Source organism: Amphiprion ocellaris, chromosome 17, assembly GCF_022539595.1.
Source record: "Amphiprion ocellaris isolate individual 3 ecotype Okinawa chromosome 17, ASM2253959v1, whole genome shotgun sequence".
Lineage (NCBI taxonomy): Eukaryota > Metazoa > Chordata > Actinopteri > Pomacentridae > Amphiprion > Amphiprion ocellaris.
The window spans coordinates 16,323,687-16,383,616 of NC_072782.1; the positions used below are offsets into that span (position 1 = coordinate 16,323,687).

Here is a 59,930-nt window from a genome sequence, read left to right on the forward strand (position 1 = left end):
TATTTGCTTTACATCAAAATAACCCTAATATCCCAAATTTTAATAATATGTTTTGACTTATGTCTTAACTACTACAAAAAATTGCTTAAAGGTGCAATAAACCTTAAAAATGAAAATCGTTTTTGTTTTTTTCACATATATTTCAAAATACAGAAATTGCATAGCTGTATCCCTCAAATTTGTAAATGTAAAAAAGTTTCACAATATCCTTTGGAACCACAGGAAATTTATTTGGAGTCTGTACATAATTTGCTTTTTGAGATATGGTCAATTTTGTAACGTGTAAAAAAACCGAAAATAAACAAAACTGCAAAATTTGCAGAGACAACATCAACATCAAAACAAATTATTTACAATAGTGCAATGAAATTTCTAAGTGTGCCAGATACTTATGAACACACATATTTTATGTACAAAACCATGGTCAGACCATAAAAAGTGCATTTGAAAACAAAAGAAAATCGTTTTTACTGAGTTGAATCAGAAACAGTATTTTGATGGTCTCCTGGTCCAAGTACTTGGACAGGTCTGATGGAGAAGGGCTGTCCACATATTCTGACAGAGGTGGCTGGACACCTGGCCTCCTTTTCGGCAGGCAGGAAATGTGGCAGAGAAGGTAAGCTGTCAGGTTCCTTCTCAGTTTTCCAGCCAGCTGTAGGGAGTGCCTCTGGCCCGGAGCGCTCGCTGGTGGAGCGGCTGCTGCAGCGTCTCCTGGCTGGAGGACGGTCTGTCCCTCGACCTCTCGCTGGGGTACCAGGACAGCAGGAGACCTCCATTCTCTCCTCTTCCTCCTTCCCAACATTGTAAATGCTGCACACAGAAAAAGTTACGTGGTACGTTAGCTGTGCGCAGCACATGACTTGTAAAAATGATGCGTATTTTGCGCGGAATGCTTTCGGCGGCGTTCCATGTATATTATACTTTATTTACTTTTCTCCAACTCAAAACAAACAACTTCTCATGGATACAGACTTACATGTCACTGGAATGATCAATTCCTTCGATAAGATCGGCTTCATCCGTGCTGGTGGCAGAATCCGGGCCAGACGAGTGGCTGGACTCTTCATCCAATGCTGTAGTTTGCTGGAGAGCTTCGTGCCAGATGTAAAATAGTTTGGCGCTACCAGGTTTTTGCGGCTCCTCAACTAATGTGTGGAAGTGTGTCAAAGGTGTGTGTGGTGGGTCCGTGTACGGATCTGGTAATTGGATTTTCCGTTCTGCAACGGGTATTGAAAAACAAAAAACGAGTGGTTATTTGATTTTCGTTTTAAAATACAAAAATTAAAAATGGCGTTTTTCCTTTTCATGATCAAAAAGGATATACGACTTTTTTTTAAAATGGTTTGATTTTCGTTTTATATTTAGAATAACAAAAAAGTAAAATCAGTAAGAGACGGAAACGAAAAAATGTCCGTTTTTTCATTTTCTGAGACCGGAAGTGGTCATCAGCAAGTGTGGAGCCAAACGACAACAAGATTCTCAGAGGGCGGAGCCACAGAGCAGTGATTGGTCAGACCATAGATTCATATAGAAGACAGCGCGCTAGCGTATCTAGTCTATGTATATCTATGGTCGGCATGTCTGGTAGCATCTCTGGCTGCTGTTGATCTTGTTTTTGGAGTAAAACACGGTAAGAAGATAAATACTTTTAACCAGTAGCGTTGTTTTGTTGTACGTTAAGTCAGCGACTTGTGAAGAGGTGTGTTTTGTCGTGTTTGAGCAGTTGGTCCGGACGCGTTAGCTAGCTAAGCGGCTAAGTTAGCTAGCGGGCTAATGAACACAGGTGGCTAACTTACCGCTGAACACCTGTGTTAGTTGCTGACACAGCTGTCGGTCATTATTAGAATGAAATTCTCAACCTATATTTCTCTGCTGTGTATTTTAACTTTTAAAAAAGTTATTTTACTTTAAGGTTAACTGAACCCCGTTCAGCTGCACTGAAGTTTAACATTCAGCTGGTTTGAATTAAATCACGCTAAACTTATTCTGCAACATTACCTCTCTGAATCTCCATAATTTCATTAAATTCCTTCTCTCTTCCACTGCTCAAGTTCAATCCAGTATATAAAATGACATTAATAGTGAATAAACTAACAACCAGCCATTGTATTTATTTATTATTGAATGTATTTGTAGTAAAACATGAGTTGAAACATCCTACTTTTGGATCTAGAACTGCACAAGCCGTTCATTTTCAGTCACCTGATGAGTTAAACTCCACTTTCTATGAGGTTGAAGCAGAAAGTCTGAGTTAACAAAGAAAGTTGTTTATAATTTGCGATACCTGTTATCTCTGACTGAGGCTTTAGTTTTTGTTGAGCCGATTTACACGCAGAAACTTTCTCAGTATCTCAGAGGACAGGCTACTTTTTACACAACCTTGTAAGAGAATGTCTGTCAATGCTTTCAGCAGAATTTAGAAACACAACACTTCCTAAACAGATATTTTGAGGCTGTGAGGTTGAACGTTTGAGAGTATATCAGTGTGTTTGTTTGTGATCTTTCTGTTTCTAGGTGGAAGCTGAATTAGTGAGGATGACTCCTGCTCCTGTCATCTCTAAGCTCCTCACACATCTTTACCTGCACATGAGGAAAATCACTCCTGTAGAATGCAGGTATGTTTGTCATTATTATAAAAAGATGTTGCCTGGTGACCTGTCAGAAACCCATTATACAGAGTCAGCCAAAATAATGTTTACACACATCAGGAAAAGAAAAACTTGCATAAGTATTTCAATACCAAATTTATTCAGACATCACAAGATTAATAAAAGTTATCTTTGGCCTCTACAATTACAAGAGGTGCTCAAAGTGGTGGCCACTGGCTTCCAGACATTTCTGTTGTGTTGTAGACGTCACTTGTTGATGCTCCATTCATGAGGGTAGCGCCATCTGTTGGGAAAACATCGTACAACAGGACACAGAGTTATCGTGATTTGATCAAACTTAGAAAGAGGATTCTATATGTATAGAAGTACGTATAAAAATGAAATATTTATAAAAGTTTTTCTTTTCCTGATGTGTGTACATTATTTTGGTGGACTGAACTTAATGAGAATAAAACTGTCATTTAATTGTTGGTCTGAAAGCTTCTTTAGTGAAAACCAGCTGGTGTTCTGCTTTGAAACAAAGTGCTGTTGAGGTCTGTGTTTTTATGTTTAACCCCACAGTTTCTGAATGAACTGATAGTTGATTTTTTTTTCCTGATCAATGTGGACGTTATAATTGATGGTAACATTTACTGATCATATAATCAGCATGACAATATAACAGTATAACATTCTGACCACCTGACTAATACTGTGTTGGTCCCTTTATGCTGCTAAAACTCCTCTGACCCAGTGGTTCATCAGAACCTCTGGGGATGTCCTGTGGATTCTGTGGATCCTGTGGGTTACAGGGTGGGTCCTACCTAGACCAGGCTGATCCTGGACCATCCCACAGATGCTCAATCAGATCTGGATGTGGGGAGTGTGGAACCCAGGTGAACAGCTTAGCTCTGTCGTGTTCCTCTGACCACTCCTGTAGTAGCAGTTTTAGTTTGTCCTGCTGAGGGTGGCAGCTGGCATCAAGGACTGCTGTTGCCATGGAGACTAGGGGGTTGTTTGTCCTGCAGTGTTTAGGTGGTGGTACATGTCAAACATCCACATGAATGTCAAGGTTTCCCAGCAGAACGTTGCATTAGAACAAGATGATGGATGTTGTTCTCTTCAGCTGTCAGTGGTCAGAATGTTGTGGCTGATCAGTGGATCTGTCTGCCTTTACTCTGACATCCAGAGTTATGATGGAATCTCACCTGCAGGACAATAACACAAGGGAGGTCTGGAGAGACCTGAGATCCATCTCTGGTTACAGCAGAGGCCATGAGAGGGGAGCTGCAGCAGGAGGCCAGGAGTGGGCCAATGAGCTGAATCTGTTCTTTAACAGATTCGACTCTGCTCCCACTCCTCCCCCCTCTCATCAAAGCACCGACCAGCCAGCTCCTTCTTCACACCTCAGCTCTCTACCACCAACACCACCAACAGCACCCCTCCTCCCATCCCCGTCTTCTACCACCTCCGGACTCCGCATACAGCCCCATCACCCCTCCTCCCATCCCCGTCTTCTACCACCTCCGGACTCCGCATACAGCCCCATCACCCCTCCTCGTCTCACCCCCCACCACCACCATCACCCCTCCCCCTGCCACCCTCCCCCTGCCTCTCCATAACAGCTGATCAGGTGAGAAGTGAACTTAAAAAGATCAAGACCAGGAAAGCTGCAGGTCCTGATGGAATCAGCTCCAGACTCCTTAGAGACTGTGCAGACCAGCTCTGTCAGGTGCTGCTGCACATCTTTAACCTGAGCCTGAGTCTGGAGAGGGTTCCTCTGTTATGGAAGACTTCCTGCCTGGTTCCTGTCTCAAAGACCAGGAACCCCAGGGAGCCTAACCACTTCAGACCTGTGGCCCTCACTTCTCACCTGATGAAGACCATGGAGAGGATCGTCCTCAAGAACCTCCATCCCCAGGTGAGCCAGTATCTGGATCCACTGCAGTTCGCCTACCAACCGAACATTGGAGTGGATGATGCAGTGGTCTACCTGCTGCACAGATCACTGACTCACCTGGAGAAACCCAGCAGCACTGTGAGGGTCATGTTCTTTGACTTCTCCAGTGCTTTCAACACCATCCAGCCTTCTCTGCTTAGGGTGAAGCTTGAAGGAGCGGGAGTAGACTGTCACCTGGCTGCTTGGACCATCGACTACCTCACCAACAGACCACAGTACGTGAGGCTTCAGGACTGTGTGTCTGATGTGGTAGTCAGCAGCATGGGGGCCCCACAGGGGACAGTGCTCTCCCCCTTTCTCTTCACCCTGTACACATCGGACTTCCACTACAACTCTGGGAGCTGTCACCTCCAGAAGTTCTCCGATGATACAGCCATTGTTGGGTGCGTATCTGAAGGGGACGAGCGGGAGTACAGGATGGTCATCTCTGACTTTGTGGACTGGTGTGAGCGAAACCATCTGCAGCTCAACGCCAGTAAGACGAAGGAGATGATCGTGGACTTCAGCAGGAGGAGGACACCCCAGACTGCACCGGTGAACATCCAGGGTTTGGACATTGACATGGTGGACACATACAAATACCTGGGTGTTCACCTCAATAATAAACTGGACTGGACACACAATACAGAGGTCCTGTACAAGAAGGGCCAAAGTCGTCTCCACCTGCTGAGGAGACTGAGGTCCTTTGGAGTGTGCAGGACTCTGCTCAGGACATTTTATGACTCTGTGGTAGCGTCTGCTATCTTCTATGCAGTGGTCTGCTGGGGAGCAGGGAGCACTGAAAGGGACAGAAAGAGACTAAACAGAAGGTCAGGAGGGCTGGTTCTGTCCTGGACTGTTCCCTGGACTCCATAGAGGAGGTGGGTGAGAGGAGGATGTTGTCAAAGCTCACATCCATCATGGACAATCCCTCTCACCCACTGCATGACACTGTGGGGTCTTTAAGCAGCTCCTTCAGCAGCAGACTGAGACATCCACCCTGCAAGAAAGAGCGCTATCGCAGGTCCTTCATCCCATCTGCTATAAGACTTTACAACATCAGCATCACTGGCTGATGTTAACATAAACTGGACTATATCATTACCACCCCAAACCATAAAATTTGCACTGACATTCTTGCACTGCACATCTCTGCACTTTTAAACTTTATTTTTATTTTTTCTGTTAAAAAATGTTGCCACCCTTGTATATATTGTAAATAAAGCTGCTGTAACAATGTAAATTTCCCCTGGAGTGGGGAGAAATAAAGAACTTTATCTTATCTTATCTATCTTATCTATGTGTGCAGTGCAGAACAGATTTACTTTATTGTATGCATTATTTTTTTTTTTTTAAAGGGAGAGCATTTTTTTTATCCACCTGAAGAAGACCTAATCTTTCCCTTCAAAGGATAGTTAATAATTACTACAGCTTCCATAGTGGTCCCATCAGAGAAAATCATATCCATATACAGATTTTCACTAATTCCAGGGCTGGTTCAGTAAAGATTATAATAATAAGTACATCAGATAATTCTTGGTCGCAGTTGGAATTTTGCTGCCTGAGAGATGGTTGAGAAGGTTTGCAGTTCTTGTTTTAGCAAAATATGTTATAATAGAAGATCTTTATTGTCATTGTACATGAAATTCTCTGCAAACCAGAAAAGTGCATCAGTCTGAGGTATCTAAAAATAAATAAGTAAAGAAAAATGCTTCTAAAGTCAATAATAAACAGAATATTTTGAGGGAATCTTCTAAAAAGGAAAGAAAAGCTCCATTCTCACTCCTCTCAGGATAAACTGTCATTAAAATTTAGCTTCAACACGAGATAAAAACATTTACTTTCATTACTGATGTTGTCAAGTTTTAATAAAGTTCATGCTACTTTTATAAAATGATGAAAGTGAATAAATTGTATTTCTGTGATCTGTGTTTGATTTCTGTCTTTTCTCCTGTCATCCAGATGTTCAGAGGGAGATGATGCCACATCTGGTCCAGCTGATGGAAGGTCTTGAAGTTCTCTGACTGGCCTCGACTGAAGATGGTCGTCTCACTGGATTTAAGGTTCAGATGCTCAGTAACAAACTCCACCAATGTGCCAACAGGTAAGCTTTAGGTTTATTAAATGTTGCTATGAAGGTATCGCTGTTTTTATATATATTTAAGTGAGACTCTACAATATTATTTGACACAAATCTATATAAATCAAAATTTTAATAATTTTCATGCCAAACATTTACTGGACTGATTTTAAATATTAAAATCACTCCTTTCTAATCCTCTGCTGTACGTTCAAACCTGAGGCCTTAAATAGAAACACACAAGTATCTGTTTGAAGGAACTTCTGCAGAGTCCTGGTTCCAGAACATGATGATAGAATTATAGACAAACTTTAACAAAAGCTGCCTGAGAGTTTACAGGTTTTTATGTTAGATTTCTTCAGTAATTTAATGAGATTTATCAGCAAAAATCAAGTGTTCATTTGATGAACTTCATTTCCTAAAACATCCAGAATTGGAGCTCATATCTTTGGCAGCTGTAAAGTTTCTGCTCCTTCAAAGTTCACAACACAATGAATGAATTCCTAAAACACTCTCAGTGCTGGAGAGCGTTTGTGATGCTGAAGCAGTGACCAGTTTTTCTGTTTCTTCTCTGGAGATGCACAATGAGGGACGTCTGCAGAGACTGAGAAAGAGTCTCACCACATCCTGACATGAGGAAAAAGACTTTATTGAAGACTACAATGAGAAAAACTATCAGACAGCAGACGGCTGCATTCAAGGTGAGCTCTGAACATTTGATCTGGAACAGGAATTCAATAACGGCAGCATGAGCTTCATTTCAGTCTGTAGCTGCTGAATTCATGGATGAATCATCTGGCACTAGAGAGAAAGACCATCAAACATCCACGTCAGCTGATGGAGGTCCAAGAGTCTCACCAAACAAACAACCTACAGAGTGAAGACCTCAAATCTGATTGGACGGCCTCCTATTCAGCCACGTGTGAACAAATGCCTCTAAGTTGATCTGTTTTCTAAAATAAATCTAGTTTGAGTCCTAATCAATGCTTGTGTGTTTGCTTCTTTACACTGCTGTTAACAGTTTAGGCTGTTAGATTGTTCCAGATAAGACAAGTACAAGATTCTTCAGAGCCGTTCTACCACGATCCTGACAGGAAGAACTCCAACAGCTACTGAATGTTCCTGTGGTCCCCTCAAGGCTACAGGAGGAGCCCTACGAGGACGAGCTGGTCCACCTGATGGTGGCCAGTCGCTGCGGTTCAAAGCCAACACCGACTACGTGGACTTCTACTGGACCACACGGAGGCCTTCAAACCGGACCAACAAGTTCAGCGACTCCCCGACTCGTGGGTCTGAGGACGCCGCCGAGCCTCGGTCCAGCCGGCCTCCTGTCTGTGGGTGTTTGAGTGCTGAGAGGTTTGTGGATGCATGTGAACGTTCTGTGTTGAAACAGCAGCTTTTGACTCAGTAACGCTGGTAAAAACCAAGAGCTCCTTTATTTGTGACTTCCACTAAAAAAAAAACCTGATTAAAATAAGTTTGCCAGGGTTCTGACTGATAACAGATTATTGAATAATGAAAATAATAGTTTAAATATTCCTTTAAACAATCCTTTTAGTCTACATTTCCTTTACACTGACTTCTTGGTATATGTACAAGTATTTTGCATGGAATATACCATTAAGCCTGATGTTCAAGGGTTCTTCTGGGAATATACCATTAAACCAACCTTTTAGGTAAATGTTCCAGGATGTTGGGTAGAATATACCATCAGATAAACCTTTTAGGTCTACATTGGAAGATTTTAGAGTAGAATATTTCTCCAAACCATCCTTTAGGCCTACATTTAAGGTGGAATACTCCTTTACACCAAGATTTTTTTGGTCTACACTGAAAGATTTTAGGTGAAATATTCCTTTGAACTAACTTTTTAAGTTTATGTTCAAGGATGTTGGGTGGAATATACCATCAGACCAACCTCCAAGGTCTACAGTAGTGAATTTTAGGTGGAATATACCATTAAACTCACCTTTTAGGTCTACATTGGAGGATTTTAGGTGGAATTTTCTTCCAAACCGCATTTAGTCTACATTTAAGGGTGTTTAGGATGGTACATTCTTCCAAACCAACTTCTCAGGTCTACATTTCAGGTGGAATATTCCTCCATACTAACTTTTTTGGTCTACATTGAAGGATTTTTTCTAAACCACCCATGGAGTCTATATTTGAGGTTTTAGGTGGAATATTCCTTTTAACCAGCCCCTCAGGTCTCTTTGAGGATTTTGGATGGAATACTCGGTTAAAGCAACATTTTAGGTGCATGTCCAAGGATTTTTGGTGGAATGTTCCTTTAAGGTGGATGTGTGAGGACCTTGTAGGTGGAAGACTTCCTGAAACCAACCTTTTAGGTCAACATTCAAAGATTTAAGGTGGAATATTCCTTTAAACCAACCTAAATTTCGTGTTTGGATTATTATCAAGTGAGAAACCTCAATCCAGACTCCTCATAATGACGTTTGAGATTTATGCTGCTGTTATTTGTTTAGTCCAGACTAAATGACAGAAATCCACAACTGTAATTTTATTTCAGGACTCGGTTATTAAATGTCAAAACAATCCATGTGACTAAAAACACAGTAGCTGTACAAAATAAGTTGGACTTCTACATGAGAGCTTTAATTATTCTTCATCTACTTCCTGAAAAGTTTGGTCAATAAAAAAGACAAAAACTAATATTTTCAGCTGAACTAAAGACAGACTGTGATTTTCTGCTCACATGTTGTGTTGTTGTAAACGCACTCTTTCAAATAAATACCTGCCTAACCCCCTGGAAACCAGCATTTGTCCTGTTTTTGTGTTGCTCCTCAGCGACCCTAGACAGCCGGGTCGTAATGTTTTTTGACCAACACACCATGACGTTTTTACAATGAGGGTTCTACTATGAAACCAGTTTGACATGTTCAGGTGTTCTTTGTGTGAAAACTCTGAGATTTCAGGGATCAGAAGGTGGTTTTCAACTTTCTTTGTTAACTTTCTGCTTCAACTTTAAACTAAATTTCCTTCACTAAGCCAGCTCTCTGGACTTCCAGTAAGCTGTGTTCCTATTGGCTGTCCAGGTGGCTGCTTGGTGTTATCAGGAACACCTGAGGAGCTCAGTGTCTTCCTGCTTTATTTAGCTGCAGACAAACATTTCCTCTGTTTCTCTTCACCACTGAACCGGGTTTGGCTCCATTGCTTTAGTTTGTTCTTTAGGTGTTGGCTTGCAGCTTCCAGCAGTAAAATCATCTTTAATGTGTTTCTTGGTGTGTTTTAGGGCTTTGTACTGTATAGTTGTTTTGGTAAATGTGGTGCTTTAGCCACAGTTAGCACATGGTGCTAATGTGTGCAGTGATTAGTGGATTTGGTGCAGCTGAGTTGTGTCTTTATCTTGGCTGGAGTGAGTCTTTAGAGGTTTTTGGTCAGACACATTCTGTATTCTTGTTTGTGAACCAACGTTGGTTGTCCAGAAGGTAAGAGTTCCTGTCCTGATTCTCTGTTCTCAGAGGTTCTCTGGTAGGCTGCAGGAGACTTTAGCGTTTGGGTTGTGCTAGTTTGGTTTTTGTACGGTTTCATTTGGACCACTATCTTGAGGCCCCTCCATGTGGTTTAGTGAGGTTTTCTGCAACAGTTCTACAAAGCAACCTGCAGCAGAAGAGACTTTGAGAGTTTTTAGGAAGTTCTGGAGACCAGACTTTAGAGCAGCAGAAACATTTGTCAGCAGTTTGAGCAGGAGAAGGTGAGCTTCAGAGTAGAAATGAGGAGAAGAAAACCTTCTTGATCCGTGTGGTGAGGTCCTGTACCAAGAGTTTGAGCAGGTTGTGAAGAGTCTGTAGTTCTTTGGTCTGAAAGCACAAGAAGAGTCGACTCATTAAAGGAGAAAACAGGAGATATTGTTGGTTCTTCTGTCGCTCTGCAGTTTCTAGTTTCCTTAGACTGAATGTCAAGTTTATATATTAAATGATTTAACATGTGAGCCCAAGAAGACTTCAATAAACTCCATCCCCTGGACACAACAGATTTCATTACCATGTTAAATCTTTTTTTTAATATGTTTTTGAGTTTTAATCATAATTTTAGCATTTTTTTCTATTTGCTTGTTTAGTTTTGTCATCTGTGTGAAAGGTGCTAAACAAATAAAGTTGATAAACTGAATAATTGACTAACTCATGATTGTGACAACAGAAATATTTTCATTGTGATTTAAGGGTTTGTTTCATTTTTAAGTTTGGGGTTAAAATCTTGACCGAAAAAAAAGATTAAAGAAATAAACTACATTAAAAAAAAGCAATTAAAGGAAAAACATTTAATACAATAAAAGTTTTTAAAAGAAAATTAAACATTAAATACAATTAGATGATATTAAACAGACAAAATATTTAATTAGATAATTAAACAGAAGATACAAAACATGTCATTATGAAATTAAACAAAATGTTTTAAACAAAAATATTAAACATTAAAGATGAAATATTTTAGATAAACATTTAAAAAATACAATTAAACAAGAATAATATTAAACATTTAATTAGATTTTTAAACCTTTAAATAGACAAAACATTGAATTAAAAAATTAAATGTTTAATTACAAAATTAAATCTTAACGACAATAAAACTTTAAATATGAATTCAACAGAAAATAGAATGAAGCATTAAAAAGAAAATTAAACATTAAAAGGTGGTAAAACATTAAAAAAGAAAAGCCTTAAAGATTTAATCGAAAAATTAAACATTGGGAAAGAAAAGGAAATTTTTCAAACAAGCCGATAAAACATTTGAAAAGACAACAAACATTAAAAAGACAAAACATTTTGAAATCAAATCAGACATTAGAAAAGAATAAAAGGTGAGAAAAGAGCAAAACTAAACATTTAAGAATCAAACTAAAGTAAAAACATTTGAAAAGACACCAGTTAGACTTTAGAAGATCAAATTAAACAGAAGAGACAATAAAACGATGAAAAAGAGAAAAAACAGATAAAAGTCTTAGTGTTTTCTAGTCTGAAATGAAAACATCAAGTTGTTTCTTCAAACATTTCCTCTTTCTATGTTCTTGGTTTGATTGTGGACAGATTTACTAAGAACTCATTTCAGAAAACTGCTTTCCAGATGAAGTCTACTAGTAGTTGAAGGCATTTATCAAACTAATGTTACCTTCTGATCTCCACAAATTTTACTGTTCAGTAAAAAGAATCAAAGTTTATTGAGGATTTCTAAAAAAAAACCCACAGGTGAAGGTCTGAGAAGAACTCAGATGGATGGTCTAAATGTGAAATCAAGACTCATGGTCACAAGTTTTAAGGCTTTTGTTAACCAGAAAGTTCAAACTAACAGAGAAGTACTGAGAAACTTTTAAAACTTCAGTCCTCAGACTGTCTGAAGGTTCAAACTAACAGAGAAGTACTGAGAAACTTTTAAAACTTCAGTCCTCAGACTGTCTAAAGGTTCAAACTAACAGAGAAGTACTCAAGAACTTTTAGGTTTTCAGTCCTCAGACTGTCGAAAGGTTCAAACTAAGAGAGAAGTACTCAGGAACTTCGAAGATTTCAGTCCTCAGACTGTCTGAAGGTTCAAACTAACAGAGAACTACTCAGGAACTTAGAAGATATCAGTCCTTGGACTGTCTGAAAGTTCAATCGAACAGAGAACTACTGTGGGACTTAGAAAATTTCAGCCCTCAGACTGTGTGAAAGCTCAGGTCCTGAGGACTCGGGAGGTGTGGAGGCTTGGAAAGTCTTGGAACTGAGGGTTCAACCCTCCAGCACAAAGGCTGAAGTCCAACCCCCTGAGAAAAACGGTCGAGTCGCGACTCAAGTTAAAAAAAAAAACTCGAAAATGACAAAAAATAGATGATAAATGCGCAAAAAAAAGAAGAATTAGTATCTGAGCGAGTAGCTCAGGGGGATAAGAAGAGGACTACGAAGTGGAAGGTCGCAGGTTCAAGACCCACCACCAGCACTTTTCTTTGTTTGTCTTTGTCAGAATTTTGATTAAAGTTAAGGAGGGTCTGGTCTTGAACCAGCGACCTGCAGCTCCACAGGCAAATCCTTAACTCACTGAGCTACAGATCAGATGAAAAGAAGTAATTTCGTCGTCCCTTTGGCATCGTAGTTCCTGAAGTCACCACATGGGTGGAGCCAAGGCGGAGTCTGGGTGGAGTCAGGGCGGAGAGTAGGCGGGGAGGTGGGTGGCGGCCTCCCCCCTCTACTCCCCCTCCTCCCCCCACCTCCCACCACACCTTCCCCCGCCCCACGAGTTCTTCGAGTCTCCATGAGTTCTTCGAGTCTCCACAGGTTTTCCCAAGTTTCTGGAGTTTCCACGAGGTCGGAGGCAGAACAAGTTGACATGAAGAGGTGTTGAAGTCTGCCAGGATGGACTGACTTTTTACAGCGACTAGAAGGAAGACCACTAGAAGAGCAGGTCTTGAACCACCATCTATAAAATCCATGGAGTCGCTCCAGAGAAATGAAGGGAGAGAAACTTTTATCAACCTCCATCCAGATCTTCAACTTGATATCTTTACTTGGACATTTTTAGCACCACAAACCTTTAGAATCACACTTTATTATCATTTATTAGGACTTTAATGGAATCCAACAGCAGATTTAGTTTTTGTTGACAAACTTTATTCTTGTCGTCGTGGGACTGCAGTATTTAAAACTGTTCCTTCTATTTGACCTCATGTTTATTAGTTTTAGTGGAGAAAGTTATTTTAATTGTCCAATAGTCTCTTAAAAACCAAATAATAAATTGGATTAGTCAAGAGGTTTAAATTTCTTACTTTCACATATTTTAAATATGACAAAAAAATATGAAAATAAAGCGTCTTGAGAAAATTTGATCTGTAATTGGCGTTATATAAATAAAATTGAATTCAAATTGTATGTATCTTGTAATGTTGGAGTAATTCAGCCATATATTTTGGAAAACACATTTTCTTTGTCCATTAATCTGTTGATTGTTTTCTCCAATAATTCATTTCTTGTTTTGGCTTATAAAATATTAAACCCAAATATATTCAGTTTACTGTCATAAAAACCAAAAAGAATTACATTCATGATGCAGGAATCAGGCAGATTTTCACTTTTTATCTTAGTTTAGTCAGAAAGATAGTTGATAATGTATGAATTGTTGCAGCTTGTGAGCCGTAAAAGATTTTAATCTTTGGGGCCGAGTGTCAAAAAACATTTAGAAACCAACATCAACAAAACACTCAACAAAGATTTGAACATCATTAAAGGGAAATCCAACTTTTGCATGACAATGTCTAATTAAAGGACATTTATTTCCAACGTAAATATGTGATATTCATCCTCTGGAGCTTTCTCTTCACATCATCTTCCACCTGGACTGGTTTGGTCGGGAGCATGTGCAACAAACATTTGAAAAACTGCACTTTAACATCAATGAATGACACTGAAGTTTAATCTCTACATAAATGAGACTGAGTCTGGATGTGCTGCTCTGTCATTAACTCCTAAGTTTAGGGAAAGTTCAAACAAAAGAGGACAGTTCAGATCAGACTTGAGAATGAGCTTATTTTGAACAAACATCTCAGACTTTCTGAGCTTCAGCATCTATAGCAAGATATTTTAACAACAAGCAACTCAAGAGATCCAGGAGCTGGAGAGAGTTAGCTTTAGCTGAGCCAAAGAACATGTGGGACGCTAACCTAGCAAACATTTCAGACTTTTCTCTGTGAATTCTGAGAAATAATTTCCTATTTAATGACAGCTACACATCTTAACTCAGTCTCATTAAAACAGACTCTAATTCAGAGTCATCCATCCATATTAAAGTGCAGTTACCCAAAATGTTTGTTGCATGAGCTCCAACAAAACCTGTCCAGGTAGAAGGCCACTTTGACAAACAGGAAGCAGCAGATTCCAAGCAGATTTATAGAAGGGGGAACTGGACTGTACTAAGTGTGGTCCAGTATAGAGGGGTGTTTTGTGGGTTTTTAAGGCTGATAATGATTATTACTGAGACGTTTGGAGTCGATATTCATTTGCAGTAAATGAAAGTATTTAAAATCTTGGAGTTAAACTTAGAAGAACACAAACTCTAACAGGAAACTTTGTTGATATGTTTTTGTTTTGTTTAGAGATGCTAAGTATAACCAATCAAATCACTCCAGAAGACAGAGCGACCACAGGTAGATTAAGGTTCAGAGCCAAAGTAGCACCATTTTTAAATGTATTTATTACTGTAAATCAGTAAAGAATAAAATACTGATAATCAGTAAATCAGTCAGCCCACAATTACTACAATTCTACAATGGATGTCTCTTTCCTTTGACTTATTTGTACAATATACGATGTATATGATGGCGTTTTTTCATACCAAAGGCTATACTATGATGTTTTCTAAGAGACATACTCTGTTTGTTCTGGCTCTGGGATGCTGCACTCCTCCTCTGTTGTTTTCTGTATTGTTCTCAGCTGCATGCCTTCGTCCACCAGGCCTCCGTTGACTCGTCCCACCTGCTGTCTCTGGAGCTGAAGCTGGACTGGAACAGACCAAAGTACAGTCCAATCATGATGCCAGCTGCCTATTCAAAAGGCTCCTTCATCTGGCAGAACTTCTTCTGAGGGGAAGCTGAGCTGGCCCGGCAGAACTTTGGAGATGTGTTCCAGTGGTTGGTGGATGTGTAGGGAGATAGAGAGGGACCTTTGAATTGTTCAGAAAGGAAAACAGGAAACCCATTGGTAGTTTTAGTTTAGGGTGCTACTGCGGTGTGTTCTTGGCTTTTAAGAGGTTTTTTCATATTGATTATCTTTTACTTTGTTCCTGATTGGAATGCCCATCGATGTCAACATGAAGTTCACTTTTAGTTCTGTTTATTTATTTTTATTTTACTAACACCCATTTGTTTTTAACCCCCTCACATGTTGTGTTGTTGTAAACTTACTCTTTCAAATAAATACTCGTCTAACCCTCTGGAAACCAGCGTTTGGACTATTTTTGTGTTGCTCCTCACCTACTTCAGACTGCCGGGACAAAACAACGTTTTGTGGACCAAAGGCAATACTATGATGTTTTTAGAGCGACATGCTATGCTATGATGTTTTTAGAGCGACATGCTATACTCTGACATTTTTTGGAAGACATACTATGACGTTTTTAGAGCGACATGCTATACTATGATGTTCTTTGGACGATATGCTATACTATGATGTTTTTAGAGCAACATGCTATACAATGACGTTTTTAGAGCAACATGCTATGCTATGACGTTTTAGAGTGACATGCTATACTGTGACATTTCAAGAGCGACATGCTATACGATGACGTTTTTTGGACGACATGCTATACTATGACGTTTTTAGAGCGCATGCGATACTATGACGTTTTTTGGGCTACATGCTATACAATGACGTTTTTAGAGCGACATGCTATACTATGATGTTTTTTGGACGACATGCTAAACTATGACGTTTTTTGAGCCACATGCTATACTATGACGTTTTTTGAGCCACATGCTATACTATGATGTTCTTTGGACGACATGCTATACTATGACGTTTTTGGACCAAAGGGTATACTATGATGTCATAAGCGCGACATGCTATAGTATGACGTTTTTAGAGCGACATGCTATGCTATGACGTTTTTAGGGCGACATGCTATACTATGACGTTTTTTGAGCGACATGCTATACTATGACGTTTTTTGGAAAAAGGCTATACTATGACGTTTTTAGAGCGACATGCTATACTATGACGTTTTTAGATCGACATGCTATAGTATGACTTTTTCAGAGTGACATGCTATGCTATGACATTTTTAGATCGACATACTATAGTATGACGTTTTCAGAGCGACATGCAATGCTATGACATTTTTAGATCAACATGCTTTACTACGACATTTTTAGAGCGACATGCTATACTATGATGTTTTTAGAGTGACATGCTATTCTATGACGTTTTTTTGGCGACATGCTATACTATGTTGTTTTTTGGGCGACATGCTATACTATGATGTTTTAAGAGCGACATGCTATGCCATGATGTTCTTTGGACGACATGCTATACTATGACATTTTTTTGAGCCGCATGCTATACCATGATGTTTTTTGGGCGACATGCTATATTATGAACTTCTTAGAGCGACATGCTAAACTATGACGTTTTTAGAGCGACATGCTAAACTATGACGTTTTTAGAGCGACATGCTATACTATGACGTTTTTAGATCGACATGCTATACTGTGACGTTTTTAGAACGACATGCTATAGGATGACGTTTTTTGGACGACATGCTATACTCTGACGTTTTTAGAGTGACATGCGACACTATGACGTTTTTAGAACGACATGCTATAGGATGACGTTTTTTGGACGACATGCTATACTCTGACGTTTTTTGGGCGACATGCATTACTATGATGTTTTTTGGACGACATGCTATACTCTGACGTTGTTTGGGCGACATGCTATACTATGATGTTTTTAGAGCGACATGCTATTCTATGACGTTTTCAGAGCGACATGCCATACTATGACGTTTTTAGAGCGACATGTTATACTATGACGTTTTCAGATCGACATGCTATAGTATGACTTTTTCAGAGCGACGTTATGCTATGACATTTTTAGATCGACATGCTATAGTATGACGTTTTTAGAGCGACATGCTATACTATGACGTTTTTAGATCGACATGCTATACTATGACGTTTTTTTGAGCCGCATGCTATACCATGATGTTTTTTGGGCGACATGCTATATTATGAACTTCTTAGAGCGACATGCTAAACTATGACGTTTTTAGAGCGACATGCTAAACTATGACGTTTTTAGAGCGACATGCTATACTATGATGTTTTTTGGGCGACATGCTATTCTATGACGTTTTTAGAGCGACATGCTATACTATGACGTTTTTAGATCGACATGCTATAGTATGACTTTTTCAGAGCGACATGCAATGCTATGACATTTTTAGATCAACATGCTATAGTATGACGTTTTTAAAGCGACATGTTATGCTATGACGTTTCAAGAGCGACATGCTATAGGATGACGTTTTTTGGACGACATGCTATACAATGACGTTTTCAGAGCGACATGCTACACTATGACATTTTTAGAGCGACATTCTATAGGATGACGTTTTTTGGAGGACATGCTATACTATGATGTTTTTAGAGCGACATGCTATACTATGATGTTTTTTGGGCGACATGCTATGACGTTTTCAAAGCGACATGCTATACTATGACGTTTTTTGACCAAAGGCTATACTATGAGGTTTTTAGAGCGACATGCTATACTATGACGTTTTCAGATCGACATGCTATAGTATGACGTTTTTAGAGCGACATGCTATACAATGACGTTTTTAGAGCAACATGCTATACTATGACATTTTTATAGTGACATGCTTTACTATGACTTTTTAGAGCAACATGCTATGCTATGACGTTTTAGAGTGACATGCTATACTGTGACGTTTCAAGAGCGACATGCTATCCTGTGATGTTTCAAGAGCGACATGCTATACGATGACGTTTTTTGGACAACATGTTATACTATGACGTTTTTTGGGTGACATGCTATACTATGACGTTTTTAGAGCGCATGCGATACTATGACGTTTTTTGGGCGACATGCTATACAATGACGTTTTTAGAGCAACATGCTATACTATGATGTTTTTTGGGCGACATGCTATTCTATGACGTTTTCAGAGCGACATGCTATACTATGACGTTTTTTTGAACCAAAGGCTATACTATGACGTTTTTAGAGCGACATGCTATACTATGACGTTTTTAGATCGACATGCTATACTGTGACGTTTTTAGAACGACATGCTATAGGATGACGTTTTTTGGACGACATGCTATACTCTGACGTTTTTAGAGTGACATGCGACACTATGACGTTTTTAGAACGACATGCTATAGGATGACGTTTTTTGGACGACATGCTATACTCTGACGTTTTTTGGGCGACATGCATTACTATGATGTTTTTTGGACGACATGCTATACTCTGACGTTTTTTGGGCGACATGCTATACTATGATGTTTTTAGAGCGACATGCTATTCTATGACGTTTTCAGAGCGACATGCCATACTATGACGTTTTTAGAGCGACATGTTATACTATGACGTTTTCAGATCGACATGCTATAGTATGACTTTTTCAGAGCGACGTTATGCTATGACATTTTTAGATCGACATGCTATAGTATGACGTTTTTAGAACGACATGCTATACTATGACGTTTTTAGATCGACATGCTATACTATGACGTTTTTTTGAGCCGCATGCTATACCATGATGTTTTTTGGGCGACATGCTATATTATGAACTTCTTAGAGCGACATGCTAAACTATGACGTTTTTAGAGCGACATGCTAAACTATGACGTTTTTAGAGCGACATGCTATACTATGATGTTTTTTGGGCGACATGCTATTCTATGACGTTTTTAGAGCGACATGCTATACTATGACGTTTTTAGATCGACATGCTATAGTATGACTTTTTCAGAGCGACATGCAATGCTATGACATTTTTAGATCAACATGCTATAGTATGACGTTTTTAAAGCGACATGTTATGCTATGACGTTTCAAGAGCGACATGCTATAGGATGACGTTTTTTGGACGACATGCTATACAATGACGTTTTCAGAGCGACATGCTACACTATGACATTTTTAGAGCGACATTCTATAGGATGACGTTTTTTGGAGGACATGCTATACTCTGATGTTTTTTGGGCGACATGCATTACTATGACGTTTTTAGAGTGACATGCTATACTATGATGTTTTTAGAGCGACATGCTATACTATGATGTTTTTTGGGCGACATGCTATTCTATGACGTTTTTAGAGCGACATGCTATACTATGACGTTTTTAGATCGACATGCTATAGTATGACTTTTTCAGAGCGACATGCAATGCTATGACATTTTTAGATCAACATGCTATAGTATGACGTTTTTAAAGCGACATGTTATGCTATGACGTTTCAAGAGCGACATGCTATAGGATGACGTTTTTTGGACGACATGCTATACAATGACGTTTTCAGAGCGACATGCTACACTATGACATTTTTAGAGCGACATTCTATAGGATGACGTTTTTTGGAGGACATGCTATACTCTGATGTTTTTTGGGCGACATGCATTACTATGACGTTTTTAGAGTGACATGCTATACTATGATGTTTTTAGAGCGACATGCTATACTATGATGTTTTTTGGGCGACATGCTATGACGTTTTCAAAGCGACATGCTATACTATGACGTTTTTTGACCAAAGGCTATACTATGAGGTTTTTAGAGCGACATGCTATACTATGACGTTTTCAGATAGACATGCTATAGTATGACGTTTTTAGAGCGACATGCTATACAATGACGTTTTTAGAGCAACATGCTATACTATGACATTTTTATAGTGACATGCTTTACTATGACTTTTTAGAGCAACATGCTATGCTATGACGTTTTAGAGTGACATGCTATACTGTGACGTTTTTAGAGCGCATGCGATACTATGACGTTTGTTGGGCGACATGCTAAACTATGACGTTTTTTGAGCCACATGCTATACTATGACGTTTTTAGAGCCACATGCTATACTATGACGTTTTTTGGACGACATGCTATACTATGACGTTTTTGGACAAAAGGCTATACTATGACTTTTTTAAGAGCGACATGCTATAGTATGACGTTTTTAGAGCGACATGCTATGCTATGACGTTTTTAGAGCGACATGCTATACTGTGATGTTTCAAGAGCGACATGCTATACGATGACGTTTTTTGGACAACATGTTATACTATGACGTTTTTTGGGTGACATGCTATACTATGACGTTTTTAGAGCGCATGCGATACTATGACGTTTTTTGGGCGACATGCTATACAATGACGTTTTTAGAGCAACATGCTATACTATGATGTTTTTTGGGCGACATGCTATTCTATGACGTTTTCAGAGCGACATGCTATACTATGACGTTTTTTTGAACCAAAGGCTATACTATGACGTTTTTAGAGCGACATGCTATACTATGACGTTTTTAGATCGACATGCTATACTGTGACGTTTTTAGAACGACATGCTATAGGATGACGTTTTTTGGACGACATGCTATACTCTGACGTTTTTAGAGTGACATGCGACACTATGACGTTTTTAGAACGACATGCTATAGGATGACGTTTTTTGGACGACATGCTATACTCTGACGTTTTTTGGGCGACATGCATTACTATGATGTTTTTTGGACGACATGCTATACTCTGACGTTTTTTGGGCGACATGCTATACTATGATGTTTTTAGAGCGACATGCTATTCTATGACGTTTTCAGAGCGACATGCCATACTATGACGTTTTTAGAGCGACATGTTATACTATGACGTTTTCAGATCGACATGCTATAGTATGACTTTTTCAGAGCGACGTTATGCTATGACATTTTTAGATCGACATGCTATAGTATGACGTTTTTAGAACGACATGCTATACTATGACGTTTTTAGAGCGACATGCTATACTATGACGTTTTTAGAGCGACATGCTATACTATGACGTTATTAGATCGACATGCTATAGTATGACTTTTTCAGAGTGACATGCTATGCTATGACATTTTTAGATCGACATACTATAGTATGACGTTTTTAAAGCGACATGTTATGCTATGACGTTTCAAGAGCGACATGCTATAGGATGACGTTTTTTGGACGACATGCCATACTACGACATTTTTAGAGCGACATGTTATACTATGATGTTTTTAGAGTGACATGCTATTCTATGACGTTTTTTTCGGCGACATGCTATACTATGTCGTTTTTTGAGCGACATGCCATACTACGACATTTTTAGAGCGACATGCTATACTATGATGTTTTTAGAGTGACATGCTATTCTATGACGTTTTTTCGGCGACATGCTATACTATGTCGTTTTTTGGGCGACATGCTATACTATGACGTTTTTAGAGTGACATGCTATTCTATGACGTTTTTTCGGCGACATGCTATACTATGTCGTTTTTTGGGCAACATGCTATACTATGATGTTTTAAGAGCGACATGCTATGCCATGATGTTCTTTGGACGACGTGCTATACTATGACGTTTTTAGAGCGACATGCTATACTATGATGTTTTTTGGGCGACATGCTATTCTATGACATTTTTAGAGCGACATGCTATACTATGACGTTTTTAGATCGACATGCTATAGTATGACTTTTTCAGAGCGACATGCAATGCTGTTAAATTTTTATAGTGACATGCTTTACTATGACGTTTTTAGAGCGACATGCTATACTATGATGTTCATTGGACGACATGCATTACTATTACGTTTTTAGAGCAACATGCTATGCTATGACGTTTTAGAGTGACATGCTATACTGTGACGTTTCAAGAGCGACATGCTATACGATGATGTTTTTTGGACCAAAGGCTAGACTATGACGTTTTCAGAGCGACATGCTACAGTGTGACGTCTTCAGAGCGACATGCTATACTGTGACGTTTCAAGTGCAACATGCTATACGATGACGTTTTTTGGACAACATGCTACACTGACGTTTTTTGGGTGACATGCTATACTATGACGTTTTTAGAGCGAAATGCTATACTATGACATTTTTAGATCGAAATATTATACTATGACGTTATTTGGGCGACATGCTATACTATGACGTTTTTTGGGCGACATGCTATACTGTGATGTTTTTTGGGCGACATGCTATGCTATGACGTTTTCAAAGCGACATGCTATACTATGACTTTTTCAGAGCGACATGTTATGCTATGAGATTTTTTGAGTGACATGCTATACTATGACGTTTTTTGGACGACATGCTATACAATGACGTTTTCAGAGCGACATGCTACACTATGACATTTTTAGAGCGACATGCTATAGGATGACGTTTTTTGGAGGACATGCATTACTATGACGTTTTTAGAGCGACATGTTATACTATGATGTTTTTTGGGCGACATGCTATGCTATGATATTTTCAAAGCGACATGCTATACTATGACTTTTTCAGAGCGACATGTTATGCTATGAGATTTTTTGAGTGACATGCTATACTATGACGTTTTTTGGACCAAAGGCTATACTATGACGTTTTCAGAGCCAAATGCTATAGTGTGACGTTTTCAGAGCGACATGCTATACTATGACGTTTTTTGGAAAAAGGCTATACTATGACGTTTTTAGAGCGACATGCTATACAATGACGTTTTTAGAGCAACATGCTATACTATGATGTTCTTTGGACGACATGCTATACTATGACGCTTTTAGAGCAACATGCTATACTATGACGTTTTTATAGTGACATGCTTTACTATGACATTTTTAGAGCGACATGCTATACTTTGATGTTCATTGGACGACATGCATTACTATTACGTTTTTAGAGCAACATGCTATGCTATGACGTTTTAGAGTGACATGCTATACTGTGACGTTTCAAGAGCGACATGCTATACGATGATGTTTTTTGGACCAAAGGCTATACTATGACGTTTTCAGAGCGACATGCTACAGTGTGACGTCTTCAGAGCGACATGCTATACTGTGACGTTTCAAGAGCAACATGCTATACGATGACGTTTTTTGGACAACATGCTACACTCTGACGTTTTTTGGGTGACATGCTATACTATGACGTTTTTAGATCGTCATGTTATACTATGATGTTATTTGGGCGACATGCTATACTATGACATTTTTTGGGCCACATGCTATACCATGACTTTTTTGGGCGACATGCTATACTATGACGTTTTCAAAGCGACATGCTATACTATGACTTTTTCAGAGCGACATGTTATGCTATGAGATTTTTTGAGTGACATGCTATACTATGACGTTTTTTGGACGACATGCTATACAATGACGTTTTCAGAGCGACATGCTACACTATGACATTTTTAGAGCGACATGCTATAGGATGACGTTTTTTGGAGGACATGCATTACTATGACGTTTTTAGAGCGACATGCTATACTATGATGTTTTTTGGGCGACATGCTATGCTATGACGTTTTCAAAGCGACATGCTATACTATGACTTTTTCAGAGCGACATGTTATGCTATGAGATTTTTTGAGTGACATGCTATACTATGACGTTTTTTGGACCAAAGGCTATACTATGACGTTTTCAGAGCCAAATGCTATAGTGTGACGTTTTCAGAGCGACATGCTATACTATGAGGTTTTTTGGAAAAAGGCTATACTATGACGTTTTTAGAGCGACATGCTATACAATGACGTTTTTAGAGCAACATGCTATACTATGATGTTCTTTGGACGACATGGTATACTATGACGCTTTTAGAGCAACATGCTATACTATGACGTTTTTATAGTGACATGCTTTACTATGACATTTTTAGAGCGACATGCTATACTATGATGTTCATTGGACGACATGCATTACTATTACGTTTTTAGAGCAACATGCTATGCTATGACATTTTAGAGTGACATGCTATACTGTGACGTTTCAAGAGCGACATGCTATACGATGATGTTTTTTGGACCAAAGGCGATACTATGACGTTTTCAGAGCGACATGCTACAGTGTGACGTCTTCAGAGCGACATGCTATACTGTGACGTTTCAAGAGCAACATGCTATACGATGACGTTTTTAGATCGTCATGTTATACTATGATGTTATTTGGGCGACATGCTATACTATGACATTTTTTGGGCCACATGCTATACCATGACTTTTTTGGGCGACATGCTATACTATGACATTTTTAGATCAACATGCTATAGTATGACGTTTTTAAAGCGACATGCTATGCTATGACGTTTCAAGAGCGACATGCTAGAAGATGACGTTTTTTGGGTGACATGCTATACTATGACGTTTTTAGAGCGACATGCTATACTATGACGTTTTTAGAGTGACATACTGCACTATGACTTTTTTGGGCGACATGCTATACTATGACTTTTTTTGGGCGACATGCTATACTATGACATTTTTTGAGCGACATGCTAAACTATGACGTTTTTAGAGCGAAATGCCATAGTATGACATTTTTAGAGTGACATGCTAAACTATGACGTTTTTAGAGCGACATGCTATAGTATGACATTTTTAGAGTGACATGCTATACTATGACGTTTTTAGAGCGACATGCTATACTATGATGTTTTTTGGGCGACATGCTATGCTATGACATTTTCAAAGCGACATGCTATACTATGACTTTTTCAGAGCGACATGTTATGCTATGAGATTTTTTGAGTGACATGCTATACTATGACGTTTTTTGGAAAAAGGCTATACTATGAAGTTTTTAGAGCGACATGCTATACAATGACGTTTTTAGAGCAACATGCTATACTATGATGTTCTTTGGACGACATGCTATACTATGACGCTTTTAGAGAAACATGCTATACTATGACGTTTTTATAGTGACATGCTTTACTATGACGTTTTTCGAGCGACATGCTATACTATGAAGTTCATTGGACGACATGCATTACTATTACGTTTTTAGAGCAACATACTATGCTATGACGTTTTAGAGTGACATGCTATACTGTGACGTTTCAAGAGCGACATGCTATATGATGATGTTTTTTGGACCAAAGGCTATACTATGACGTTTTCAGAGCGACATGCTCCAGTGTGACGTCTTCAGAGCGACATGCTATACTGTGACGTTTCAAGAGCAACATGCTATACGATGACGTTTTTTGGACAACATGCTACACTCTGACGTTTTTTGGGTGACATGCTATACTATGACGTTTTTAGATCGTCATGTTATACTATGATGTTATTTGGGCGACATGCTATACTATGACTTTTTTTGGGCCACATGCTATACCATGACTTTTTTGGGCGACATGCTATACTATGACATTTTTAGATCGACATGCTATAGTATGACGTTTTTAAAGCGACATGCTATGCTATGACGTTTCAAGAGCGACATGCTAGAAGATGACGTTTTTTGAGTGACATGCTATACTATGACGTTTTTAGAGCGACATACTGCACTATGACTTTTTTGGGCGACATTGTATACTATGACGTTTTTAGAGCGACATGCTATACTATGTTTTTAGAGCGACATGCTAAACTATGACGTTTTTAGAGCGAAATGCTATAGTATGACATTTTTAGAGTGACATGCTATACTATGACGTTTTTAGAGCGACATGCTATACTCTGACGTTTTTTGAACCACATGCTATACTATGACGTTTTTTGGACCACATGCTATACCATGACTTTTTTGGGCGACATGCTATACTATGATGTTTTTTGGGCCACATGCTATACCATGACTTTTTTGGGCGACATGCTATACTATGACATTTTTAGATCAACATGCTATAGTATGACGTTTTTCAAGGGACATGCTATGCTATGACGATTCAAGAGCGACATGCTAGAAGATGACGTTTTTTGGGTGACATGCTATACTATGACTTTTTTGGGCGACATGCTATACTATGACTTTTTTTGGGCGACATGCTATACTATGACATTTTTTGAGCGACATGCTGTACTATGACATTTTTAGAGTGACATGCTATACTATGACGTTTTTAGAGCGACATGCTATACTCTGACGTTTTTTGAACCACATGCTATACTATGACGTTTTTTGGACCAAAGGATATACTATGACGTTTTCAGAGCGACATGCTACAGTGTGACGTCTTCAGAGCAACATGCTATACTGTGACGTTTCAAGTGCAACATGCTATACGATGACGTTTTTTGGACGACATGCTACACTCTGACGTTTTTTGGGTGACATGCTATACTATGACGTTTTTAGAGCGAAATGCTATACTATGACGTTTTTAGATCGAGATATTATACTATGACGTTTTTTGGGCGACATGCTATACTATGATGTTTTTTGGGCGACATGCTATACTGTGATGTTTTTAGAGCAACATGCTGTACTATGACGTTTTTAGAGCGACATGCTATACTATGATGTTCTTTGGACGACATGCTATACTATGACATTTTTTGGGCGACATGCTATACTATGACATTTTTAGATCGACATGCTATGCTATGACATTTTTAGATCGACATGCTATTGTATGACGTTTTTAAAGCGACATGCTATAGGATGACGTTTTTTGGGTGACATGCTATACCATGACGTTTTTTGGGCGACATGCTACATTATGAAGTTATTAGAGCGACATGCTATGACGTTTCAAGAGCGGCATGCTATAAGATGACGTTTTTTGGGTGACATGCTATACTATGACGTTTTTAGAGCAACATGCTATACTATGACGTTTCGAGAGCGACATGCTACACGATGACGTTTTTTGGACGACATGCTATACAATGACGTTATTAGAACGACATGCTATACTATGACGTTTTTAGAGCGACATGCTATAGTATGACGTTTTTAGAGCGACATGCTATGCTATGACATTTTTAGATCGACATGCTATTGTATGACGTTTTTAAAGCGACATGCTATAGGATGACGTTTTTTGGGTGACATGCTATACCATGACGTTTTTTGGGCGACATGCTATATTATGAAGTTATTAGAGTGACATGCTAAGCTATGACGTTTTTCAGAGCGAAATGCTACAGTGTGACGTCTTCAGACGTTTTTAGAGCGACATGCTACACTGTGATGTTTTTAGAGCAACATGCTGCACTATGACGTTTTTAGAGCGACATGCTATACTATGATGTTCTTTGAACGACATGCTAAACTATGATGTTTTTAGAGCGACATGCTATACTATGATGTTTTTTGGACCAAAGGCTATATTATGACGTTTTCAGAGCAACATGCTAAAGTGTGACATCTTCAGAGCGACATGCTATCCTATGACATTTCAAGAGCAACATGCTATACGATGACGTTTTTTGGACAACATGCTACACTCCTACGTTTTTTGGGTGACATGCTATACTATGACGTTTTTAGAGCGAAATGGTATACTATGACGTTTTTAGAATGACATGCTATACTATGACGTTATTTGGGTGACATGCTATACTATGACGTTTTTTGGGCGACATGCTATACTGTGATGTTTTTAGAGCAACATGCTGCACTATGACGTTTTTAGAGCGACATGCTATACTATGATGTTCTTTGAACGACATGCTAAACTATGATGTTTTTTGAGCCACATGCTATACCATGACGTTTTTTAGGCGACATGCTATACTATGACATTTTTAGATCGGCATGCTATCGTATGACGTTTTTAAAGCGACATGCTATGCTATGACGTTTCAAGAGCGACATGCTACACGATGACGTTTTTTGGACGACATGCTATACAATGACATTTTTAGAACGACATGCTATACTCTGACATTTTTTTGCGACATGCCATACTATGACCTTTTTAGAGCGACATGCTATACTATGATGTTTTTTGGGCGACATGCTATTCTATGACGTTTCTTGGGCGACATGCTATACTATGACGTTTTTTGGGCGAAATGCTATACTATGATTTTTTAAGAGCGACATGCTATACTATGATGTTTTAAGAGCGACATGCTATACCATGATGTTCTTTGGACGACATGCTATACTATGACGTTTTAGAGTGACATGCTGTACTATGACGTTTTTTGGGCGACATGCTATAGTATAACGTTTTTTGGGCGACATGCTATATTATGACGTTTTTGAGCGACATGCTATACTATGATGTTTTAAGAGCAACATGCTATATGTTCACGTTTTTTGGACGACATGCTATACTGTGACAATTGTAAAGAGACATGCTATACTATGATGTTTTTTGGACGACATGCTATACTGTGACATTTTTTGGACCAAAGGCTATACAATAACATTTTCTGAGCGACATACTATACTATGTTTTTCGACCAAAGGCTATACTATGATGTTTTTAGAGTGACATGCTATACTATGACAATTTTAGAGTGACATGCTATACTATGACGTTTTTTGGGTGACATGCTATACTATGATGTTTTTTGGACGACATGCTGTACTATGACGTTTTTTGGGTGACATGCTGTACTATGACATTTTTAGAGTGACATGCTATACTATGACGTTTTTTGGGTGACATGCTGTACTATGACGTTTTTTGGACGACATGCTATACAATGGCGTTTTTTGGACCAAAAGCCATACTATAATGTTTTTAGAGTGACATGCTATACTATGACATTTGTTGGGCGACACTCTATATTATAGGCTTTTTAAATTGACATATTACTATGACGTTTTTTTGTTTTTGTTTTTTTTCGTTTTTAGCAACATATGAGAAATTCAACAGTTTTAAAAATTACTATACTTTTACTTTTGCAATGAAATATTATTCTATGGCATTTTTAGACAACATATACTCTGATGTTTTCTTCAAAAACATACTATTTTGACAATATACTGCACTATGACATTTTTTGAACCACATCTCAAACATGACAATTTTAGGCAACATCCTATCATTTTGCGCTTTTTGAACCACATAATAATCAGTTGGGTTTTTTTGCCGACATGCTATACTATGAACTACAGGCCATACTATGTTATTCTTGAAAAGTATACTATACTTTGACATTTTCTGAACTACATCCTATACTATGGCGTTATACACAGAGTGCTTTGGTTACATGTTGATTTCTAATCTAGATTTTTTTTTCTGTTTTGTTTTTTGACAGGATTACTACAGACCTGACCGTGAACACCGTTGACACCCACCCGAGGGAGACGCTGCCTAAGATCTCACGGCTGCTTGGTCGTGGTCTTTCTGGTCCTGCTCCAGAACGCCTTCATCAACTACGTCTTCTTTTGAAGAGGCCCTCAGATGCTGCAATCTCTGACCTTACGGAGGAACTGCTACTTTCACTCTGTAATGAGACGGCGGTTATTTTAAAGACCCAGCTCCTGGCGGCTTTGAGTGAAAGTTTAACACCCATCAAAACGGAACTACAGACAGTTAAATCTGAGCTGTCGGTCAGTATTTCAAACATCAAGTCTGACCCCGGTGCCCTAAAGCATGCTGTGGGTGAAACGGAAACTTCGCTCTCCACATCACCGACGACATCGTCACACTCCAAAGCAGAGCACCTGTCTGCTGAACTTTTAAAAGTGGACTATAAATGTGAAGAATGTGAGCAGCAGCAGACTGTGAGCAGCGGAACAGATGTGATCAGAAAGAAGTCATTTTCTTTTTTCTTTTCTTTCTGGTTGACTTGATGCTGTCAGATGCAGATGTTGGAGCTAATTCTGATCTTTCAGGATAAAAAAGCTGCTTTTCCTTCACAGACTTTTCAGGAAATTATTCTCTCAGGTTTTCTCTGCTATTTATATTTTTATTATCTGTGATTATTTCATTATTTCTTTATTGTAAAAATAAAGTTTGAGGCATAAAGACTCATTTAGTTATTTTAATCCTGAAATCTGATGTAGCAGAACTAAACTTCCATTTTCCTTCTTGTACTTCTGATACTAGAACTAAACGTATCTTCAACATGGATCATCTGCTTTTAATGAATCAGCAGCAACGTCACAACAACAAATGAGACAATTTTCAACAAATTAATGAAACTGATGTCATTTAAAACTATCAGAGTCTGTTTTAGTGTCAAATTAAAGCTCATAACTGACAACTAGAACACTAACGTTACTGTTTTAATCACATTTAAGTTTCCTGAATGTTACATTAATGTCAACCAGCCACAGTTTTATGAAATTAATGAACCACATTACAGGAACACAACACACTTCATCTCTTTACATGAAACTCAACACATTAGCTTGATGCTACGTTAGCTTTAATCAGACGACTAAGCAGCTAGCTCGGTTAGCATCGCTAACATTAAAGTTAATATACTATGCTAACTTTCTTCTCTGGTCAACACACACTGAAACAAACTCCACCAACATCTGGAGTGCATGGCACACATTACATCTGACACTAAAGCTGCATATAAAGTGCATTAAAAGCGGCACCGATACGAAAGTAAACAGTTACTTGCCGAACTATCAGAGTCCTTTCAGTGTCTGCTGGTAGAATCAGCCGAAGGCAGAAAACTGGTTAAAACAAGCCAACGGGCAGGAAAACTGTCTGTGGAAAATGTTCTGCTGCTCCACCGATAAATAAACCAACAGTTATTATATCAGAATGAATCCAAACGAGGAGAGCAGAGTCTCTGCTGCCTCCTCCATAGGACCTGTCAATCATTCCAGACCGGACTGTCAATCAAGTAGTCCTGCCCCCTGGCTTCGCAAAACTTTAACGCTCTATATAAAATTCAATATTGATTTATTTTAAGATCGGCCACCTGAGCTCTCATTTTGACCATGAAAACTCACGAAAAAAAATGTATGTACAGTCTATGCACCTACTGTTTGGCTCCACACTTGCTGATGACCACTTCCGGTCTCAGAAAATGAAAAAACTGACCATTTTTCGTTTCTGTCTCTTACTGATTTTACTTTCTTGTTATTCTAAATAGAAAACGAAAATCAAAGCATTTTAAAAAATCGTATATCCTTTTTGATTATGAAAAGGAAAAACGCCTTGTATTTCAAATTTAATTTTGGTATTTTAAATCGAAAATCAAATAACCACTGCTTTTTTTGTTTTTCAATACCCGTTTCAGAACGGAAAATCCAATTACCAGATCCGTACACGGACCCATAACAAACTTTAAATTCAACAATTTATTCTAAATATTCTTCTGAAATCGCGTCCAAAGTGTTTCTGAAGGTCAGTTTAGGAGTCATGCTCAGCAGAAACACCAGTTTTATTTTCTTACCTGTGTGCTGACTCTCCAGGTCTGTCAGGCCTCCAAACAGCAGCTGCTCTTCTGTCTGATCCGTTTGTCCAGCGGGTCGGTTTTCTTCTTCTTCTGTCACTAATCCACTGAGTTTGTTCTTCAACAAGGTCCATTCTTCAAATGCTTTCCAGCGTTTCAAATCTCGACAGTTCAGCTTTCCAGCGCCCAGTTTGTCTAACAGGTCAGCTCCAAATTCAAGTGCAGAACGACAGTTGAAAGATCTAGGTCTTTCATAGGAGTTCGGCTGCGCGTCATCGTTGTTTCCATGGCGTTAAGATGACGCATGCACGCGCATGTGCGTGACAGACGTTGATATGAAGTTAAATGTATGATCTATACCGTCAGATTATTTGTTTCTAAATGATATTTTCCACCTATATGCACCAGTATTAAAAAAATATACGGGGCCCAAATTTATCTTAACCAGTAAATTAAGTTTTTCCAACAAGATCAGACTCTGAACGATCATGTATTGATGTACAAACCTTCTGTTTGTTTGGGTTCACCTTCAAAATAAGAGCCGACACCTAGTAATGAAGCTTATTAAGAGGCTCTGCTTTAACCTTGACCTAATGGTCCGTTTGGTCAAAATTTATTTTGCATTTCAGATGATATCTCCCATCGCATGGCACCTTGACATGGATCTTTGGATAGGAGGGGTTTGCCAGATTTTAAGAAGAAAACAAACGCAGGTAGTCAGAGGAAGTTACCATAATACTTTGTAGGATTCCAGACTATCAATATAAAAGCACGGAGACGTTCATAGAAACACATCAGGGTCTTGCCAGCCTCGAAGAAGATACACAGGATGTATTGAGTAATGACAGCGCACAACATTTTCTTATAACTGGAAAAATAAACACTCAGAAAAATAAAATAAACAACCAGAAAATAAAATAAACAACCGGAAAAATAAAATAAACAACTGGAAAACAAAATAATCAATTGGAAAAATGACATAAAAAAATGGATAATAAAATAAACAACTGACAAAATTAAACAAACTATTAGAATATGAAACAAACGACCAGCAAGGAAAACAAATAATTGGAAAAATAAAATAAATAACCAGGAAAAAAATAAACAACTGGAAAAATAACATAACCAAAAAAATGAAACATCCATCCATCCATTATCTATGGGGGGGGCCGCTGGAGTCTATCCCAGCTGACTCGGGCGAAGGCAGGGGACACCCTAGACAGGTCACCAGTCTATCACAGGGCTACATACAGAGATAAACAATCACTCTCACATTCACACCTAAGGGCAATTTAGAATGATCAATTAACCTCAGCATATTTTTGGACTGTGGGAGGAAGCCGGAGAACCCGGAGAAAACCCACGCATGCACAGGGAGAACATGCAAACTCCATGCAGAAAGATCCCAGGAAAGCCGGGACGCGAACCAGGGATCTTCTCGCTGCAAGGTCAAAGTGCTAACCACTACGCCACTGTGCAGCCCTTAAAAATGAAACAAACCACTGAAAAAATAAAATAATAGATCTCTGGGAACTCCTTCAAGACTGTTGGAAAACCATTTCAGGTTCATTCATTGAGAGAATGACAAGAGTGTGCAAAGCAGTAATCAAAGCAATGGGTGGCTGTTTTGAAGAATCCAAAATACAAAACATGCTTTGTTGTTTAATACATAATTCCATATGTGTTCATTCATAGTTTTGATGCCTTCAGTGAGAATCTACAATGTAAACGGTCATGAAAATAAAGAAAAAACATTAAATGAGAAAGTGTGTCCAAACCTTTGTGTGTGTCTATTTTAATCCAGAGGAAGGCTTGTAAGATTTGAAATCAGCCAAAAAATGTTGGACATTGAGTAAAAACCCCAAAGGACCAAAGATTCATAGCTTTTTTATTTCATTCAAAACAATTCAATCACTTCTAAGACAGTGACAACTGGCATCAAAGCAGCAGAGATATAATTAATTGCACAGGTGTGTCTTTGAAAATGATCTTCCTGTGTAAGCTTTTGTCTCACCTTTTCTTATGTCCTCTCACAGAGACACATCATCCATTCAACAATGGAGATTTGTGTACAGGCACATTCTTGCTATTTTTGCTAATACATCTGCAAATCCACCTGAGTGAAGTGAAGGCTGCTTGACTTTTTACGTTTGCACACATAACATGGGGCTTTCTTTTTACAGCAAAGCCATCAGTCGGCTCTAAAGGGACTAAAAGCAGTAAATTGCTGTCACAGTTCTATGACAGACAAGAGGAGTGTGTCCCCTCTAGTGATGATGTAACGACGCTGCATCTCAAAACTTGAAATCGGATCTACAGGGTGGGAAAAAGGCATTTATTCATTCACTGTCAATTAAGACCAGCAAGGCTTGTGCTCGAATACGATGCAAGCCAATCTGGGTTAAGAGAAATTACTGCAACACAATAGCAGAGTTATGCTTTCAAGGTACACAATATTCACAGACTTGTTCATGGAAAATACTTCACATCCTTATCACTTGCTGGTTTGTTGTCTTACCTTAGGTTTTATCTGAGAATCCCTGTCACAGTCTAAGACAATCTAAGTCTTTATGAAGGTTATGTTTCTGAGACACCGTGAGAAAAATGCTGGTTCAGCAGTGTGGTCACTTAAGGCTGCAGGTGGTGTGTTATACTGCAGTGATTCTAATATCCCACTGTCTTAGTGTAGAAGAGCTCCTGTTTATAATGAAAGTGATCACTTTGTGCAACTTGAAAGTAGTAAAATACATGTCTCTGCTTACCATTATCACCCCAGTCAGTGTTCCAGGAGTTGACACAGAGCCAGTAGGAAACACCATCCTCCTCTCCCCAGCCAGGATCTTGATGGCATGTCTACCCACAGCAGAGCCTGAAACATGCTGATACACACCTGGAGACAGGAAGAGGACGCAAGAAACACAAGTAGGAACCACGAGGTCCCAAGCAACACTGTACACACTGTATCACTGAGCACAATATGCAGTTAGGGTTCACCCTGTACTCAATATTCAGTGTAATGTGTGTTTGCATCACATCTCTTACTGGTGCATGTGTTCTTGCCAGACTTGTACAACACAAAGTCTTCATAGACTTTAAATGCTCCCTCTACTGGGTCGTTCTTGTATATCTCAGTCTGAATCTGGATCACATTTGGTAATGTGATAATGCCCGAGGGCCAACCATCCTGTCCCACATTCTTTGAACCATTAAATCGAAACGCAAATGCATTGTTTTATGTAAGTTTTATATATGACAATTTTCATTTATTGACATGGGAATGCAAATAAACGTAAGCTACCCAGACATAAACAGGTTTTAAAATCACCACTTCTCATATCAGGAGGGCCCAGTTACATAAAGAAAAAACCTCCAGGAAGCTTATAAATATCATAATAGGTTCATTTTAAACATGACTTAGTATGGACACTGAAATGCTGTCTGTCAACTATCAAATTCAAAACAGATAACCAGTTCACATACAGCTCAATGAGCTCCAGTTGATGAGGAGCATCATCAGGGTCCACAGAGAAAGGAGATGAAAAAAGCAACATCTCATTTTCAATAGCTGAGAGTTGGTAAACTCATTGTTTATGTATTAATATTGTACTGTGGAAAACTGTTTATTACCTCCTGTAGAGCTGAGTAATGTGCAATGTCAGGCTCAGTTTGTGACGAGTGTTTTTGGAAAAGTTGCAGCTTGGTTCCAAAGGTTTTGATGTGTGCAGACAACTGGCTCACCGCTGCATCTTATGCTTGAAGTCTCATGTTCAGCGCATTCAGATGCTTTATTTAGACAACTAAAAATGCCAAATCTGCCAGCCATACAGGATCTGATAGTTGTGGCATGCATTGTCCCTTGTTTGCCAGGAATTGTCCTTTTGTCTCCCCAAGATAGAAAAAGCATTGCTGTGAAACAAAGACTGCTTCCAGTTGCTTCACCTTCTTAGTGCGGTTGCTCCTGGGTAACGTGTCATATGCACTAGAATGTTTTGACTGGTAGTGTCTTTCCTTTCTTTTTTAAAAATCTGCAGTTTCCGTTTAAGAAATCGTCTGGAAAGGGTCACAGAGAAGTTACATAGTCAGAGGGAAGTAACAGAGCATTGCTGCCATCATTCAACAACACAGAATTGCATTTTGTATCTCAGAGATATGCATATTCTCTTCGACAGCACTGAAGGGCCACAAATTATACATTATATGACAGCGGCTGTGTAAAATCTGACCACAGGCTGGACTTTGGACATGCCTGGTTGAGATGAACATAAGGAACATGTTTTTAGAGAGACAAGCTAACAGGGCTCCTCCCCTTCTTCTCTTCGACATCCTGATTCTTCCTGCCCAGATCTGCCTCCATAGTTGTGCTGCTTCCTCCTCTGCTTCAAGGTGGTTTTATGGTAATATTCTAATATTCAACTGTAGTATTCAAAGGAAAATAGACAGCTTTTTTGTTGTTGTGCATGCTCTTTTATTGTAAATATGGGTATAATACAGTAAACATGAAGGTGAAAATACAGGCAAGTCCACCACCAAGATGCAACATCATCAAGGACACTGATGTCCAGATTACAGAATGGTCACGATTCATCCTCCCATCCTCAGGAGTTTGTACTTCAAAGACATCACTGTCAAGTCTGTAAGTCCATACTTAATGTACTTGATATTTATTTGATAAGAAAAAAGAGGAGCAGTAAAGAATGACCAAGAGACAGGAGAAGAGAAGAATGAGGACAAAGAATAGTGAATGAGGGAAGAGATGGAAAAGAACAAGAACAGAAAAGAAGAAGCAGGATAAAGGAAAAAACTGAAAAGCAGGAGGAGAAAGAATGAGAATACAAAGAAGGAAAGAAAGGAATGAGTGAGGAGAAGCAGATGATGTTAAGAAAAAAGACAAGGACAGAAGAAGAATGAAGAAAAAGACGTCAGACAACGTGAAAGACAAGACAGAAGGAGAAGAAAAGAAAGAGGAAGAGACTGAGGAAGCATAGGAGGAGGACGAAGAACAAGTGGTAAAGGGAGGACGAGATGAAAAATGGGAGCAGTAGAAGGAGGAGACAATGAAGAAAGGAGGAGAAGAAAAAGGAGAGGAGAAGACTGAAGGAGGAAGACAAAGGAGACAAAGACAGAAGGAAGGAGAGAGGAAAAAGACAGCAAGAGGAAGAGACAGAAGGGGTAAAAAGAATGAGGAATAGGAGGAAGAAACAAAGAGCAGAGGGAAGAAGAGATTAAAAAGGAGATGAAAAAGGCAACAGCAGGAGAAAATGAGGGAGGACAACCAAAGAGTAGGGGAAGGAAAAATGACAAGTATGAGAAGAATAAAGTAGAGAAAAAAGGCAGAGGAGAAGAAGAAAGGAGAAGACAAAGAAGAACGAATGAAGACAAGAAGGAGGAAAGGGAGGAAGAGACAGAAATGTAGTAGAAGGAAGAAAAGAACATGAAGGAAAAAAGCAAGCAATGGAAAAGAACAAAGAAGAGAAGGAAAGAATAAGGAAAAGAAGGAGAAAGAAATTAAAAATAGGAGGAAGAAGAGGACAGAGAAGGTAGAGGAGAAAGAACAAAACAACAGGGGAAAATGTAGAAAAGAATGAGGACAGGAAGAAGGCCAATAAAAGGAGAAAGATAAGAAGAAACAAGCAAAAGAATATACAGAATGACAAAGCAGAAGATGACAGAATAGAGGGGGAGAAAGGAGAAAAAGATAGGAGAAGAAGAAAGATGGAGACGACAAGAGGAGAAGAAAGGACTGGGGAAAAGGCAAATAAATGTAGAAGGAAGAGCAGAAAAAGAAGGAAGCATCTTCAAAAAGATGAGAAAAAGAGGAAGGAAAATAAGGAAAAGAATAAGGACAAAGATAAACAAGGAAATGAGGAAGGAAGAGATGAAAAAGAAAGTGACAGAAGGAGGAGTTGGAAGCAGGAGATGCAGACAAAGGAGAAGAAAGGAGATATCAGAAGGAAGAAAGATGGCAATAAAGAAGAAGATAAATGACACAAAGACAGAGATGGAGTAGAAAAGAACGATAGAGAGAAGAAGAAGGGAAAAGAACAAGGAGCAGATTAAGTAACAGCTGAAAAGTGAAGAGGAGGGAGGAGAAGATAGGAGGATGAGGAGAAAGGAGACAAAGAGTAGAAGGAGGAAAAACAAGGAGTTGGAGATAGAGAAAGAAGGAGAAGATGCAGGAGAAGGAAAAATGAATGAGGAAGAAAAAAGAAGACAGAAGAAAGAAAAGACAAAAGGACAATAAAGGAGAAGCAGTCAGGAGGAAGAGGAAGAAAGAGGAAGAAAACGACAAAGGAGAATGAAGGAGAAGACTGAAGAAACTTTTCTTTTCCTTCCAAGGAAGAGAATTAGAAAAAGGAGGAAGAGCAAGGAGTAGAGATAGGCAGAGATGAAGAAGACAACAGAAGGAGGAGACAAAAACAAAAGGAAGAGAAGGACACAACAAAAAGAGGAGAAAAGAATGAGGTAGAAAAGGACAAGACAAGAATGAAGAAGAGAAAAAACGAGAAGTGGAGGAGAAGGACAGAATGAGGAAGAGAAGGAGGAGACATAGTAAGAAGAAGAACGAGGAGTAAAGGGAGGAAGAGATGGAAAAGTAGTCGAAATAGGAGAGGCAGAGAAAAAAGAAACAAGGCACAGAGGATAAAAAAAGAACAAAGAGGAGAGGAAGGAGGAAAATTGGAGGGGAGGAGAAGAAAAAGAAGATGGAGATGAGAAAAGAATGGCAAGATAGAAGGAGAAGAGAAGGATGGGGAAGAGCAGAAAGAGAAGCAAGGAGAGGAAGGGATGAAAAGAAGAGGAAGAAAGCAAGAAGGAGGAGGAGAAAGGAGACAAAGAAAGAGTAGGAGACAGAAGGAGAAGAAAGAAAGCGGAAGAAAAAGATAGGAGGAGAGGAAAGGGAAGACGGAAGAAAAACAAGGAGTAGACGAAGGAAGAGGTGAAAAAGGTTGGCTACAGGAGGAGAACAAGGAGAAGATTGAGAAGGAGTTAAAAGAATTAGACAAAAGAAAAGATAGAGAATGAGGAGAAGGAAGCAGAAGACAAAGGAATTTGAGAAGGAGAAGAAAGGAGAATACAGAAAAGGAGGCGAAAGAGGGAAGTGGAGAAGGAGGGAGAAAACAAAGAAGAATAAGTGAGAAAGATGGACAAGAATCAGAGGGAAGAAGAGTGGAGAACACAAAGAAAAAAGGGGAAGGACACTGACAAATAGGAGGAGGAAAAAGTAAGACTCGGAGACAAAATGAGGATGAGAAAGAAAGAGAAGAGGAAGGAGGTGGAGAAAGTAGAAGACAAAGGCTAGAAAGAAGGATATGGAGAAGAAGGACAAGACAAAGAAGGAGAAAGAAGTAGACAAAAGGAGGAGAAAGAAGGAGAAGAAAACAATGAGGAAGATTAAAAAGAGATGAAGAAGAATGAGTAGTAGAAGAGAAGAGAGAGGAGAACATGAAGAAAAATGGAGTAGAAGAAAAAGGAGGAAGAGAAGAAAACCAATAAGCAAGAGGAGAAGACAAGAACAACAAGAAGGATGAGGATAAAAGAATGAAAAAGGACACAGAAGAACAAGGAGTAAAGGGAGGAAGGGATGAGAAAAGGCAGTAGTGTAAGGAGACGAAGAGAGGGTAAGAAGGAGGAGAAGATGATAAAAAGGAGTAGTAGAAGATGACAGAGAAAGGAAGAGGGTATAGACAAGAATGAAGTAGAAAAGGAGAAGGTAAGACTTAGCAAGAGAAAAAGAAAAGGAAAGAATGAATACAAGGAGTAGAAGGGAAAGTGAAGATGAAGAATGAGAGAGTAGAGGAAGAAGGCGAGGAAGAGGTGTAAAGGGAGGAACAGATGAAGAAACATGAGTTGTAGAAGAGGAAGAAGGAGAACAAAAATGGAGAAGGGGAGAAAATGAAGGAGGAAGAGAAGACAAGAATGACAAAAAAGGAAGAATGAGTGAGAATGAAAAAGGACAAAAAGAAGATGGAAGGAGAAAAGGGAGGAAGAGATGAGAAGAGGGAATAGTGTAAGGAGACAAAGAAGGAAAAGAAAAAGACAGAGAAGGAATAGGAATAGAAAAGCTTGGCATCAATGAATCCATGGTGAGATGGAGTCGTCAGCGTGAACGGACTCAATGCGTTTCACTGCCGTGTTACAGGCACTGTTCAGAAGAAAAGTTAAAAATCTTTCTGTGTAAATATCTCATGTTACAACGTGGACACCTGCGGCTTATAGTCAGGTGCAGCTTATACATGTGCAAAACTTTTTTCTTTCTCTTAATTTAGTGGTTGCGGCTTATATTCAGGTGCGTTCAATAGTCCGGAAATTACGGTAGGTGGAGGAGAAGGAGGAAGAGAAGCAAGAGATGGAAAAAAGAGGAAAAAGGCGACAGAAGGAGGAGGACAAGAGAAAGGCACAGAAGAAAGTAGGAGAAGACAGAAGGAGGAAGGAAAAACTAGGAGATGGCGTAGGAGAGGAAGATAGAAGGAAGCAGAGAAAGAAAAAAATGAGGAAAAGGAGAAGAAAAGAATGCAGAAGAGAAGGAGGAAGAAAAACAATGAGAAGAGGGGAAAATAGATGGAAATGTAGGAGAGGAAGGAGGAGAACATAAAGGGCAAGGAGAAGAAAAGAGGAGAACAGAGGGGAAGAAGAAAAATAGGAATTGTAGAATAGGAGAATATAAGAAAGAAGGAAAAGAAGAAAAGAATGAGAGAGAGAGAAGAACAAGGAGCAGAAGGAGGAAAACTAGAAGGCAGAAGAAGGAGAAAAAGACAAGGAGAAAGAAGTCGAAGTCAGAGCAGGAGGAGCAGAAGAACAGAGGACAGAAAGTGAAGAAGGAGGAAGAACAAGGAATAAAGGGAGGAAAAGTTCAAAAACTGGCAGAGGGAAGAGGAGAGGATGAAGAAAAAAGGGGAAGAGGAGAAGAAAAAGGAGGAGGATGGAGAAAAAAATATGAGGATGGGATAAGAATGACAAAAAGACGGAAGAAGAAAGAGTACACTAAGAAATTTCCCTGTAAATTTACAGTAAAGAGCTGGCAGCTAAAGTTGCCAGCAGCGCACTGTTATTTTACAGTAATCCTACCGTATTCTAAAACAACAGTTTTTTAGTGTAAAAAATAGAGACGACTTCAAGAGATGACTTTTCAACAATAAGCTTTTATTAAAGCCAACAATAAGCTTTTATTAAAGCCAACTCCAACAACAAGCTTTTATTAAAGCCAACTCTGTATCAAACATATTTCAAAAACTGACCTATCTAACCCATTCAATTTTAGTAACATACAATCATTTCCTCATGCTGAACAGGTTCTCATTGGGCATGTTCTAGTTCAGGTACAATGAGTTTGATTGAACACATTCAGCAGCTAACAAATGTCAAGTAATTCAAGGCTTGTAAAATAAAATATATAAAAACAATTAATGATGTTTAACAGGTTGTCAACAATCTGTATAAAAATTGCATATCACATTTCATGTACCCTGCCTTTAGAATCAGTCCTGCATAACTCATGATCATGTTCAACAAACACCTAGTCATGGAACAAACCTGGAATTGAAGTATTTTATACTGAACCCAACACAATACTGAGACTTGTTACCTTAAAATGACAACATGAACATCTGGTTGCAGACCGGGGTTTTGTTTTGTGAAAGTGAAGTCCTGTGTGGAGAGGTGTTGTGGGTTTACATGAAGTCCCACTCAGAGTCCATCAGTCTTTTTATAAGGGTGACTACATGGGGATTTACAGTAGATGTCTTTTTCTGGAGCAGCTTCCTGACCTCTGGAACATCACCTTCTCCTGGCTGCCCTTTGTTCCCCTCTCAGGGTTGATACCAAGAAAGAGCCTACAACGAAATGACAAAGAAAGAATATATTAGGTGTGTAGGCAAAGATCCCTTGAACATAATATGGAACTCTGTCACATTCATCAACAAAAAAAACAAACAGGAAACTCAAATTATTAAGCAAAACAGAGGGTTCCACTTAAAACAGCTATTTAGTTCAATACACATTTAAATCTAATTTTTGCAGCCGTTTGCATAACAAGCAAGTTTACCTTTCCTAAGTGGAGAGAAAAGCAACATGACACATCCTACAAACCTTTTTAAAACTTGAAATTACCTAAATGGTCGAAAGCAGACAAGTACATGTGGAGATCTGATAACAGATCAGTGGAGCATCACATTGGATATTTAATGGAAAATTACACGAAAGACAGAGATAGCTAACCTAACCTAGTTGGATCTGGTTGCTTAGAAATTCATTTTCCTGGTCTGGTTTAAAAGAAAGAGCCAAAGCTGTGTCCACTCTGCAGCCAAAGGGGAGGATGCTAGCTAACTAGCTGCTAGCTAACAGTGTGGGAAACCTTAGCATTCATGCTAGCTGCTAACTAACAGTGTGGGAAACGTTAGCATTCATGCTAGCTGCTAGCTAAAAGTGTGGGAAACGTTAGCATTCATGCTAGCGACTCGTGGCTAACACCAAGCAGTAACTAACTGGCTATATTTATGTTACTGTCAAAGAATAAAACATAAATAGACTGACAGAATTAAAAATAAGGCTTACTTTTTAATAATCACAGTTACCTTGTTAAGTGAACCGGAGCAGGATGGATCAGCTACAGATGGTCCCTGCAGATCTGAGGGCCGAAAATCGTCGTCCTCAGTTCTTCCTTTTCTCCCAGTTCTTTCCTCAGTAATGAGTAAAATCACTGATACAGAATATTTTAAACCTATTTCGTCACTTCTCTGTGTTGGCTGTTTGCTAAATGTGGTGATGTGCAGGAAGATTTGCCGAGACGATTAACAGTCGGACTGCAGCAACAGTCACACTCAGATCAACCCAAACCAGAAAAATACTGTAATCTACTGTAAGATTGTACAGTAGCTTGCTGTTATTATTTTGTTCTTGAAAAACACATGAATTTACAGTATTCAGCTGTATTTAAAAAGAACGGTATATTATTGTACAAAATATGCTGTATTTTTACAGCAATTTGTTACAGTGTATAGAATAAGTCCTGACTAAAAGAATGAGGGAGAAAGGGAGAAGGAGGGAGAAGAACAAAGTGTAAAGGGATGAAGAAGAATGAGTAGAAGAGGAAAGTAAATAAAACAGGAGAAGAAAAAGGAAGAAGAGGAGAAGAAAGGAGAACAGAGAAGAGTAAGAAAACAGGAGGAGTAGAAGACAGAAGGACAACAAAATAATGAAAAGAAGGAGGAGAAAGAAGACAAGAAGGACAAAGGAGGAGAAGAAAACAGAAGGAGATGGAAAGTAGCAGATGCATTAGAAGGGAGAGGATGAGAATGTAAAGGGAAAAAAAATTAAGACAGGACGAAGGAGAAAAATAAGGAGTAGTAGAAGAAAAAATGAAGCAAAGTAGACCAAAGGAGGAGGAGAAGAGAGGAATGTGGAAGAGCACAGAAGAATGAATGAGACAAAGACAGAAGAAGAAGAGAATGAGGAGATGAAGAGAAGGGGAGGTAAGAATGAGGGAGAGTATATTGAGAAGGAAGAGCAAGAGATGAAAAACAAGAGGATGAAGAACAGAAGAATGAGGAAAAAAGCAACGAGTCAAAGGGATGCAGAGATGAAAATAGTGGGAGAGAAAGAAGGAGAACAAAGAAAAAGGGGAGGAGAAGAAAGGGAAGAGGAGAACATGAAAGAAAAAAGGAAGCAATGGAAAAGAACAAAGAGAAGGAAAGAATAAGGAAAAGAAGGAGAAAATGAAAAATAGCAGGTAGAAGAGGACAGAGAAGGTAGAGGACAAAGAACAAAATGACAGGAGATAATGTAGAAACGAATGAGGACAGGAAGAAGGCCAATAAAAGGAGAAAGATGAGAAGAAGAAAGAAGCAACAGAATATAGAGAATGGCAAAGCAGAAGATGACAGAATAGAGGAGAAGAAAGGAGAAAAAGATAGGAGGAGAAGAAAGATGGAGACGACAAGAGGAGAAGTAAAGACTGGGGAAAAGGCAAATAAATGTAGAAGGAAGAGCAGAAAAAGAAGGAAGCATCTTCAAAAAGATGAGAAAAAGAGGAAGGAAAATGAGGAAAAGAATAAGGACAAAGATAAACAAGGAAATGAGGAAGGAAGAGATGAAAAAGAAAGTGACAGGCGGAGGAGGAAGCAGGAGATGCAGACAAAGGAGAAGAAAGGAGATATCAGAAGGAAGCGAAGGAAGAAAGATGCAATAAAGACAGGAGAAACCAGAAGACAGAAGAAGGAGATGAGAATAAGATAAAGGAGGAAAAGAGAAGAATAAGGAGGGAAAATAATGGCTGAAGAATAAAGAAGAGGAGAAGAAGGAAAGGAGGAAGAGAAGAAGGAAGAAAAACAAGGAGTAAAGGGAGGAAAAGTAGCAGAAGTAGAAGAAAGAGTAACAATGAGGAGAGAAGAGGGATGAGAAAAAATGGAGAAGAAGGAGACAGGAGAATGAAGAAGAAAAGAAAGAAGGAAGAGGAGAAAGAAAGAAGACAGAGGGAACAGGAGGAGAAAATAAGAATGGGAAGAAGAGGGAAGAGATAAAATGAATGAGGGACAGAATGAGGAAGAGTAGAAGGAGAAAAAGGAGGAAGAGGAACAAGGAGTAGAGGGAGGAAGAGATGGAGAAGAATGAGTTGTAAAAGAGGAAGGAGGAGAATGAGGACAAAAGTAGTAGTACATAGCAAGAAGAAGAACGAGGAGTAAAGGGAGGAAGAGATGGAAAAGTAGTAGAAATGGTAGGAGAGGCAGAGAAAAAAGAAACAAGGCACAGAGGATAAAAAAGAACAAAGGAGGTAGAGAAGAAAAGCATTAAGCAAGAGGAGAAGACAAGAATGACAAGAAGTGAAGAAAATAATGAAAAAAGAATATAGAAGAACAAGGACTAAAGGGAGGAAGGGATGAGAAAGAGAGTGTGAAAAGATTTAGAAGAGAATGAGGGAGAGTAGAAGAAGAAGAGGAGCAAAGAGTAAAAGAAGGAACTGATGAAGAAAAATGAGTTGTAGAAGAGGAAGGAGGACAAAAATGAAGAAAAAAATGGGAGAAAATGGAGGAAGACAAGACAAGAATGACAAGAAGGAAGAATGAAAAAGGACAAAAAGAAGATGGGAGAAAAGGGAGGAAGAGATAAGAGGGTGTAGCATAAGGAGACAATAAAGACAGAAGAAGAAAAGAAAGAGAAAAAGAGGGAAAACAAAAAGCCAGAAGGAATAGGAATAGAAAAGAAAGAGGAAGAAGGATGAGTAGAATGAAGAAGAAATGGACCCAAAGACAAAAGGAGGAAGGAAGAAAAGACAAAAGGAACAGAGAAGGAAGAGGAAGAGAAGTAAGAGATGAAAAACAAGAGGAAAAGGTGACAGAAGGAGGAGGACAAAGAAGATAAATACAAAAGAGGAGGAGAAAGTAGGAGAAGACAGAAGCAGGAAAGAAAAATTAGGAGAAGGAGTAGAAGAGGAAGATAGAGGGAAGAGGAAAAGGAAAAAACAAGGAAAAGGAGGAGGTTAAAAGAATGAGAAAGACAAAGAGGAAGAAATACAAGGAGTAGAGGGCAAAGAGATGGAAATGTAGTTGGAGAGGAAGAAGGAGGAGAACATAAAGGGGGAGGAGAAGAAAAGCAAACAGAGGGGGGAAGGACAAAAAAAATAGTAGTAGTAGTAGAAGAGAGATGAACTATTAGAAAGAATGAAAAGGAGAAGAAGGAAAAGGCAGAAGGAGAAGAAGAAAAGAAAGAGGGAGAAAGAAGAACAAGGAGCAGAGACAGGAAAATTAGTAGAAGGCAGAAAAAGGAGAAGACAGAAGTAGAAAGAAGTAGAAGTCAGAGAAGGAGGAGCAGACGAACAATGAGGACAAAGTGAAGGAGGAGGAGGAAGAACAAGGAGTAAAGGGAGGGAGAATTCAAAAACTAGCAGGAGAGGATGAAGAAAAAAATGGGAAAAGGAGAAGAAAAGGAGGATGGACAATATAATGGGAGGATGGGATAAGAATGACAAGACAGAAGAAGAAATGAATGAGAAGGAGTAGAAGAAGACGAGACTAAAAGAATGAGGGAGAGAATGAGAAGAAGGAAGGAGAGGAACAAAGAGTAAAGGGAGGAAGAGATGAAGAAAAATGAGTAGAAGAGGAAAGAAAATAAAGAAAAAATGAGTAGAAAGAGGAAGAGGAGAAGAAAGAAAGGAGAATAGAAGAGGAGGAAGAATAAAATAGGAAGAGGAGTAGACAGCAGAAGGACAATAAAATAATGAAAAGGAGAAGACAGAAGACGGATAAAGGAGAAGAGGTTAAGATGGAAAAGTAGTAGATGCATTGGGAGAGGGAGGAGAACAAAGAAAAATGGGAATGGGAAGAAAAAAGGACAATAAAGAGAAGAGGAAGGAGAAAAATGGGGAGCAAAAGAAGAAAAGAATGAGGAAGAGATGAATAAGTAGACAGAAGGAGGAGGAGAAGAGAGGAATGAGGAAGAGCAGAGGAGAAAGAATAAGACAAAGACAGAAAGAAGAAGATAAGGATGAGGAGATGAAGAAGGGAGAGGTGAGAAGAATGAGGGAGAATATATTGAGGAGGAAGAAGAGCAAAACATGAAAAACAAGAGAAAGAAGAGAAGAATGAGGAAAAAGAACAAGGAGTAAATGGGATGAAGAGATGTAAACAGAGGGAGAGAAGGAAGGAGAACAAAGGAAAAGAGAGAACAGAAGAGTATGGAGGAAAAAAGGAGAAGAAGAAGACAGGAAGACTATTAACAAGCACTAAAAAGGAGCAAGATATGAAAAACAAGAGGAAGAAGAGAAGAATGAGGAAATACAACAAGGAGTAAAGGGGATGAAGAGATGTAAACAGAGGGAGAGAAAGAAGAAGTAGAACAAAGGAAAAGGGGAGAAGGAAGTAGAGAGAACAGAGAAGAGGAAGGAGAAATGGGAGGAGAAGATGACAGGAAGACTATTAAAAAGAATGAAAAGGAGGAGAAAGAATGAGAGGACTGGAGGAGAGAAGGAGGAAGAGAGAGAAGACAGAATGGGGAGTAGAAAAAAGGTAGAAAAGGAAAAGAGAAGGAGGAGGACGAAGCAGAAAGAGTAAAGAGAGAAAGAGATGGAGAAGTAGGAGGGAGAGAGAAAGGGCTAGAGGAGAGGAAGAAAAGTAGAAGAACAAAGAGGACAGAGAAAAATGGGAGTTGAAAAAGAAAAGAATGAGGAAGAGAACTGAAGGAAGAGAAGGAAATTAAAAGTAGACAGAATGAGGAAGAGAGAGGAATGAGGACGAGCAGAGTAGACAAAGAAGGAAGATGAGAAAGAAGGAGAAGAGAGGAAGAAGGAATGAGGAGCAAGAAGTAAAGGGAGGAAGAGAAAAAAGAAGAGGAAGGAGATAGAGAAAGAAGTGGAAGAAGACAGAGAAGAAGGTTGGAGTAGAATAGAATGAGGAAGTGAAAAGGAAAATAAAAAAGGAGAAGAGAACAGAGGAAGAAAGAAGCAGAACAAGAGAGAATGGGGAGAAAGATTGAGAGGAAGACAAAGGAGGAAAAAGTAGGAGTTGGAGAAAGGAGGAGGAAGAGAAATAAGGAAACGATAAGAAGACAAGAAGGGAGGAGAAGAAGAGGAAGGAGGAAGAAAAAGGAGAAAAAGACAGAAGAGGTAGAAAGAAGGACAATGGGGAAAGAAGAACAAGACACAGAAGGAAAAAGAAGAAGACAGAAAAGGGAGGAATAGGAAGAAGGAGAAGCCAGAAGGAGAAGAAGAATGATGAGGGAGCACAGGGAGGAAAAAATAAGAAGACAGAAGCAGGAAAAGATGACAGAAGGAGAAAGAAATGGAGGACAGAGAAGGACAAGGAGAAATAAAGGAAAAAGAGGAGAAAATTAGAAGAAGCCAAAAGGAGGAGAAAAAGCTAAAGACAGAAGGAGGAGGATGAGAAGGAAAGAATGAGGAAGAACAAGGAGGGAAGAGGAAGAGCTGGAAAAGAAGCAGTAGAAGGAAAGGAAGGAGGACAACTGAAAATAAAGGGGAAGAGGAGAAGAAAACAAAGGAGAGGATGAAGGAGTAAAAAAAATACAAGGATGGGATAAGAAAAGAATGACAAGACAGAAGGAGAAGAAGGAGGAGAAAATGAGGAGGAGACAAAAACACTGAGGAAGAGAGTGAGGAAGAGTAGAAAGAGGGGGAACAATGAGTAATAGAGGAAGAGATGAAAAAGAACAGGTAGAAGAGGAAGGAGAACACAAAGAAAAAAAGAGTAGATGAAAAAGAAGGAAGAGGAGAAGAAAAGAGTGACAAGAAGAACAACAAAAGAATGAAGAGTGAAGATGGACAAAGAAAACGCAAGAACAAGAGGTAAAGGAAGCTGTGTAAGGAGACAATGAAGAGTGAACGAGGAGAAGAAAAAGGAGAGGGAGGAAAATAAAAGAACAAGAAAAAGGATGAAGAGAAGAATGGCAAAGAAACAAATAAGACAGTGGAGAAGGAGAAAGAAGGAGACAAAGACAGAAGAAAGAGGAGAAAGAAGCAGAAGATGGAAGGAGGAGTAGTAATAGAGAAGGAGGAAGAATAACAGAGTGGAGGGAAGAGGAGATGAAAAAAGAAGAGGAAAATGACAGAATGAGGAGAAAGAAGGACAAGAAGACAGAAGAAGAGGAAAGGCTAAGAATAAGTCAAAATAGGAAGAGGAGAAAAAAGGAGAAGGAGGAAAGAAAAAAAGAAGTGAAGGAGGTGGAGAAAAGGAGAAAGACAGAAAAACAAGGAGTACAGGTATGAAGAGATGAGGAGAAGATGATAGAGGAGAAGGAGGAGGAAAAGAAGATGGAGATAAAGAAGGAGTTGAAAGAAGAACAAGGAGTAGAATGAGGGAGGGAAGGTGATGAAGAAACAGTAGAAGAAAGGAAGAAAACATGAAGAAAAAAGTAAAATGAGGCAAAAAATAGAGAAAAAATGAAGGCAGTAGAAGTAGAAGGGGGGAAAGGAGGACAAAATAAATGGAAGGAAAGGGATGAGATGGTGAGAGGAAGAGAAGAAGCAGATAAAGGAGGAGAGGGAGAGGAAGAGAAGGATTAGAAGACAGAGAAGAAGACTAGTAGGAGAGGAAGAAGGAGAACATGATGAAATAAGGACAATAAAAGAGAAGAGCAGGCAAAGAGTAAGGAGAAAAACTAGTGCATTTTATAAAACATGTGTACAGAACACCATTCAAAGGCCACTTATCCATCGTCTCAGAGGTGAGAAGGTCCACAATCACATCAGGAGACCTAAGGGTGGAAAACAAAAGTCAAACACAATGATTTCTTGGACAGTTTCACATGTTAATAATGTTGGCTACATAGCATTAAATGGTAAAAGATCACCAAAACATGAATCAAGTTCCAACATAATGTTTCAAACCCACCCTTATCTAATATTTACATGATAGCTCTGCTTCAGCAGCTTGGAGGACTCAAAGCCAAAGCTGATTAATTTGAGGTCTGTGTTTTGATTCATCAAAATGATGCCATGTGCTTTCATATTTGCATGAATTATGCCAACATTCTTCAGTCTGGATGGCTGTGAGCAGCTACAGGGACAGAAAGTTTAAAAAAAAAAAAAAAAAGACCCCATTGGAGAAGGTCTCAGGAAAAACACAGGTTTCCACACCATTCAACACAAGAACCAAATCTTCAGTCAGACATTTAAAACACTGAAAAGTCATTTAGAGTGTAATATCATCTTATCTGGAAAAAAACTGTCCTGGAATCTCTGATGGAGTTCAGGATTCATCCAGAACAAGAACATTATTTACCATCAGGTCCAGTGTTAAAGTGTGTAAATACAATCATCACTATCAGTTTGAAGAAGCACTTACAGTTTCTGATGCTGAATAAAGCTGCAGGTATTTAATAGTCAAAAGGCAGAATGTCACCCACAGTCAGCTTTAGGCAGTAAATAGGTTATCTGTAGGTATAATGATGTTTCTGATAAATCCACAACAAAATTCTAGGAAATCTGAACATTTTTGTTTCACAAATCAACTTGGAATCAGAGAGTTTGAAGAGAGGGTCAGCTTATGAGGCCACATTCTCCATCAGCTATGAAACACTGATACAGTCAATCAGCTGCAGTGAACAAAACCACTCAGAATAACGCTGAACCTTGTTGACATTATGAGCAGTCAGCAACAGGCCTCATCCAACATAAGCACACAAAAGTGTGAGCTACTGTGACAGCCTCTTATTCTCCAGCTTAGAAACTGGAAATCAAACATCGTACAGGAGGCAGGAAACACGCAGTTACTCACACGGTTACGGAAGAAAACAGCAGAACAGCTCGGTTTGACTCGGAGAGATGAAATAACAGGTGGAGCATCAGACCGACACTGGTTCAGTTCAGCTCTGAGTTCAGAACAACACAAACCTGACTGTGTGTTTTAAACAACATCGTAACATCCGTTCACAAACAGGATCAGCTCTGAACTGAGAAAGACCCGATGTCCAACAACATTTTCAACAACCAGCTAAACTCAGCTACGATCTCTGAGCCTGGACGCTGTGACGTCATAGAGCCTCTCCGAACACTTCCGCTAACCGTTCCATGGATTCCACAAATAAACACTTGGAGCATTCTTTGAAAAATGTCCTCGACGCCATTTTGTTTCCAAAAGTTTCAACACCAAATTCTAGAAAAACCATGTCCTCATACCAAAATAGCAGTTTTCCAGAATCACTACAGCATTAATAACACATTCCATACATTTCCCTCAACTTTTCATATAATATAAATTCATAAATACGGAGTTTACTCCACGAAACCGTCTGTATCACCAAAACAGTTTTTCAGGTCGTCAAACATTGTTACTTAAACTTTAAATTCACCAATTTATTCTAAATTTTCTCCTGAAATGGCGTCCAAAGTGTTTCTGTAGGTCAGTTTAGGAGTCATGCTCAGCAGAAACACCAGTTTTATTTTCTTACCTGTGTGCTGACTCTCCAGGTCTGTCAGGCCTCCAAACAGCAGCTGCTCTTCTGTCTGATCCGTTTGTCCAGCGGGTCGGTTTTCTCCTTCTTCTGTCACTAATCCACTGAGTTTGTTCTTCAACAAGGTCCATTCTTCAGATGCTTTCCAGCGTTTCAAATCTCCAGAGTCCAGCTCCCAGTTTCTCTAACAGCTCAGCTCCAAATCCAAGTGCAGAATGACAGTTGAAAGAGCAGCAGGTCTTTTATAGGAGTTCGGCTGCGCGTCATCGTTGTTTCCATGGCGTTAAGATGACGCACGCACGCGCATGTGCGTGACAGACGTTGATATGAAGTTAAATGTATGATCTATACCGTCAGATTATTTGTTTCTAAATGATATTTTCCACCTATATGCACCAGTATTAAAAAAATATTCGGGGCCCAAATTTATCTAAAACAACCAGTAAATTAAGGTTTCCCTTTCGGATCAGCCTCCGATTGAACGATAATGTATTGGTGTACCAAATGTCTGTTTGTTTTGGTTTACCTTCAATATAACAGCCTATACCTAGTAATGAAGCTTAGTAAGAGGCTCTACTTTACCCTTGACCATTATTATTTTTTTCTTAGTTTTTTTCCCTTTTCATAACCAAGAAAAAAGCCCAGCAGTGACAGGGAGCTACCAGGGCTCATTGAAGTATGCTTGAAAAAAAGAGACGAAGAAAGAAATTACCAGAGTTTGTGAAATATCCTGGCTTTTGAAAAAAAAAAAAAAAAAAAAGCTTTTTTTTGGCATTTCAGATAATGTCTGTCATCGCGTGGCATTTTGACATGGATTCTCGGACAAGAGGGGTTTGACAGATTGTAAGAAGGAATAAAAACGTAGGTAGTCAGAGGAAGTTACCATAATACTTTGTAGGATGCCAGACTATCAATCTAAAATATATAAAATCTATACGTTAATAGAAACACATCAGGGTCTTTTCCAGCCGCGAAGAAGATACACAGGATGTATTGAGTAATGACAGCGCACAGGAAAGTTTGGTGAACAGTGAAGGAAGAGGAGATGAAAATAAATCCTCCCTTCGCAATTTCATTGGGACAAAGTCCTCGGTGTGTTTTAATAACAATTCTCCTACGCGGTGTTTTATTCTGACAGTGACATGGATCTATTTCCTTCCCTGGGGTGGTTCTGCTAGCGTTTTTTACTTGACTAAATATACTGAATAATAAGTTTGACATGAAACGAGAAAACTAGAATGAGTGTTGCCTCAGTATTCCCCCTGGTTTTCCCCCAGCTGTCATGTCATTCATACTTTAACACTGCCATTTTGGAATAGCCTCGTGGAGACTTCATTCCAGCTACACGGCAGCGGTTTGGACTTCTCATTTACTTTGTATGTTGCTAACCGGAACACTTTCATGTAGGACCGGAAGTGCGTGACTTTACTCCGCTTTCGTCCTTCTTTAACCAATCAGAGCGTTACTAAACATTAAAGATGCGCTGCAGCGGCCAGACAGAACAGCGACACCAAGTGTGTCTACATTGAAATGCATATTCCTTCTTGAAAACCAGGGGAGAAAAGTTCACCGTGCCAGATTTATTCAACCTTTTCAAAACACTTTTTCAAATACGTTTTAGATGCAGTTTGCAGATGTTTCTGAAGATGTGTAGTGAATTCCCCTCTTCAATACGGATGAAGATGTACTCCAAAACATCACATAAACAGTCTTCTGTTACAGAAACCTTCATCATTCTGAAGGAATTATTTGGTAAATGTTAAACTTTATGCTTCATCAGTAGCAATACCTTTTCTTCAACACAAAATCTAAAAGAAAGAAAATAAAAACAGGATTTTGAACGGTGTGCTTTATTGCAAAATAAAGTTCATGAACAGCAGGTTTCAGGTGTTGTCGTCACTGCCATCGAGGTCCTCCTTATCCTCCTTCTCCTCTTACCCCTCCTCCTCCTCCTCCTCCTCCACCTCCTCTTCTTCCTCCTCCTCCTCCTCCACCAGGGCAGTGGGGTCCATCAAGACTTTCCTGTATATCAAAGCATTCACTATTATCATGGTTTGTATCCATGTTTTCAGTCCTTTTATGTGCTGGCAGCAATAGCATGTTTGACAATAGACAAATCTGTATTGTATAATTTCCAACAATATTAAGGAATGCCAAGGTAAATATTATAGTAACTGCATTAATGCAATAAATAAAAAATATCTTTCATCTTGTGAACAGTAAAGTGTGGGATATGACACATGCACACACCCTGCATCTTGTATTCTAACCTGTATGTGCCAAATGCCTCTTCCATGTTTTTCTTCATCTCCTGGAGTTTTTTCTTAAGTTTGACCTTCAGTCCCTCATATGCCTCCAAGGACATCTTAAATGGACACCCTGGTGAGAGCAAGATGTGACATTAGATTGACACTGGTTAATGCAAGTTCAGTGTTGGAAACATTTGTACCCATTAAATAACATTTACCAACTAATATCAAGTAATGATGACTGGAGTTGTCCATTGGATACCCACTATGTTCACACAAGTCTTTCTCAATTTGCTGGATCTCCCTTTTTAAACCTTTTGAAGATCCCATCAGGCATCGGCAGTGATTCTTCATCTCTCTGATGAGAATGCCATCCTCCTCTCGAAGTCGAGATAGCAGCATGACTTTGTCATAGACCACTTTCTTTGTCTCAAGGGGAACTGTGGATGCTTTAAAAGAGTGATTATATTAAAATTGAATTTAACAGTAATGAAGGCTAAGATTCTTAAATGCTAATATTGTTAGTCCTTCAAAGATCAAAATAAAATAGGGACAGTGTGTGGAAGATTTAAATATGCAGTATATGAATGATAGTGTCAGTCTCGGTATGTATTGTATATCTATCCTGTTTTTATTACTATATCAACTGCAGAAAAACGCACATACCAGAATCCCATGGCCAACTAGGAAAGTCTCGACTTAAAACTGCATCTGCTGTATCAACAGCTTCGGTTTCTGGCACAAGGTTGTTGTAAACTGCAATTGCCTCCTCCAGTTTCTGCTTTTCCTTGGCATTAAGCTCCCGTTTAGGCTTGCGGTCTTTGTCATTATCTGTAGATGACATCGAGTACAGAAAAAATAATAATTTGTCATTTGTATGCCACAAATTAAGAAATAAAAAACAGAACAATCAACAACCACCAACCTATGGCTCTGTACAGCTCTATTTTTTGTTGTTTAATTTTAAGGACAAGCCCCTCCATAACCCGCTGCAGTCCCTGTTGGTCCTGGCTGTTAGTGAACTTCGGACCTCAAAGTAAACACAAAATTGTCAATTAACCAAATTCCCTTGCATATACATGTAAAATCTCACAGTTGAAACGTAATAATTTTGGCTATAGGGGAGAGGAAGAAAAAAAAAGAAAAAAAAACATACTTGTTGCAGCCCACTCCTCAACGTCCTTCACCCACTGCTTCATTCCCCCTTCTGTTGTCTGCAGTGTTGTTGCTAGGTTCTCTACGTCCTTCTCCACTTCAACAGTCCTCTTCTTAGTCTACATGGCATACATTTGTATCATTGTCAGAAAAAGGAGGCCTACCAGTGGTATTTACCTGGTCACTAAAGTCTTGTTGTAGTAGCAGCAAGTAATGGTAGCCACAAGTCAAAGATAAGAGATATTTCATGTCAGTTACTTTACTTTGTTAAGCCTGCATTACTTTAGGGGCTTTGCATAGACAAGGTTGTGCTCCTGATTAATCTTGTGTAATTTCATGTATAAGTCTCTGAACCACCAGATTTTCTATTCTGTATGAACCCAAAACACATTACCAGGGATACATAAGGATGAGGACTAATAAATTCCATGAGTATTAATACCTTCACATATCTCTGAGACAGGTATCGATGCAAGTTCTGCTTCTTCTTTAAATTCCATCCACGAGCATGAATTGTTATCATGTCAGTGCGTCCTTGAACACAGTTCCAACAGTTTTTCAGATTTAATCGATTACAGATGAGCCACAGTATTAACCAAGATATTGGAAACTGCTACTCACTTGCTTTGGACATGTACTTTGTGGTTATTGCAACACGAGAGAGGTATGCATTGACAGCATCCACTTCCTCTCCAACTGTCAAAACTAGAGTAATTTAAGACAGAAATGTTTTAATTTTTACAGTGCTCTAATACATCCCCCTGCCCCCTCCATCTTCAAAAAAAGAAACAAAGAACAAACAAAAGAACCTGACTTACTGGAAAAAAAATTAGAACGTACAGACCTGATCAAAATCTAGTTGAAAAATAGCTAGAATTTACCTTTTGCACATTTGGATCTTAATGAGGTTTTAAGTAGAGCTACAATATGCAAAAGAAGAAGGGGAAGTGAGACAAAAAGCACTTTGAAAAAGTAATTTATTGAAAACAGCAAGTAAACTGAAGTAAACTGCGCGCTCACTTCCACTTTTGATGACGTATCGGGCTCATCGATTCGTCGTTAGTGGCAGCCCTAATTGTCTCCTGCTACTCCCATTTTTCATCTCTTCCTCCCTTTACTATTTATTTCTCTTCCTCCTCCTATGTGTCCTCATTCTCTTCCTTTCTTTTCTTCTCCTTCTGTCTTCTTGTCTTTCTTTCTCCTTGTGTGACTTCTCTTTCTTCTCCTTCTGTGTTTTTTCTCTACTCCTTGTGCTTCTTCTTCCTTCATTCCTTTCTCTCCCTCCTTCTCTATATTACCCTTCTTTCTCTCCTGCTTTTCATTCTTCTCATCTTTTATCCTGCACCTTCTGTCTTCTTCATGCCTCCTTTTCCCCTGTTCTCTTTATTCTTTCTTTTTTCTTCACCTCCACTTTTTCTGTTCTTCTTCTTCTCCTATTACTTTCCTGTCTCTTCCACCCTTTACTGTTCTTCATGCTCATTCTTCTCTTCTCCTGTCACTTGGTCATTCTTTACTTGTCCTCCTCCTTTTTCTCATAAATATCAAGTACGGTAAGTATGAACTTACAGATTTGACAGTGACGTCTTTGAAGTACGAACTCCTGAGGATGAATCGTGACCATTCTGCAATCTGAACATCAGTGTCCTTGATGATGTTGCATCTTGGTGGTGGACTTGCCTGTATTTTCACCTTCATTTTTACCATATTATACAGATACTTACAATAAAAGAACATGCACAACAACAAAATATCTCTTTATTTTCATTTGAATAGTATGGTTGAACATTAATTGAAAAATATTGCCATAAAACCACCTTGAAGCAGAGGAGGAAGCAGCACAACTATGGAGGCAGATCTGGGCAGGAAGAATCAGGATGTTGAAGAGAAGAAGGGGAGGAGCCCTGTTAGCTTGTCTCTCTAAAAACATGTTACTTATGTTCATCTCAACCAGGCATGTCCAAAGTCTGGCCTGTGGTCAGATTTTACACAGCCGCTGTCATATAATGTATCATATTTGGCCCGCCTGTGCTGTCAAACTGAAAATGCATATCTCTCAGAAACAAAATGCAATTTTCTGTGTTGCTGAATGTTAGCAGCAACACACTGTTGCCTCCCTCTGACTATGTAACCTCGCTGCGACCCTTTCCAGACGATTTCTGAAATGGAAACTGCAGATAAGAAAAAAAAAATAAAGATTATCAGTCAAAACATTCTAGTGCATATGACAAGTTATCCAGGAGTGCCCACACCGAGAAGATGAAACAACTGGAAACTCTTTGCTTCACAGCAGCACTTTTTCTATCTCAGAGGGACAATTGAACAATTCTTGGCAAAAAAGGGGCAACAAATGCCACAACTGTCAGATCCTATATGGCTCACAGATTTGGCGTTTCTAGTTTACATAACAAAACATCTGAATGCACTGAACATAAGCCTTCAAGGATAAGATGCAGAATTCTGCAATCTGAACATCGGTGTACTAGGTGATGTTACGTCTCAGTGGTGGATTTAACTGTACTTACACCTTCATTTTGCTGTATTGTACCAATATTTACAACAAAATAATATGCACAAAAACAAAATATCTGTCTTTATTTTCATTTGAATAGTACGTTTGGGGCTGCACAGTGGCTTGGTGGTTAGCAATGTCGCCTTGCAGCCAGAAAATCTCTGGTTCACGTCCCGGCCTGAACCTGAGTTCTTTCTGCATGGAGTCTTCATGTTCTCTCTGTGGATATGTGGGTTTTCTCTGGTTACTCTGCTTCCTTCCACAGTCTAAAAACATGCTGAGGTTAGTTGGTATCTCTAAATTGTATGTAGGTGTGAATGTGAGTGTGCTTGCTTGTCTCTGTGTAGCCCTGTGATAGACTGATGACCTGTCCAGAGTGTCCCCAGCCTTCACCCTCAGTCAACAGGGATAGACTCCAGCCCCTCCACAACCCTAATGAGGAATAAGTGGTGTATAGATAATGGATGGATAGTACACTACCGGTCAAAAGTTTTGTAACGCCCCAGTTTTTCCATTTTTTTTCCAGTTCAAGTCCAATGATTTGAACTGGTACAAAGGTAAGTGGTGAACTGCCAGAGGTTAAAATAGGGTATGGTTACCCAAAACTGAAAAATAATGTACATTTCAGAATTATACAAAAACGCTTTTTTCAGGAAACAAGAAACGGGTTAACAGCTTAAAGCAGTGAACGGATGGTTCCTGCATGTGTGACATGAACTGTCAAACATGGAGGAGGAAGTATGATGGTCTGGGCTGTTCTCCTGGATCCAGGGTCGCTGACTTGTACAGAGTGAGAGGTACTCTGAACCAAAATGGCTACCACATCATTCTGCAGCGCCATGCAGTACCCTCTGGTATGTTCCTAGTTAATCAGGGGTTCATCCTACGGCAAGATAATGACCCAGAACATAAGTCCAAGCTATGCCAGAACTACCTTAGGAAAAAAGAACAAGATGGTAAGCTTGAAAACATGGAGTGGCAGCACAGTCTCCAGATTTAAACCCCATGGAGCTGCTTTGGGATGAACTGGACAGACAAGTGAAAGCAAAGCAACCTACAAGTGCCACACATTTATGGGAACTTCTGCAACAGAGTTGGGAAGAATTTTCTGAAAGATATTTCATTTCCATTGTGGAAAGAATGCCACGAGTGTGTTCCGCTGTTATATCTGCCAAAGGTGGCTACTTTGAGTCAAAAGTTTAGAATACATTTTGACTTCTAAATTGATTTTTTTAAACTTAATTTGTTAATTTGTTCTATGCTTTCATTTCAGAGTACAATGAGACATTAACATGCAAAATTTCTAATAAAAAAAGTGAAAAAATTGGAATGTTTTCAAACTTTTAACCGTGTGTGTGTGTGTGTGCACACGTACAAATATATATGTATATGGTGCAAAACGAACTTGTACATTTTTTTTAAAAATATGATTTTTAATTTTCTTTCTGGGAAGTACTGCTAATTCACGCTCATCAAATGTATATAAAGTGATATAAAGTATATACAGTGGTATTTATAAAATTATATGCAGTGGATTAAACTATTTATATATAGTGTATGTGCACGGTTTATGCCAGTTAGTAGCAGTAACACACCAATAAACCTCGAAGTAGTGATGGCTGATCGAGGCTTTGTTGAAGCTTCGACTCTTCATTCAAAACATGGTTCATTACTCGAGGCCTCAATGACACACAGTGCTCGAGTAGGACATCTAGTGGTCAATAATATGAAGTGCAATCAAGACGTGGTCGTTGGTTCATGGATTGTTTTGGATTTGATTCGCCATGCACACATTCCTGTTTGACTACACTAGATGATTGTATGGGTTGTAGTGGACACAAAAATAATATTACTAGTAATAATAATGACAATAACTATTGAAGAGCACGTTTCTTATTTGCCATGTTTGTCTGTATCCCTATATACTCTTTGCTTATATTCTGTGTTATGAAACATTTAAACGGTGCTGCTACATTCATGAGATGCTCTACAAATACAGACTGATGTCATTTTCACATGGGGCTGGTGCAAATAAAGATTTTATGGATTATTATGGATTTTGGCTAAGTATGTCTTGGGGTTTATTGGTAAAGAGGTCAGTAAAGAGGGTGTGCTTATGTAACTGGTTATGAGGTTTTATTGAGAAATAATTTATCAACAGTTTTGGGACCACTGTTCCCTCTAAGCTGCGCGCGATACTTTTTTTTTTTTTTTTGCACATTTATCATCTATTTTTTTTTTTTTTGTTGCCATTTTCGATTTTTTTTTAACTTGAGTCTCGACTCGATCGTTTTTCTCAGGAGGTTGGACTTTAGCCTTTGTGCTGGAGGGTTGAACCCTCAGTTCCAAGACTTTCAAAGCCTCCAGACCTCCCGAGTCCTCAGGACCTGAGCTTTCACACAGTCTGAGGGCTGAAATTTTCCCACAGTAGTTCTCTGTTAGATTGAACTTCCAGACAGTCCAAGGACTGATATCTTCTAAGTTCCTGAGTACTTCTCTGTTAGTTTGAACCTTCACACAGTCTGAGGACTGAAATCTTAAAAGTTCTTGAGTAGTTCTCTGTTAGTTTGAACCTTCAGACAGTCTGTTAATGTTTCAATTAAATCTTTAAGGTTTTTCTTTTTAAATGTTTTACCACCTTTTAATGTTTAATTTTCTTTTTAAATCCTTCATTGTATTTTCAGTGTAATTCCTATTTGAACTTTTATTGTCTTTAAGGTAAAATTTTCTAATTAAACATTTAATTTTTTAATTAAATGTTTTGTCTTTTTTGGCCTTTTACTGGATAGGTGTAGTGAAAGACAGACAGAAACAGGGCAGAAGAGTCGGGGGAAGACTTGCGGCAAAGAATCACTAGCGGGACTCGAACCGGGGACGCTGCGTGGGGGACCAGCCCCTATACATGGGTCACCCGCTTAACCCGTTGAGCTATACGGGTACCCATGTTTTCTCTTTTTAAGGGTTTAACAATCTGATTGAATGTTTTGCATTTTTTTAAATGTTTAACATTCTTCTTGTTTAATTGTATTTTTTAAATGTTTAATGATGGAGAATACTTTATCTGTAATTTCTAATATTTGTATTTTAAAAATTTTGTTTAATTTCATAATGACATGTATTGTATCATGTTGAATTATCTCATTCAATATTTTGTCTGTTTAATATAATTTAATGTAATTTAATGTTTAACTCTATTAAACAGACAAAATATTGAATGAGATAATTCAACATGATACAATACATGTCATTATGAAATTAAACAAAATTTTTAAAATACAAATATTAGAAATTACAGATAAAGTATTCTCCATCATTAAACATTTAAAAAATACAATTAAACAAGAAGAATGTTAAACATTTAAAAAAATGCAAAACATTCAATCAGATTGTTAAACCCTTAAAAGGACAAAACATTTAATTAAAAAATTAAATGTTTAATTAGAAAATTACATCATAAAGACAATAAAACTTCAAATAGGAATTAAACAGAAAATACAATGAAGCATTTAAAAAGAAAACTAAACATTAAAAGGGGGTATATGTACATATAATTTAATTGTATTTAATGTTTAACTCTATTAAACAGACAAACTATTGAATTAGATAATTCAACAACATACAATACATGTCATTATGAAATTAAACAAAATTTTTAAAATACAAATATTAAAAATTACAGATAAAATATTTTCCATAATTAAACATTTAAAAAATAAAATTAAACAAGAATATT

The 59,930-nt window shown here is 38.7% G+C and overlaps 2 protein-coding genes and 1 long non-coding RNA gene across 7 annotated transcripts; all 3 read right to left on the reverse strand.

Moving 5' to 3' along the window:
- Window positions 1–12,847: 12,847 nt before the first annotated feature.
- On the reverse strand, window positions 12,848–32,916 carry LOC129350902 (uncharacterized). Its single transcript, XR_008604480.1, has 3 exons — window positions 31,394–32,916; window positions 29,331–29,479; window positions 12,848–15,253 (listed from the first exon to the last, which is right to left on the reverse strand). It is a non-coding gene; the product is annotated as an uncharacterized LOC129350902 (long non-coding RNA).
- A 9-nt stretch (window positions 32,917–32,925) lies between these two features.
- Window positions 32,926–50,506, reverse strand: LOC129350901 (NADH-ubiquinone oxidoreductase chain 5-like). 4 transcript variants are annotated; one of them, XM_055019035.1, is made up of 3 exons: window positions 50,282–50,506; window positions 48,525–48,586; window positions 32,926–34,283 (listed from the first exon to the last, which is right to left on the reverse strand). In XM_055019035.1, the coding sequence occupies exons 1-3, from the start codon at window positions 50,413–50,415 to the stop codon at window positions 34,042–34,044; spliced, it is 438 nt and encodes a 145-aa protein (XP_054875010.1). In that variant the 5' UTR covers window positions 50,416–50,506; the 3' UTR covers window positions 32,926–34,041. The 4 variants fall into 3 exon arrangements, with proteins under 4 accessions (XP_054875010.1, XP_054875007.1, XP_054875008.1 ...); XM_055019033.1 differs by lacking the exon at window positions 32,926–34,283 and having other exon boundaries at window positions 39,486–48,586; XM_055019032.1 differs by having other exon boundaries at window positions 32,926–48,586.
- A 1,652-nt stretch (window positions 50,507–52,158) lies between these two features.
- LOC129347317 (uncharacterized) lies at window positions 52,159–53,765 on the reverse strand. Of its 2 annotated transcripts, none has more exons than XM_055004073.1 (5): window positions 53,459–53,765; window positions 53,200–53,364; window positions 52,752–52,982; window positions 52,555–52,663; window positions 52,159–52,306 (listed from the first exon to the last, which is right to left on the reverse strand). In XM_055004073.1, the coding sequence occupies exons 1-5, from the start codon at window positions 53,514–53,516 to the stop codon at window positions 52,219–52,221; spliced, it is 651 nt and encodes a 216-aa protein (XP_054860048.1). In that variant the 5' UTR covers window positions 53,517–53,765; the 3' UTR covers window positions 52,159–52,218. The 2 variants fall into 2 exon arrangements, with proteins under 2 accessions (XP_054860048.1, XP_054860049.1); XM_055004074.1 differs by having other exon boundaries at window positions 52,800–52,982; window positions 53,459–53,762.
- Window positions 53,766–59,930: the final 6,165 nt, after the last annotated feature.

Bases quoted from the DNA above. Each gene is read 5' to 3' on its own strand.
- LOC129350901 (XM_055019032.1), bottom strand. From the start codon at position 39,473: ATGGATTCATTGATGCCAAGCTTTTCTATTCCTATTCCTTCTCTGTCT.
- LOC129347317 (XM_055004073.1), bottom strand. From the start codon at position 53,516: ATGGAGGGGCTTGTCCTTAAAATTAAACAACAAAAAATAGAGCTGTAC. The intron at 53,365-53,458 runs GTTGGTGGTTGT...TGTCATCTACAG, and splicing joins AGAGCTGTACAGAGCCATAG to ATAATGACAAAGACCGCAAG. The intron at 52,983-53,199 runs GTATGTGCGTTT...ACTCTTTTAAAG, and splicing joins TAGTTGGCCATGGGATTCTG to CATCCACAGTTCCCCTTGAG.